Source organism: Sinocyclocheilus grahami, unplaced genomic scaffold (assembly GCF_001515645.1).
Source record: "Sinocyclocheilus grahami isolate Dianchi unplaced genomic scaffold, SAMN03320097.WGS_v1.1 scaffold657.1, whole genome shotgun sequence".
Lineage (NCBI taxonomy): Eukaryota > Metazoa > Chordata > Actinopteri > Cypriniformes > Cyprinidae > Sinocyclocheilus > Sinocyclocheilus grahami.
The window spans coordinates 313,265-381,075 of record NW_015505836.1 but is presented as its reverse complement, the minus strand read 5'-3'; the positions used below and the strand labels follow the sequence as shown (position 1 = coordinate 381,075).

Sequence of the window (67,811 nt, the reverse complement as noted above, 5' to 3'; positions counted from 1 at the left end):
TATCTATCTATCTATCTATCTATCTATCTATCTATCTATCTATCTATCTACTGACTCACCCATTGTCCATCCACTCAACCACCTACCCATCCATCCATCCATCCATCTTTTATAATCCGTTCATCCATCCGTCTATCTGATTATAAACTGGCATTCTAAACTCAAAAAAGTTGGAAAAAATGACTTGAATTGGCATTTATGATGAGAGCATAACCTTTGGTTTAGTTTAGTACTTTATGTGAGTCAGATCTGCGCAGAAGAGATAAATTAAGAGCAGAATATATTTTTATGAAATCTCTAGTGAATCTCGATTCTCAGGCACATGCTAGCTGTGTAGTGACCACAGTCTGGCCTCAGAAGAACTACAGACAGGGAGGAACTAACGTGAGCATATCAACTAAGAAACAAAAAAGGAGAATGAAATAAGAGAAGTGGGCAAATATATAATCTAATTGTGCTATTAATAATCACAAATGAGATATTTAATATTGCAGCTGTTTCTCAAAGCAAATTCATGGAGCTTTCTTGAGGAAAATTTCCTGTATTCTCGCATGTCTCGTCTAGAGTTTGAAAGTAGATCTGAACTGTCTCAAACTGTGCTCAGATTTGCCAAGATCCTGAAGTCTGCAATCAAAAGTCATAGATCTCATATGAACTCAAACATTTCTCGTCAGATTCATCCAAGAGCATATGATCTGAGCTGTTAACCACATTAATTTTATAATGCATGTTAACAATTGTCTCCTTTTGTGTCCTAAGGGCTCCTTAAGGACTTTTAAGAGAAACATCTGAGACATAATTGATTCTACCAAGAAGCCCATCAAGTGTCAAAGAGGAACGTCTGAGCCATAACATTGTTACACAGGTATATTCAGAGCTGCAGAGATCGAGACTCCATTAGACATATGGTCTTCACGTAAGTTTGACTGACTGCTCTAATTCTCCTGTTCGTGGTTCTTCTTTCATTTGTTCCTGACCCTATGACACAACACATACAAAATATTCCAATAAAATTCCAAATAAAAGTGTCCAGCATTTCAACACCTTCAGTAAATCAGCGCCTGTCCATCAAACCTGCAGACTGTCACTCACAGACTGTGCCAATGCTGACCAGCGTATTCATGTTGGGCAACCAAAAAGTAGCTCCATTCACAGCTGCGCCATATTTAAGCATGCATACCGTGCATTTTCTGCTCTAACCGCAACCTTGGCCTTCAAAAGCTCAGACACACGTTTAGCACAGGCAAGCGGATTTATCTGCTTAGATGGCATGACTAACATGGGAATTTCGACCTTTAAACACTTTGCATTCATCTGATCTCTGTTTATTTCGGTAATGCGCTGAGGATATGCTATAAAGGGGTGGACCGAATGCTTTTGATTTTACTGGATTTAATGGCTTGTCCTATAATTCGTATGTTTCTCATACGACGCCGGATGTGGTGAGTGTTTTACCAAAGCAGATCCATATGCAATGATGAAAAGGCCATAAATGTCTACATGAATGTGAATCCAGACGTTTCTAAAAGAGATGAAACAAGAATGTGATCTCATGGATGTTATGCTACAAGTTCAGGCCATTTAAAGTCAAACAAGGACAGAGGCATCATGCACTTCATATGTTTGTAGCGGGTAACAAGTGAGCCAGAATTGCCACTGGTGCTACAGAAAATATAAATATGTATAAATATATACTGTAACACTGTAGCTGTGGGCTGTAGCTACTGTTGTGCTGTAGGAAGGAATCTTTGTTTTGCTGTGGGAAACACATTAAAGGACTCACATTAATGAGTATGTTCAACAAAAGATTAAGCCAAAGCTTATGAGATGTTACAGCGTTGAATCCATTACCACAGAGCCAACGGGCAAGTGACATCCAAATGAAACAATCTGGACACAGACAACGATCGCTGCAGTGAGGAGAACAAAGGGAGGATGAGAAAAGACAGAGATAGAGGGAGGGATAAGAAACAAGAAAGAGGAAGGAAAAGATGGGAGATTTTTGTCAAGAGACAGACAAAATAAGATCCATGTTTGATTCGCTGTTTCCTTGTAGTTATTTGTGAAATTTACTAGCAATTTCTGAGTGAAAATAGTTTTTATGCCAAATTTATCTCAGTGTAGCATGCAAAATGTGTGCAAACAGATGGAAATAATGTGTGGTCGATTTCAAACTTCGAAGCAAAGGCTTTAGGATTATGACCTGGATTGACTGACTCCACGACGACTTAAATATTTACATATCAGAAAATGCTCACATTTAAATGACGAAGCATCAAATGAAAGTATGCAGCCCTTCTCCAGAGGACCCATTTACTGGAGCCATGTAATTTAAGAATGTCAGAAGTCTGAATAGAATCCGTCTGGTAAATTTGCTCTTTGGCGACAACAGGGCTGGACTGCTGTTTTGTAAAACCAAGTTTGAACCGACTAAAAGGCTACTGAAATAAAACAACCAGGCTTAATATAATGAGTTTTTATATGAGTCATATTGAGCCATCTGCAGCTGTAAACTGTATGGTTTGTTCCATATCCAGTCTTGAACAGATTCAATATGTAGTTATTTTGAGCACCAACATCTCTAATCCTATGTACAGTAGACTGACTCATTTACTACTGGCATAACATAAGGCCCACACTGCATCTAATTCAACATTGAAATAATTAAGCTGAAATAAAATAAAATATAAATATTAGATGAAAAACAGAAATGAGAAATGTAGCCTTACAAATTAGTTGAAGCACTGAAATGAATACGACTAAAACTGATTCAACAACAAATAAAATAAATAAATAAAAATGACATAAGCACATCACAAAAATACTACAAAGTAGCTACACATACAATTAACACTCTAAATATACAAATAAAAGCTAATCCAAAATAAATATTAAAATAAGAATATATAAATCATTCTAAACAACACCACAACAGGCATTCAAAATAGTAATTTATCATTTATTACCTTTTTTCTCTCTCCAAGCAACAGATAAATACAACATTTCCTTATATTAGATGTTTTGCCACTGACATATTTTGACATAATTTTCCTGCACCTACAGTTAATTAATCACATGACATTTATGTCTCAGGTGACTGGCTCAAACGTTCTATTGCTCAGATCTGATCATCCATAAGCAAAGACACCGGATTTCAAATCACATACATACTGATAACTTTACCCAGATATAATAGACATCACTGACATTACTTATTTTAGTATCACTGAGATATTAGTTTTTATTTAAATTAAATTTTTCATTTTTGTCAAAGTTTTCCAATTTTGCATTTTCATTTTATTTAGTTAAAGGCTTAGTAATTTTATTGTATGTTATTTTATTGTCATTTGTTACTGTTTTCTTTAAATCTATCTATATCAGTTTTAGTTGAGTTATTTTAGTGCATCAAGTTCAACTAAATGAAAATGAGAAATGTGGCCTAGGTAACTAGCTGAAATAAAACAAGGTTGGATTTTTTTTTAATGCTTTACTTATATACTTTACTTCAGTTAATGTTTATTTTATTTTAAGTAACGGAAATGTTTATTATGGTTTTAGCTTTATTTTAATAACCCTGCATGTTCTTTCCTTTTTTGCAGAATTTAGAGACGAGTAAATCCAAAATTATATTCAATATTCAGTATCTTCTAAATGTGACCCTGAACCACAAAACCATAAGGGTCCATTTTTTGAAATTGAGATTTATACATCATCTGAAAGCTGAATAAATAAGCTTTCCATTGATGTATGGTTTGTTAGGACAATATTTGGCATAGATACAACTATTAAAAAATCTGGAATCTGAGGGTGCCAAAAAAATCTAAATATTGAGAAAATCACCATTAAAGTTGTCCAAATGAAGTTTAGCAATGCATATTACTAATCAAAACTAACGTTTTAATATATTTACAGTAGGAAATTGACAAAATATCTTCATGGAACATGATCTTTACTTAATATCCTAATGATTTTTGGCATAAAAGAAAAATAGATATTTTTGACCCATTCAATGTTTTTTTTTTTAGCTATTGCTACAAATATACCCCAGCGACTTAAGACTGCTTTTGTGCTCCAGGGTCACAAATGTGAATTGCTTGTGTGCTTCTATCATAAATTTCTTTGATTAAAAGCATCTGCTAAATGCATAAATTTAAATGTGAACAAGTGTTTAAAACCAAACGCTTAACAGAAAAATCCACCCCAAAAATTAATATCTTGTCTTTGGTGTTTAACCCAAGAAATAAATTCACGCAGATTTACAACGACATGATGGCGGGAAATGACAGAATTTAAATTTTTGAGTGAAGCTGCCTTTTAAACATCCTCCAAAGATTCCATTACAATTACAAAAACCTCCAGTGACTAAGTCCTTCCTCGAAAGTGATGAGAACAGTCGGGGAACTAGAAACCATGGATTTGTTTACCAGTGGACTGACAAAAACCTGTGCATCGTAACTCCAAAAATTGCACTATGGACCTTAAATGATCGGAGGCCATGCAGACAATGTCAGGAACAAAACACCCGAGACGTGTGCTTACAGCAACTACACAGACATAAGCCTCCATTCCAAAGCATCTCAGAAGTCTGCATAAAAGATCAAACTAGTCTCCGCTCATCAGCGACACACGCTTACACCAAAGAGTGGAAGCAGAGTGAAAGAGTCGAGTGCTGATGCACCACATGAGAGAAGCTATGACTCACGGTGGAGGCAATGGGGACGGCGCACAGGGGCCTTGTTAGTGGTTGGAGTGACTGAGCAAGAGACAGCTTTATGTCCTTGAACATATTTTTGGGGCCCATTAGCAGAACCTCCAGCGGTCGCTCCGCCGTGTCTCTGTCTCAGTCCTTCTTATTTTGCAAAGAAATATTTGTCATACTTACCCATTTTTCCTATTACTAGATTAGATTAGACTAGCAATTCAAAGCTCAGAATTCAAAATCATAAAGGTTAAGATATTTTGAGAAAATTAATTATATGAAATGCTAATTAATGAATCAAATACATTACAATTCATTGCACATCACTAACTGATGAGAAATGAAGATACTTTCATTATCTAACCCATTTTACTTCTGTAAAATATGTGGTCATACATACTGTTGTCCGGCAAAAGTTTTGCAGGCAAAATCCATGCATTTGAATAGAAATCCAAGCGACTGGGTGATTCTTGGAATATGACTTTGTGCGAGGGGGGAAATTTTCCTGCACCGGTTTTGCAATGGTTTCAAGATAGTAATGCAGATTCGCTGTGTTGACCAATAGAAAACTGTTTGGTTTGCAAGTCATTTCTGTGTGAGCTGCACTACTGATCATATAAAATTGACATTTTGCCACTGAAAGTAAGCTAATGTGACCTCAACTTAATGCAATGGATTTCTGACTATGCCAGACAAATAAATATTCAGCGTTTATTGTTAGAGAGTGATGGAAAAATAAGAGGGCTAACTGAACATTCCTTTGTAACATGCACATGAACTGCTCACAAATAATGAGAAAAAAAAAATTATAATAATATGACACAAGCACATAGCAAAATAACTCAAACTTAAACTAAAATTAAAATGAAAACGGAAAATATAAAAGCGAATTCAATTTTATTAATAAATAGTATTTAAATCATACTAAAATAACACTGCGAGAAAAAAAGTCATTCAAAAAATAAATGCATAAAAAATTATAATTAATATTACAAATGACATGAGCATGTACAATTACTAAAACTCAAACTATAATTAAAACAGAAAAAAATTAAGCTAATGCAAAATATTAAATAAATACTATAATAGTATATAAATAATAACAACTAGGCACAGGCATTTAAAAAAAGTAATTTATCAATACTTTGCTGCACTGACCAACAGAAGCTGCTTGGTTTGAAAGTGATTTACTTTCACTTAAACGTAAAATGGACCTTTTCTCCGTACAATTACTAAAACTCAAACTATAATTAAAACAGAAAAAAATTAAGCTAATGCAAAATATTAAATAAATACTATAATAGTATATAAATAATAACAACTAGGCACAGGCATTTAAAAAAAAGTAATTTATCAATACTTTGCTGCACTGACCAACAGAAGCTGCTTGGTTTGAAAGTGATTTACTTTCACTTAAACGTAAAATGGACCTTTTCTCCTGCAGAAATGTGCTGAAATGTGACCTTACTGTAATGCAATGTATTTCCAACCAAAAGCAGACATTAAACTAAAAAAACAAATGTGCAATGTGTACTTGGCTTTTATCCGACTGGAATTGCTCGATTATCAGAAGAAATTTTGAAAATATAAGAAAAAAAAATTTCTACTGCATATAACATGCACTGTTAAATCACTCACAATAAGACCAGGAGCATGTATTAATAAAGACGGTCACTTTGACTAGCGCAATTAGTTATGACTTTATGTTTTTAACATTTTAACCAGAACATAAGCACAAACAGTAATAGTTCACTAATGTAAGCCACATTGTCTTCCAGCTGGTCTTGTAACATCAAAGAAAAACTTTAGATCTATGCATGTTTTCCAATATCCAGGTCATTCTCAGACATTTAGCAGAGCTTAATCGAACACAACTGGACCTCTATGCCCTTTAAAAAATTCAACAGCAGTGGGTTTCATATGGTTTACATGGTCATACAGGAGCATCCGTAGTAGCAAAACAAAATCCCAGCCAGCACAACAACACTAAACCTGGAACGAATTCACTCGCTGATGGAAAATCAACTCAAGAACGGCAGATTATACGAACAGATAAAATATGACTGTCACAATGGGCCCACCAACATCTCCTACTGTAGGCGTTTGGAAGAGGTGGGCACAAGAACTCTAGAGTCTGGAGCATGAAGTGAGTCATAAGAACTCCAAACCACTTCCCAAATATCATTAATCTCAGTTAGTGTCTGGATGCAAGCAGTCAAGTCAATGATTGACTCGGTCAACTCAACGTTTCTCTACTCTTCTTGTCCGAGCCAGATCATTATAAAACATGATTCACAGCAGGGTCAAGGTTTGGCTGGTTATATGTGGCCTCATTAAGCCGAAACTACATCATCTGGACACAAAAATCTTCTTTCGTCATTCCAAATTAGTCAGGCATTTTGAATGAATACATTTTACTGAAATGGAATTTTACTTTATTCTTATGGTGTAAAATCAAATACTTTCAGAGTTAAATTGAGAAAATTATGTGAATTCAGAGTTTTTGCCTCTAGTGGCAGACCACTTATCTTACATTAACAAAAAAATTTTTTTTGATTTGAGACGTATACACTGCCAGTCAGGAATATTTCTGATTTTTCAAGTATTTTTGAAAGAAGCCTGTTATGCTCACCAAGGCTGCATTTATTTGAGTAAAATACAATAAACAGTAATACTGTAACGGGCGAACGAGACGAGAGACATGCGGATCCATCTGCAAAGCTTTATTTTCAAACATGGTCAAAACAGGCTTCGGTCAGACACAAGCAAACAGATATAGACAAGGCAAGACAAAGAGTAATCCATATACAGGCGTGGGTCAAACAATGGCAAACGTAATCCAGGGGGCGAGGCAAATGGGTAATCCAAAACATGCAATAATCCAGGCAAGGGGCAAACAGAGTCCAAATGACAAAACAAGAGAATAACAAGACAGGCAGGTGATCAAGAAACAGGCAATCAGGCAACACGACGTGACTAAACTAAGACTAGAACTAGGAACAAGAACTGGAAACTATGACTGAAAACTGGCTCTGTAATGTTGCTATCACTAGAAGAGAGATACACGCAAACAATACTCGGCAGTCTGTAATGGTTTGAGTGTGGCTTATGTAGTGTGTGTGATTGGTTTCAGGTGAGCTTGTGATTAGTGCAATGAAGCATGGGAAATGTAGTCCAGGGTGACAGTTAGTGTAGTGTGAGAGTCAATGTAATCGGAAAGGGTGACCTCTGGTGGCAATCGGACGGAAGTCCATGGACAGGATTTGTGACAAATATGGTGAAATATTATTACAATTTTATTACAATAAAAACAAAGCTGAATTTTCAGCAGCCAGTACTCTTCAGCATCACATGAATGGAAAAGTCATGGAAAGTCAATTTAATGTTTCCTTGGCTGCTGAATAAAAGTGGAAAAAAAATCAAAGTACAGGTAAACCACCTCTTTAAAAATATCATTACACAAAATTCTTTCATTTTAATACAGCACAGTACTTTATCACCTATTTTTATGGATTTATTTAGAGTGTATATTTTATATGTTAAATGCTGGTAAACAATATCATGTTATATTAAAAATGTACATTATATGTAAACTGGGACACCTGTACATATCCTTTCAGCATGTAACATTATGAGATTCTGCAGGTGCTGACATCCTTGACCACTGCAGTGGAAACAGAAAATAGAAGGAAATGTCAAAGGGAACTGAGTGGACCTCAATATCAGTATTAAATTCACTGTATTTTCATAATCACTTTAGAAACGGAGGCATGAAACTTTCTTTGGGCCAACAGTGTAACATTAAACCAGCCTTCAATGGGTCTTCTGAGAACTCAAACACACAATACACTTCAGAAACCTGTAGAAAACAAAGTAAACTTGCACTAAGACACGCACTGTGGTCTCTTAGCAGTAATGGAGCTGGCTGCTGTAATGACATAGAGCTTCTGCAGGGAGGTAGTGATTGCTTAATGTGACTCTGAAACCACCATCGTGCATGTATAAACATAACAGTGCTTTTATTCTCCATGTTTGCACTGCAGATAATGTGTGACTAAATTATTCATATGTAGACAGGTGAAAAAATGATGCAAACACATAAACTGCTGTCATGGCGGACAGAGGAATGAGTTGCTGCCTTAATCTTCTTAATCTATTTGTGAAATGAAATCTCAAATCTGCAATCTTTATATTTCATTTACTGGATTTACAGTACAGCCAAAATATACTATTATTTTCATGAGCGAAAGTACAAAAAAATACAGGCCAAAATATACAAACCCTGCTGAAATTCCGCTCTGGTCCTGGCTAGTTAGCCTGTTACTAATTTAGCTGGTAGACTAGCATAATCATGCTAAAGCATGAATGCAATTTTATAATTTAGAAATACATTATTTTTTAAATTATACAAATACGGCATATACAGTTCATATATAATCTATTTTTATTCATTTGATTCTAATTTTTATTATTATTTATATAATAATAAACATTATAGTAAGTATGTGTGTATATATATATATATATATATATATACAGTATATTCTAAAGATAGATAGATAGATAGATCTATTAAACAGATACATATATAGTGTGCAAACACACACAAAATGGTTAAATGTTTTAGTCTTTTAAAAAGTCTTTGGTCACAGCTCCCATACTTGCAGTATAAAAGCACACAGATGCATTTGAGTCGCATATCAGATTGCACTGGGTGTTTTCCTCCCTGTATTTGATTGTAAGTATAAGTGACTGCTGCAAACCTGAAATCAGGAAGACTAAAGAACACAATGATCCCTCACTCTAAAGCTAGATAGATAGATAGATCTATTAAACAGATACATATATAGTGTGCAAACACACACAAAATGGTTCAATGTTTTAGTCTTTTAAAAAGTCTTTGGTCACAGCTCCCATACTTGCAGTATAAAAGCACACAGATGCATTTGAGTCGCATATCAGATTGCACTGGGTGTTTTCCTCCCTGTATTTGATTGTAAGTATAAGTGACTGCTGCAAACCTGAAATCAGGAAGACTAAAGAACACAATGATCCCTCACAACAGCTGTAAATCAAAAACCATAATCAACACTGCAGAGTGCAAATGGACAGCAGCGCTCCATCCCGCTGACCCCAGACCTGTCCCGAACAACCATAAGGAATGACTTACTCACATCAAAGACATTCCTGCTCTGCAGGACGGGACTACAGAAAAGTAGACTGGATCGTATTTGTGTGTTTGCAAAGTGGGACACAACTGCTCTGCAGACCAAAGGCGTTTACTCAAGTACAGGATGGGCAGAAGGAGCAGATTACAGATAGAAGAAGGGCTGGAGATGGAATCATTGGCTCCGGTCTAGAAAAGCCCAGGAGAAAAAGGCTTAAGCTCAGTGCAGGGGGTCAAGGTTTGGCTGGTTAGCTGCAGAAGTTAGCCTCTGCTGGTAGATGCTGTAACTACATCATTATGTGGGTAAAAAACACATTTTGGCAAAAACGATGTTTGTTCTTTGATAACCATTTCGCATTAAATAAAAAAAAACTTTTTTAATTTTCATATATATATATATATACTGTATATATTAGGGATGCACCGATACCGATACTAGTATCGGGCCCGATACTGAGCTCCTGCACTCGTACTCGTTAAAATGCCCCGATACCAAACGTCGATACCACACACAGCATGCGATAAGTGCCGTATTCAGACAAAGAAACACTGACAACAGAACAACAGACAGCAGAATGGTTATTAGAGATTAAGGATGTCTACGAAGTATGTGTATGCAATGAATATAATGTTAAAATTCAGTATTAACACCTGTACAGCTGACATGTGTGAGCTGATAAGCAAAGCAGGCAGAGTGGGTTGAGCGCGCGGCGGCGCACATGCGCAAGCTTGTCGCGTTAATATCCCTTTCTCACAGACATCACTGGAAAGTTTGTAGTTCGGTCGGATATGTCAAAAACAAGTAAGTAAAACAATGCACAAGTTACTTAATGGTAGGGAGGGAGAGAAAGAGAGAGCGTGCGCACTTCTGTTGTGTGATCTTTGATGATCACTCACTTAGCACACGCATCATTTGGATTAAAACTAAACTGTAAAAATAAGACCATTTATAGGGGCATTCACTATAAACATCATTTATTTTCAGCCTTAGGCATACACGACTTTCTGGAGAAAGTGAATCTAGCAGCTTGTCTGAAATGCGCTAGACTGTACTACTCCCTCTGATTCTGCACCAGTACAAATACGTGCACGCGTTGCACGTGTTTTGCTTGCATTAGTGTTTCTGCATTATATGAGTGGCTTTGGAATATAAATCGCAGCACGTTTCATATGAAAAAAAAACCCAGCGACTTCTATTTCTGAAAATATCACAGTTAGGAGATTTATAATGAGTGGTTCCCAGCATTATTACAGCAAAGTGCGTGATTACAGTACTAAGCCGCTGCAATGGAGCAGCTCTAATGCTATTAAATGAAAGATGATGTACCATAGAGCAAAAAAAATAAAATACAGAGACCAGATATCATTTTTAATATTTGTTTTACTCGTGGGTGCAGGACACTATAGTTCATTTATGTAAGTGAGGATAGCAAAATAAAGTAAACTGTGACAAATTATACCCAAAAATTATTCACACAGTGGATTACCGGTAAAACTGATACAAATTTGGGACCAAAAATTATTCAGACCGAGTCTGGGAAAAAAACTGAAGTTGAGGTTTGCATGAAGCTGGATGACAGCATGCCCAGGAGACTACAGGCTGTCATTAAGGCTAAGGGTTGCCCGACTAAGTATTGATAGTTGAGTAAATACTGTCATACTAACAGCTGTCTGAATTATTTTGGTTGATTGTAATCTATTACATACATTTCTATAAAAATTATCTAACATTATCAAGCTGAATTTGTTCTGACACAGTGTAACTCTGAGTTCTTGTCATATTTTATTACCATTTTCGCATTATTCAGTCTATTAATGTTAGGGATGCACTGATACCGATACTGGTATTGGTATCGGTCCCGATACTGAGCTCCTGTACTCGTACTCGTTAAAATGCCCCGATACCAACTAACAATATACATACGCTTTTGGTTTCTTTACCCAATATTTTAAAAATTTACAAATGCAATTGAATATTGGTATCGGTACTCGGGTAACAGTACAAAAATAAAATTATCGGGATCGGGCGAGTAGTGGAAAAAGTGGTATGTGTGTATCCCTAATGTATATATACATCCCTATATATATCCTGAACAGTTAAACTGCGTGCTGTTCTTCAGAAAAATCCTTCAGGTCCCACAAATTCTTTTGTGTATTTGAACCCTTTCCAACAATGACTGTATGATTTTGAGATCCATCTTTTCACACTGAGGACAACTGAGGGACTCATCCATAACTATTAGGCTACAAAAAGCTCAAATGCTCACCGATGCTCCAGAAGGAAAAACAGTGCATTAAGAGCCAGGGGTGTAAACATTTGAACAAAATGAAGAAGTGTACTACATTTTTCTCATTTTGTCTAAACCATATATATATATATATATACATATATATATATATATATATATTAGTGGTGTAAAAATTAGCGCGTTAACACAGGCGATTCATTTTTTCAGTTTAACGCGTTAAAAATATTTAACGCAATTAACGCAGGGGTGGGGCTAGAGTTGGCCACCCCACTCACAACTGCTGCTTCTGTCACTTTTTCTCTTGACAAGTTTCGTTATTTTTTTTAATCGATTGACAGCATTAATATATATCCCAGATCTTCAAATTCAAAGTTTTCATCTCCAGGCTCTCAAATGAACAGTTTACCCAAAAATGAAAATGTCGTCATCATTTACTTACTCTCACGTCATTCCAAACCAGTATGAGTTTCTTTCTTATGTTGAACAAGAAGAAGATATTTTGAAGAATGCTGCTAATCAAACAGTTGATAATCCCCATTGGCTTCCACAGTATTTCTTTCCCTATTATGGAAGTCAATGGGGACCAAAAACTGTTTGGTTCTTCAAAACTTATACAGGTCTGGATTTTTGGGTGAACTATGCCTTATGTTTTTTTCCCCCTTCTGGAGCATCAGTGAGCATTTGAATATTTTGTAATAGTTACATATGAGTCCCACTGTTGTCTTCAGTGTGAAAAGATTGATCCCAAAAACATACAGTCAAACATCTTTTATGTGAAATATCTTATTCAGGTCAGCACTAAAAAAAAAAAACACTAATAAAAAAACCCTTCCATTTTGCATGATCCCTCTTATTTTGCTAGAATAAGTAATATTTTGCAGATACTGCAAAGTATATGTAAACTTTTGTCCACAACTGTATACATACATACATACATATAGTATGGTAGTTAAGCTAATTAAATTAAATTATTTTTATTTTGACCCATGCTCTAGGCTAAACCCACAGCTGTTCTGCATGGGACTGTGCACGTGTTCAGGACAAATAACTGCTGTTGTCTCACAGCGACCCAGGTTTAAGTCTGACCTGGGTCACATCCTGATCTCTCAGCCCCACTATCCTGTCTCTACAGTCCTATAAAAATATCTACAAAATAAAAACAAATAAATAAATGCTGGGCCAGTTAACATCACTGTCAATCCATCTTTATTTTATAAAGTTTTTCAAACAAGATTGTGTCAGAGCAGAACTCCGTCCAGACAAAACCATGAAAATGTAGAAGGATGAGTCATTTGATTTACCGTCAGTCTGTCCATGCTGTAGAGTGTGTTTGTGCTTCAAACAATGATTGGTGCTCTGTTTTCATGCAGGCATGTGAGTTACTAATTTATGATTTATGAGAGGAATCTATTACAGTTTCTGGATTTGACTGTTCAGCATGGAGTCTCACCAAACCGAATTTCAGTGGAGGAAATTATTAAATCTGGATGTGACCTGCTACAACAAATATACTATTAAACAACTTATCACATCAAATACAAACTGTAACTGAAAATACAGAGCGTGAACTCAAAGGCCTTCAGATGAATTACACGCTGAATAAAATGATACGGTGCGATCTGAAAACTCGAATCCAGCCAAAGTGGATGTTGTGCATGTGTGTACACTATTGTTCAGCATGATTTGTTTTGAATTAAATGCATACTTTTATTAAATATTTTTTGGATGAATTTTAAATTAAACTGATCAAAAGTGACAGCAAAGACATTTATAATGTTACAAAAGATTTCTATTTCAAATAAATGCTGTTGTTTTGAACTAGTAAAACTGCATCACAGTTTCCACAAAAATATTAAGTACCACATTGATTTTGTTTTTAACATTGGTAATAATAATAATGTTTTTTGAGCAGAAAATCAACACATTAGAATGATTTCTGAAGGATCATGTGACACTGAAGGCTGGAGTAATGATGCTGAAAATTCAGCTTTGCATCACAGGAATAAATTACATTTAAAATATATTCCCATAGAAAAAAAGTTATTTTAAATTTTATAATAACAATTATAATATTAATGTTCTTACTGTATTTTTGCTCAAATCATTTCAGCCTTGGTGAGCATGAAAGACTTATTTCAAAAATGTTTCAAAATAAAAGACACAGAACTTTCGAAGTGTAGCATTTATTAAACATCTAACCATGTGATAGTGTCTGAAGATAGTCAATGCTTTACTCTTAAATAAAGCCAAATAAAGCCACAGAGAGACATTTTGGTGGTGCATATGGAAAATGATATTTCCATCTGTGTTTCATATATACTTGCATGCACAAGCACGCTCAAAATCCTGTCTGGCGTCACATTTTTTGTGCTTTCATGTTTCACTATATTTTATTCAGCCTGTAATTTAATTGGCCAGTCTAACAAGAAGTGTTCATGCCAGGTGTTTGCATTTGCAGTAAGTGTATTGCGTACACCCAGAATCAAATCATGCTCACCTCATTGCAAAAACCATGAATATCATGTGATATTATATTTGGAAGGATGTGTGTTTTAAGTTAGATGATGTTCAGTTTGTTGGGACACCACACTGAACAGACAAATCCAGATTCCTCTCATAAAATATGACTCACTAAGCTTGCATTCAAATATAAATTGTTATTAAACGTCTGATGTTTTTAACTACTTGTCAAAATCTACAAAAGAGTCAAGCCACTAACCTCTGTTTCTGTGATTTCCTAGTGGTCCACATCAGACAATCTGTTGATACACACAGAAGATAATCATTATATTAGTAACTAGTTACTAAAAAATACTGACAAGCATATTTAGTCTCAGTGCGTAAAGCAAAATAAAGACCTATGAGAGATGGAAAAGTGCTTCACCATCAAAACTTAATGCTTCATGATTGGTATTTTTAGAGATACATCAGATGTTTATTATGACAATCATATCATTTTGACTGGTGATTACTGTACTTCCCATGCAAATAATTAACCATTTACACAATTAACACCTCGTCACTTCAAGTTCAATGCATTACATTTAAACGTCTTGAACTTTAGACTGTAATTTAGAGTGCAATTCAACTTTTGGGTGACTTTGTGACAGGCCTATCATTTTTGTGTCAAATAAACATTATATTTACAGTAATATTCTGCTACGGGTTTGTGTGCCGCTCCACATCTCTGCATCAGAAGAATCTCCTTCTTTAAGTGTGTGTATAATTCAGCTCACATGACAGTCCATTTTCAGCATCAAGACCAAACAGTCCTCACAAAATGAGTTTTACTGTTTTATTTCCAGTTCAGCGTCGGAATATTGAGGCCATAGATATTGTTTAGCATGGCTTTTTACTCTGTGGCTGTAAGAAATATGATTTTTTTCCCCCTTCCGTTCAGCTGTTTTGGCTGAAGCGCTGCTTGCACAGGCTTTGACTTTGTGGAAAATGTGCTACAAATCACAAAAAGGGCAGAAACCTTTAATTCCAGGAGCTTCTATGTAACTATAACCAGTGTAAGGAATGGAATAATTGTGAAGCATTTTAATGAAGATGTCATTGGTCTTTATGCTTACCATTTAAGTTGTATGACAGAAAGTAATGAGCAATTAACAGCTACTAATTAATTTTCTCAAATGCTGCTCGGTTAATATATCCGGATTAATTTAAGAGAGTTTATAAACTAATTTGTGAGTGATTCAATTTGACATAAACATTCGCTGCTGTAATGGATTTGTTGGCTTATGTCATACGGACAAATCATCTCTCAGAACGCTTTATCTTTGCAATGCACAGACACATTTTCTCGTGTCACTTGACGAAGTCAAGAGTTTTTTTCCCTTTCTTTGCTTGTTACCATGGCAATAAAAACCCTCCCGTGTTGCCCCATCATTAGAAGCACCTGCTGGCACTGCCATGGCGATGAGCGCTAATGTGACCCGCACTGACGTGGACATTGACCCTGGATGTGAGGGGAGCTATGGGCGAGTGAACAGGGTTACTGGCGCATGGCTTTGTGAGGCTTACCTCTAACACAGAATGATGGAGTTCAGCGGATTACAGCCTCTAGAATACTAGCAGAGCTGATTAGCTGGCCCGTCCGTCAATAAGAAACGAAACCCCTCCCATCTTAAATGCTAATGAGACATCAGTCAGAGTAACCTAACCTAACCCAACCCAACCCAACCTAACCTAACCTAACCTAACCTAACCTAACCTAACCTAACCTGCCAACTGAGGGCTGAACGATTTGCAAAAAAAAGTAGTAATAATAAAAATTATTGGGAAAAAATATCTAGCTTTGCTGAGTTTGTTTTTAGGGCTTAACATTTTAAAACAATTTTATAAAAAAAAAATCTAAAATAAATTTTTTAAAATAAAATAGTATATACAGTACACAATTTAAAATGTTACCGTTGTAATATTTCACCATAGCATAAAAAAATGAGTATTTACATAACAACTATACAAAATTCAAATAATAATGAAACAACAGAAATTTTGTGAAACGGTACTATGTAAAAATAAAAATTATTGAAAAAAATCTCTAGCTTTGCTGTGTTTGTTTTTAGGGCTTAAAATTTTTAAACAAATACTAATTTATAACAAAAAAATAAAAAAAACTTGTTTTTATAAAATAGTATATATATATATATGGATTTATTTTATTGTATTTATTATTATTACTACATAAAAAAACATTCAACAAAATTTGAAATGTTACTGTTGTAATATTTCACCGTAAAATAAAAATAGAGTACTTACAGAACGGTACAAAATTAAAATAATAATGAAACAACCGTACTAAATTTTGTGAAACTGTACTATGTAAAAATAAAACAAAATAAAAATATAAGTATAATTATAATAACAATTTTAGTTTACAAAGCAACTAATATTTACAATACTAATATTTCTTAGAACTGTAATAAACATGAGATTGTACAATGCATTATAAGGTGAATTAATGTACAATGCATTAAAACTACTTTTATCATGCATTATACATAAAGGCTTTAAGTAAATATATCTATCTATCTATCTATCTATCTATCTATCTATCTATCTATCTATCTATCTATCTATCTATCTATCTATCTACAGTATGACTGTTTTAGACTTTATGTGCTTACAAAATATACTTTTACCAGTATGTTTTTACCACACCTTTTCTTTTTCTTTTCAACTGAGTTTGAACTTCTAAACTGGTACTAACCAAAAAACCTCAGTGGAAATCCCAGCAGGCTTTGCGGTTTGCAGGTGGAAGTATCAGTATTTCTCAATAAGCCTTTGAGTATACAGACTTTATGCCTAAAGACACTAAAGAGCAGAGGAGGATTGTGGGAGTTTCCGGGGGTCATTTGTATAGAAGTAAGAAAATGCACCATTCCAGTTTCTCTGGCCATGCTGCAAATTCTGCAAAAAGAGAAATACATCAAAATTACTTGGCAGCTAGTTTGTTTGTGTAAAACTAAGGCAGTTTTTTGAACTTCAGGCTGGTTTCAGGTTGGGTTTTTGATGGTTTGGTCACTTGTTAGCTTGCCAAACCTGCTGAACACCAATGCAGGGAGACCAACTAAGACCAGCAGACCACCTTAGGCTATTTTTAGGTGGTCTTTTCTGCCTGTGAGTGAGTGTTGCATCGCTCACTTTCAAACATCTGAACACAATCTACCATTGTTTTTGCTTTTTGTAACCATACACAGAAGAGAAACTCACCAAATTTTCCAAAAGAGACCCTCCAGCCACGACAGTCCACAAGGCTTGAGTAGCAGGAAACTTTCCCAACAAAATATTAGTCTCTGGGCGAAGGATGCTGGCAGGTCTGTTTGGCTCCAGTCTTACCCTGGAAGTCCGCTAGCCGTTGGAGTACATTATGGGAAAAAGGACACACCATCTGAGCACTGGAGAGAAACGCATCCGCTTTCTTCCAGAGCTTTTTAATGCAGAATTAATTTTACTGTTCGATCTGGCTTGACAAAACTTAGTCTGAGAGCGTCTACCACATACACAAAACATTATGTCCAGAACAGAACAGTAAATTTATTACAAGCAACCATAAACAGATTTTACAAGGTGCCTTTTACATAAAGCTCATTTCGGTTCTGTTTTTACCATGCAGGCCACCATTACATTAGGATTGGTTTTTTTTTTTCTGCGTCAAGATAAAAAAAGGTCAGCATAACTGATGCACTGCTTCCCGTATGTGTAGTATAAGATTGCACTGAACCATTTTTAATGCAGGATGCAACCTAGTAGTAAGCTTAAGAAAAGTAAAAGAAAAGTAAGCTTTTTATAATTTTTTAATTGCATCTATGGTTTTCCCACCCCCTCCTCCTCAGACTCAATTCTCACACAGGGTTGCCAGATGCAAGGAACAAGCACAACCAACAGTGTTAGGCAACGAGCCATGATTAGTTGATGTATCCGCATTTTAATATTAATCTAGCCATAGAGCTTTTTAGATGGATGCCGAGGCTTTTTAGATCAGGTAGATTCTGCAATCTCAGACCCAGTTCGTTTGCTGGCTTCCATTGCTGCAATACGCTGTGTTTTGCACCAACTGGCAACCCGGGGTGTCAAAAAAATACTATTGGGTAAACTGGCAGTGGACGGAATCACACAGACCAAGACAAAAACAGACATTCCGACACGGAACACACGATTCAAAGTAGAATAACATTGTTTTTCAGAGAAACAAGCTTGCGAACTCAGCATGTTTCCTAAATATATCTGCAAACATTTCATATTTTTATGCTTTAGTATTACATACAAAACCTTTAATTTCAGTATCAGTTGCATCATGATATTACAGCTGGTTGTTTAACATTTCTATCTAAAACAGTTGTCAAATATCAAATATTTCGCTACCGTTAAACAACTGAAGTGTCGCACTGGAATTCACAATCGGTTTCTGTGAACGGCAAAGCCCCGCCTTCTTTGATTTGATTGGCCATCGCGATCATTTTGACTTTGATGAGCGTGGTTAGTCTGGTGGTTACAGCTCTGACTGAAAAAACCCCCCCAAAACAATACGATCAAGTACATCGTAGCAAATCCTAGAGGAACAACTGACCAAGTGCATTATGTTTGCTTATTTTGACAGAAGCGGGTTCATGGAAGGATCAGAGGGCTGCAGTATGATTTATCGGTTCATACGGTGTCGGGACGGACGGATTGTGTCTGTTTGTTCCATAACAACACGAGTCCGACTCTCCCTCAGGACACATTAGACTGATTAGCCAGACATTTGATAAACTGGGCCATGATCGAAAGATAAGTCAATACACGCTGGATGGCAGTGCTTATTCCATGCTGGATCACTTTACACGAAACAAAAAGGTCAGCACGCCTCCTCTAGATTATGCAGCCTCGCCTGTCGACACGGCAATGACCTTTACAGCCAGGTCTTATTTTCATGAATACAATCATTTGTTTCTGAGAATGAGTTACGAAGATGAGGGCGAAGTTGGGCCCTTGTTGTTGGGCTCATGTTGTTGAAGAACAACATATTCAGAACAAAATAAAATCACAGAGAGAAAGAGATGCTTAAACTCAATTAGAAGGATTATGTTCAAATGAATTAAATTAATTGTTACTTTCTTAGTGTATTAGATTGTTTTATATTGCATTATCTTTTTTGTTTGCTAATACTACTTGTTTACTGCATTTGTAGCCTATTATTTATTTATTTTTTAAATTTAAGTTATTCTCATTTTAATTTACTCCATTTGCACATTGTTATTTAATTTGATGTTATTGAATTTTTTTTAAATTTATTTCACTTCTTCTGTTCCATTCCTTATTTTCAAATTTATTTTTTATTCATTTTTGAATTTTTACTGCATTTGGACTTTTAAACATATTTATGATACTTTTAATGATTACTTTTTTAGTGCATTAGCTTATTTTATTTTGTATATTTTTTATTAGATATTACTTGTTCACTGCATTTGTACTTAACATAACTTGTTACATTTCTCTTGCTGAATTTTTTTATATGATAATGATGTATATGTAATGCATTTGGACTTTTGCTTATTTTAATATACTTATGATTGCTTGTAATGATTACTTTCTTAGTGTATTAGGTTATTTTATTTTGCATTATTTAGATTGTTTGCAAATATTACTGGGTTATTGCATTTGTACTGTACTGTTATTTCACTTTGTTTTCAAATTCTACACTTGTTATTTCACTTTATTTGACCTTTTCTGTTTATTTCTGTTTCATTCTTTTTCAATATATTTACATTTTAATGTAACTGTACTTGCTTGCTGCATTTGGACTGCTGCTTTTTTTAACAATTTATTTTCATTTTATTTTGCTCCATTTCTCATTGCACACAGCTAAGCTGTAAACACTCTTTGGCAACACAAATGCAATTTTTTCTCATGCAAATAAAGCAACTGCAATAGAAACTGAGTTTAGGGATAGATAGAAAGAAAAAGGAGATAAAAGAAAACAAGAGAAACACAGACTGGATAAATAGAGTGTCTCTCGTTCACATGTTCCAGCCTGTGTCTGAGGGTGTGTCCTTTTCTGAGTTCATTTAAGGACTCGAGTGGTTTTGCTGCATATGTGTGACACCGGTTGCACCCTTCTTCTGACCCATGTTCAGCACATTTGCAATCTTACACACACTAATGTGCTTTTACAACCAATAAAAACCTGGAAAAAAGAGCTCTCGTTCCAGCTGAAATAACAATGAGCTGTAAGCCACAATGTCTTTGTCCAATCAGAACACTGCTCTGGACATAAACACACATGCATGCATTCACACTAACATTCACTTGCAAACTTTTGATCTAGGTACATTGGTTAAAAATACACAATGCACAGTAGAAACTATCATATTGGGCAAGTACCGTTTTTATCAAAGCTTCGTTCAAGCTAAATGTCTCTCTTTCTCTCTCATAGACACTCACAGTCTCACACTTACCCAGGTAAAACAAAGCATGAGATAACCAGTGATACATGCTGTCACATGTGAGCGCTTTATAACAGTGTGAGAATGAGAACCATTCACATCTTGACTGAGTTAAACTTCACATGCACACATGGCTTCGTCACTTTTGTAGGCACATCACACAGTCAATCCAAACCTCACTGCACAGTTTTAGTCACACACACACTCACACACTCACCTGGGACATTGTTATGTAGTACATTTCATGTATCCATCATATATATACTGTATATTTAATAAAATAAAAAATAGGTCACCCAGAAATGAATATTTGCTGAAAAATATACTCGCCCTTAGGTCATCCAAGATGTAGATGAGTTTGTTTCTTCATGGGAATAGATTTGGAGAAATTAAGCATTACATCACCTGCTCACCAGTGCATGCTCTGTAGTGAATGGGTGCCGTCAGAATGAGAGTCCAAACAGCTGATAAAAACATCACAATATTACACAAGTAATACACATGACTCCAGTCCATCAATTAATGTCTTGTGAATTGAAAAGTTGTGTGTTTTTAAAATAAGAGATTAATCCATTAAAACGTTTTTAAGTTCATATCCATAATTTATAACTTTGCTTTCTCCAGTGAAAAAGTCATCTCTTCTAGCTCAGGAGAGACATATGCACAGGTCAAGTACCGTTAACAAACAAAAATATTTTAAAAAATATATCGGTGGATTTTGATGTGAGAGGACAAAAAAGGATGGACTTTTTACTGGAGGAAGGGTTACTATGCATTATTTAGGCTATTATGATTATCTTGCCAATGTGTTAAAAAATCAAGGCCTAAATAATAGGTTAAAAGTCTGAACTTAACTAGATAAAATACCTGAAAGTCTGATACATCCTTGTCAATGTCATTTTAGTATTATTTAAATATTACAGAATTTATTAATATTTTGAATTGGTTTTTTTATATTTTTTATTTTAATTTATGTATTTGTAATTTTGTTATGTGCTTTTATTTTTATTTGTTTTTTTATATTTTTTATTTAGCTTTAAATTAGTTTTTATTTCAGTTTCATTCATTTTAGTATTTTAAATGTAAATTTAGTTTGTTGCCAAGGAAACATTTACATTTTTTAAGTTGATTAAATTTCTATTAAAATCAATTTACTACAAAATCAGTATTAGTTACAATGATTCCTCCTTTTTTTTTTTTAAATACATCCTTAAAGTACAACACAACCAAGTTAAAGTGTGTGTGTGCATACATAAACTTGGTTGTTTTGTAATTTAAAGGTGACATATCATGAAAATCTGACTTTTTCAGGTTTTAAGTGTGATAATCAGGTCCCCGGTGCATCTACCAACCAATGAAACGTGAAAAAGATTAACCCAGTAACTTTGTTCTGGTAAGCCTTTTTCTTGTCTAATTTCGCTCCCTTGGTGACATTGCAAAGGGATCTCATTATAATATTACCACCCCTTAATCTGTAAATTTCAGATTTCAGCAGCAGCTCATTTGCATTTAAAGAGACAGGCCCAAAAAATAGTGTGTTTCTGCTTCCACTCAGAATAGGCATTTTCAAAATTATATAAGACATGATCTGTGGAGTATTTTGAGCTGAAACTTCAGTTCTGGGGACACCAGAGACTTATATTACATATTGTAAAAAGGGGCATAATATGTCTCCTTTAAGGAAGTATTTTTACATGTATACACATGTTTTGGGTTGACTTGAAACGGAGCCAGTCTACTGCGCTACATCACCAGACTGTTCTCTCTCACAATGAAACTCTCATTATCGCTCACTCTGTGTTCTGTGTTCCTTTTCCTCCCTTGTGCCATCCAGGGGTTCTTTCCATTTCCAATATGTCAGTCGTGACCTTGAGCGTTTGATTCTGGAGCAGGATACATACAGAACAGCTTCTATTTAATGGAGTGCACATACTAAACAAATCAACATTGCTTTCAGGAGACTCATCACCTCTGCTCTGTATAATCAAAACAGCCCTTCTCTCTTTTTCATCTCACTTTAAAACACCAGACACATATTAGACTCCCAAGAGCTGAAATGTGAGAATCCTTTGGTTTGTTTGGATGATCTCAGTTAAGCTTTATAAAATGGAGAGGGAAAAGCCCTTAGCGACACAAAATGAAATCAGTTTGTGAATGAGAACCAGACAACAGACAAACGGACCTCAACTCACATTCAGGAAAGACTCCATACCCGCATTATTATCTGGACATGTGTGTGTCTGGATGAAGCTACAAAATATGAACTTTTCGCATGCAATAGTCACTTCAAAATAACTTGCAGGTGTGTGTTTTTGTATGCATGTGTATCCAGGAGATACTAAGGAAATAATGAATAATGAATATCTGAACATTATTTTTTGGAGTAATGGCAGCTAAAAAATTCAGCTTTGCAATCACAGGAATCAATTACATTTTAAAATTGATTCCTGATTTTTGCTAAAAAAAATATTTACATCATGTCATTTGCAACATGCTGTTTGTTTCTTTCCACTGCTGTGCATAAACACACATGCAGTCGTTATTCATTAATTTATGACTGCATGTAATGCATTTCTATCCCAGTGTTAGTGAGCAATAGTTGCAGATGACTCGGAAAGCACAGATGTTGAATTTATGTCCTAGAAATCTCAACACAGACATAAAGTGAGAAACAGCTTCACTGACTTAACTGAATGAATCTGAGAGAGAAAGAAAGAAAGAAAGAAAGAAAGAAAGAAAGAAATAGAGGATGTTTTATAAATGTTTTTGAAAGAAGTCATTTATGCTAACCAAGGTTGCATTTATTTGATCAAAAATACAGTAAAAACAGCAATATTGTGAAATATTATTACAACTTCAAATAACTTTTTTCTAGTTAAATATATTTTAAAATGATCACCAGCTGGAGTGCCCATGAGCTCCTCCAGAGGGCACTCCACCTCAAACTTTTGTCACTCCCTCAAAACTACATTGCCCATAATCCTTTGCCTGGACTCTTGATCATTGATTGCATTTACCTGTGTCTTGTTACCTCATCAGTCTCACCCTATTTAAAGCCTGGTTTTTCTCTGATTCATCACTTATGCCGAGTTCACACTGCATGATTTTCAAACTCGTCAGATCGCCATTGTTTTCACACTGCATGACTATCTGGGGTAGCATTCAGTTGCTGCTGTGTTCATATTGCACGATGGATCGGCGACAGGGGGTTTCACATTGCACGACTTCACAATAGGAAGAATCGCCGACAGCTCTGTCTGGTCACAACAAAACACACGCGAGAGGTGATGAGTAACGTGAGAACCCACGTGTGTCAGACTGGAGTTCTCGAGCGAGACTGGAATTATTACAAAAAAAATAATAAAAAAAATAAATATATAGCCTGCAAATTGTCTGTGAACTGATTTCCAGCTACAAGGAGAAAAAGAAAAATAGATTATGCAGGAGGGAGATGCAGGGAACAGGGATTGGGTGTTCTGCAAAGTGAGTTGGAGGTAAATCATTTTGCGGTAACTGTTATGCTGATATTGTGGCTGGTCAAGCAAATGTTTGTGCTTGTTTCTGTATGATATAATTGTTCATATATCAATTAAAATACTGATATTCTGGTCTATAACTCCTCCCCGAACTCCCCTCTGCCCTGTATCTTGGTTTCTCATTGGCTGTAGGTCATCGCCGATGTAGTTTTCAGTCAGAAATCATTGCACACAGCGTGATTGTGAATCGCCGACAGCTCCAGATATTTAGCATGCTATTATTTTGCGGGCGTCGGCGATTCCCTCCGATCGCGTCTTCGATAATTCACACTGTGATTTTGCAAAACCTGTCGGCAAGTGAAAAATCGGGCTAAAATCGTACAGTGTGAACTCTGCATTATGCCGAGTTCACACTGCACGATTTTCAAAGACGTCGCATCACTGTTGGTTTCACACTGAACGACTATCTGGGCTAGCATTCAGTTGCTGCTGTGTTCACACTGAACGACTATCTGGGCTAGCATTCAGTTGCTGCTGTGTTCACACTGAACGACTATCTGGGCTAGCATTCAGTTCCTGCTGTGTTCACACTGCACGATGGAACGACGACAGGAGGTTACACACTGCATGACTTTACAATAGGAAGAATCTCCGACAGCTCTGTCTAGTGCAGGGTTGCCAGGTTTTCGCTACAAAACCCGCCCAATTACTACTCAAAATATAATATAACAAAATACAATTTTTTTTTGGCGGGGTTCTCGTGGTACAATTCACATTCCAGGGCCTAAATATCACGTTATTGGGGTTGCTTCAACCTGCTGACATAAAAAACAACCAGCGGCAATCGCGGATTATGTCAACACTGGTCCTCAAACTACGTTTCATATAACTCCTCCCCGAACTTCCCGCTGCCCTGTATCTTGGTCTCTCATTGGCTGTAGGTCATCGCCGATGTGTTTTTCAGTCAGAACTCATTTCACACAGCGTGATTGTGAATCGCCGACAGCTCCAGATATTTAGCATACCAAATATTTCACGGGCGTCATGTCGGCGATTCCCTCAGAATTCTTTGATAAACTCACACTGCGTGATTGTCACTCGCATGAACGAGCACCGATTTGCTTCCGATTTCAGGCATTTGTCGGCGAGTGAAAAATCGGGCTAAAATCGTGCAGTGTGAACTCGGCATTAGTCTTGTTAATGTCACACTGTTTTTCTTGGCTCTCAAATTCTGGTTCCTTTGTCGTGGTTGTTTTGCCCTGTTTGTATTTAGTTTGGACTGACGCCCCTGTGCATGACCTTATGCTTGTTTATGGACTATGGATTTTGGATTATCCTTCAATAAAGAGCTGCAATTGGATCCTCGGCCTTCGTGTCTCTGAGCAGACCGTGACAAATGCATTGCTGAATTTTCAGCATCATTACCCGAGTCTTCAGTGTAACATGATCCTTCAGAAATCATCATAGGCTGATTTGCTACTTAAGAAACATTTCTTTCTTTTATCAAGGCTGAAAACTGTTTAATATTGCTTATTATTTTTGTGGAAACTGAAACATTTATTTTCAGAATTCTTTGATGAACAAAGTCGGTAACATCATAAATGTGGTGTTTTTTGCTTATCTGCTTCTCCCATTTGCTCTTTTACATTGAGTGTCACTAGAGCAGGGGTAGGCAAGTTCGGTCCTAGAGAGCCGCAGTCCTGCAGAGTTCAGCTCCAACCCTAATCAAACACACCTGAACAAGCTAATCAATCTCTTCAGGATTACTAAGGCTATAGACGGGTGAGGTTTTTATTTATTTATTTATTTTTCTTTTTTTCTTTTCCCCTTTCCAGGGTTGGAGCTGAACTCCGCAGGACTGCGGCTCTCTAGGACTGAACTTGCCTACCCCTGCACTAGACTAATACAATCAGATACAATTTCTTAAATATTTATTACAATATATACTGATAAATTTAACGTTCACTTCAATGGTATGAGATGACTGAATGCTTTTAGCTTATTTGAGCTTTCACCAACTGAACTGCAGAGGTCAAGCTATTAAAACATAGTGAAGTAAGCTACAAACTCGATCATAATGCACAATGATTCCTATGTATTCTGATTTATTTCACTAGTTAACAGTAAACCTGTTACCTCACCTGAGTATGTTTGTCTGCGGTTATGTCCTAACCAATGTCTAAATCAAACATACACCCTAACTTTACTGTCACATTTAATCAATTGAATGCATCCTTGCAGAATAAAAGTATTAATTTCTTTCAAAAAGACCCCAAACGTCTGACCAATATTGTAATTAAAATGTACAAAAATATAAAAGCGAGGAAGCAAGAACTGTACTGTGGAAAAATGAAAGACAAACGTACTGTGCATGAAATACTGCAAACTTGTGTAGTGTTTTGTACAGTACAGTGTTGTGTTGCACTGCTGTTGTTCAGCTGTCAGTGTGACACACAGGTGAGATGATGTGTGAGGTGAGCCTGAACTCCTTCATCACTTCCTGCTTCTCTCAAGCACTGCACATCTGCTCCTGCAGCGCCGCGGCCCGCTGAGAATGATCACAGACCAACCACTGCTAACCGAACACCTGTGAGCCTCTAAAAACACTCAATAACAGAGCTGAGCCGTCATGCAATTAGCCCTCAACCTGCTGGCTCCTCACCTCAACATCTGCACACACAGATTTTCATTGCACACCTCGCTCAGAAGACTAGGTCATAACTTCGCCTTTAAAGGGATTCATGAATTGAGAAATCAAAATTATCTTGATTGAGTTTGATAAGAGGTCTTTGTGCTATAAGACATTCTGTAAGTTTCAGAACTCAAAACTTTCTTGTTAGTCTAAAAACAGCTTATACTGAAGCCAATCCGCCAAAATGACAGCTTGTGGAATGTGCCACTTTATGCCGTAATAGTGTGGCTAAACACAGCTTCTGCAGAAGATCAATGCCTGCTTCTATATGGCTGTCTGTTTAACCCCGCCCACCAATTCACACAAACATAAAGAGAAATGACGAGAGGCAAACGCAGGTCTACGCAGAAATCAAACGATTAATTTTATTTGATTAACCTTATTTTTAACGAAGTTCCAGACTGCATCAGTAAGAACTTGGTTCATTGTTCACTTCATTTTACCACGGATTCTTTTCGATGCACAATTTTCAGAAAGATTGAAACTGAAGGACGATGCTGTGCCGACTATATTGGATTTGACAGTAATGTCGCACCACACAAGTGTGAGTAACTATTTTTATTATCAATGGAATCAATGGGAATCAATGGAAGTGACATGTGGCCAAGTATGGTGACCCATACTACGAATTAGTGCTCTGCATTTATCCCATCCAAAGTGCACACACACACCGTGAACACACACACACCGTGAACACACACCCGGAGCAGTGGGCAGCCATTTTTTGCTGTGGCGCCCGGGGAGCCCGAGGGGGTTCGGTGCCTTGCTCAAGGGCACCTCAGTCGTGGTATTGAAGGTGGAAGAGAGCGCTGTACATTCACTCCCCCCACCTACAATCCCTGCCTTTGGGTTACGAGTCCGATTCTCTAACCATTAGGCCAGGACGTCCCGATTATGTTATCTCTATTGCTTTGTCTGTTATACAGATCGTTAAATATATACTGAGTATTAATGTGTTTTTAACTTAAATTACAGCAGTCCTTATCATTAGCCAGTCATAGCAGTGGGAGTTTACTTCCGAGTCTACAATCCGTCACGCCTATACAAACGGAGCGTTCTGATGAGGGGGGTCAAAACAGGACAGAAAATTGCCTATTTCTAAATCATTTTTTGATGTAAAAATCTTGATAACATTATAAGTGGACCTTAGAGAACAGTACCAAATAATAATAAAAAAGTTAGTTCGTGGCCGCTTTAAATTAAGATTAACTCTAATACAGAGATTTTTGCATCAAGTGTGCGTGGTGGGAGCGCTAGTGAGATCTAAAAGGACAAATGGGACAACAGTAGCTCATGAGCAATATCTTGAGCCATTATTTAATCGGACAGTAAAAATAGGTTCATAAATAAAAAATAACCTTTTAATTTCCGAGATAATTGGACTCCACTAGTTGAAATAAACATGCAACATGATTAAAAAAAGAACATAGCCTATATGAAACATATATTGTTTCATAATGCACAGTATTTAACAATTCATAATTTTTTATGTTTTCATACAATAATGATTCACGTGTCTGCATAAAAACATTTATTTTGATGTTTTTGATTGATGTTTAGATTACCATGTAGTTACACTGTAAAATAAGGTAAATAAAACAAAGACTATTGGAGTACGTTTTACAAGAAAATATGATTTCAGTCTACTGTCCCCCCCCCATATGTGAAATTGTTTTCTAGGGTGTGTTGCCACCTTGTGTCTGCATTGTGTTCTCGCAGTGGGATAAAATATTCTCAGCAACAGGTTATCCCTCAGTATGTATCGATTTGGAGATTTAATTGAGACTGAGAGAGGGCCTATCAGTGGAAGAAATTACCATTACGTAACATTATATTATACAATATAACATATTAATGAAAATCATTGTATGCCAATGTGTGATGTATACAATGTGATGTAGAGCATAATATATTACTATAATGTAAATAAAAAAATATATTAATTGTATATGAAGTATTAAATATGAAAACAATTACATTTATAAAAATTGAATACAGAATAATATTCCTGCCAGAGAAAAAAAAATCACTGCATTAAATTATTTAATATAACCATAAAATGACTACATGCCTGTATAAAATAAGATGCAGAACTAAATAATATAATAATATTATATTTTATCATATTATAATTATTAGATATGAAAATATTAAATATAAAAATTGGTTATACAAATTAAGTACAGATTAATATAATGTAATGATTAAACCTGCATAAATCGTGTATTTTCTAAAACAATGATGTTGAAAAATATGTATTCAAAATAATAATTAGATAATAATACATTATAGCCTAATATAATAATTAGATAATAAATTATTAAATATGAAAGCAGTTATATTTATACAAATAAAGTAAAGAATAATATATCAAACCTGGATGAAACATGTATTTTATTTAAAAAAAATTACAGAACGGTACAATTATGTTTAAAATATGTATAAAATAATACCGGAATAATATAATAATATCATAATTATTATATATAAATTATTAAATATGAAAACAATTATGTTTATACAAATTGAGTACAAATAATATAACAATGATGTGAATAAACTATGTAATTTATTAAAATATTGCATTAAACGTTACACTATAATCATGTTGAAAAATATGTAGGCTATCTATGTATAATAATAATAATAATAAATGAAATGATATTTATACAAATTTATATTTATACAAATGGAATAGGCTACAAAATAATATAATGATCAAACAAAAAAATATGTATTCAATTAAACCTTGTGTGTGTGTGTGTGTGTGTATTCGAAATATTTTTGGTGCGTCCCAAACAGATAAACGTTATGTTAAGATAAGTGCTGCTCATGCGTCTGTTGACACCCGCCGGATAAGATTTGCGCTTTAACGCCTAAACAAAGGAGTTATCCGAGCGCACGGGCACAAGCCCCACATGGCGCAACTGCGCATGCTCAGTGCCGGACAGACCGGTGTCCAGTCAGTGTCAGACACTCTGATCAGATGCGTTTGCCTCATATGCTCCAGTCCCGTTAGTTACATTCAGTTTGCCTTCGCGTAATTATTGCCAAACCTGCGGAGTTGATGTGTTTAAACGCACACTGTAGATTTAAATCCAGACATTTATTCACTCGCATATTTGACCTGGGCTGCACCGCACCTGATGTCGGCATAGGCACGCGCTCGCAAGGTAAGACTGTGTGTGTCAAGAGTGTATTTTTCTGCATCGGTAGCAGACTTCAATCTATTTGACTTGGAAATGTGCATGCATTTCAATGCAAATGACAGTTTACTGCAAAATGTCAGATCCAGTTAAATCGCTTTAATGGAGATTAGTCATGTTCCCCAACGGAACCATTCAGTAGCAACTTGTTGAAAGCGTTTAAGTTTGTCTGCAGGTTTAAAATAAAGGTTTTAGTGTTTGATATAACAGGCGAATATTTGAGAGATGCACAAATAGCTTTATATTAGTTCTTCAGTAAACCATCTTGTACTAATGCTTTTAAAGAACCCAGAACCCAATGTACTGATCTGAGGAAGCTGTAAAGGAACATTAATCTCAAAAGTGATATATAGTAAACATGGAAACTCATTGTTGGCAGAAATGGTTGGTTTAACCTAATAAACAATATATTATTTATTAAACATATATTAATCAACAGTAGAGCATTATCTAAGATTTTCAAATAGTTGTATCTCAGCCAAATATTGTCCTAACAAACCATACATCAATGGAAAGCTTATTTATTCAGCTTTCAGATGATGTAGAAATCTCAATTTTGTGGTCCAGGGTCACATATGCTCAGTTTGTTTGCTCTTAACAATTGACTGTTTGGTACAGATGGACAGTTGCAACTTATGATTTTTTTCTTATGAGTTTCTGGGAAAGTTTTAGACCTCAGTAGCTTGTAGTTGGAGCATCTGGTGGTGATAACCTTCATGGCGATCATCCCTCTGAGTGCTGCGGCCTCAGATGTGGGTTGATGGGCATTTGTACTTACACTTTAAGCTCGTAGATCAAAAGGAATTAAAGCCTGACTGACAAATGCTGGTGAAACCTGCTGACACACGCGCACGGAGGCTTTTGTCTTCAGCGGGGACGCATAGGAACTTTGCACTGTGTGTCGACATGCTTATTTTAACAGCCACATCTCTTCCGTTTTATAGTGCAGAATCATTTATGCACGTTAAGTGGCCTCAAAACATAGTTGCAGACTTGATCTAAATGGTCTGATTGTCATTGCATTAGCTACAAAATATCAAACTAAGAAGTATTAAGCATGTACTACTAGTAACAAAGTAGTTTGTTAGGGTTTAAATTCTAAAACAACATACAATCTTAGAAAAAAGGGACAAGAGCTGTCACCGGGACAGTATCTTTTTGAAAGGAACTAATATGGACTTTCTAAGTAGATATATGCACCCTTTAGGAGCAAAAAAGTTGCAAATGTGTATCTTTTGAAAGGGTACTCAGTGACAGCTTTTGTACTTTTTTTTTTTCTGAAAGTGTATTGAGTAAGCCAGGGCTAATGATGTTATTCTATGTGGGGTTTATTTGTGTCAAATTCTATATGCACAAACCTTAGTCTTAGGATAAGAAAGAAATCTGTTGAACATGTCCAATGTTACTGTCCAGAAAAACACACACAATACACAATAGTGGGGCACGTTGTCACACTACACTCTTAAAAATAAAGGTGCTTCAAAAGGTTCTTCAAGCGATGCCATAGAAGAACCATTGTTGGTTCCACAAAGAACCATTCAGTCAAAGGTTCTTTAAAGAACCATCTCTTTCTTGCGTTTTTGTAATCTGAAGAACCTTATTTCGCCACAAAGACCCTTTTGTGAAACAGAAAGGTTCTTCAGATGTTAAAGGTTCTTTATGGAACCATTTAGACAAAAAGGTTCTTCTATTGCATCGTGAAGCACCTTTATTTTTAAGAGTGCATATGGGGTACAAACTGCCATTAAACAGCCAATTATTGACTTTTTAGCTGTGAAACAAGTAGGAAATGCAAAATCGTGAAAATACCAAACCAACGTTTTGGTCAACAGAAAGTGCAATTAATAAATTGTGTAAAGAAAACAACAACAACAACAACAACATTAAACACGTGACAACTTGCCTCAATATAAATGTGATGACCTGAACCAACCTAAAAAAACCCTCTCGTCCTGAGAACACAGTTCAAGCTTCAGTTCAAATATGCCTTCATTATATAGTTAACTCTTATCTGAATGCATTTTAGTGCATTTTTATTATGTACACTTGTTAGATTTAACAAAAGTATAATGTTGGAATCTTAGTTTGGAAGACAGACTCATTAAAAAAAATCACAATTTAAGACTTTAAGAGATTATTACATTGTGACAACTAGCCCCGGTCACCCCTATACTGAAAATGAAGACGTAAGTATTGTGTGACTGTGTTTGTTTGTGGTTTGTGCCTCGTATATTTCATTTGTGTTGAATACATTACATCTGTTGTTACTCTGCTGGGATAAAGTGTCAATTTGAGGAAAACTGACCTTAAAGATCCACTTAAAAATCACCAAAACCTGCTTATTCAAAGATATTGAGCAAAAATGATGAAAAAGACACTTAATTTGATATATTCGATCTAATGCAATGATATTGAGACATTTGCATAAGCATACTTTGCATCATTTGTTTGACTATTTTCTTCCACAAAGCTCTTAAAAATTTCAATCAAGTTTAACCTGATGTTACCCCAAGTATTTTTAGCAAAGATTACACTTTTGCTTGTGTGCTAAATTTGGGACCGTATACAGCTATCCTGTTTTCCTTCCGTTTGTCTCAGTGCAAAACGATAGGGCTGCTAAATAATGCACGGGCGTCAGCAGGGCCGTGGAAGACGGGCTGATTATGTTATGACACTGGTGGACTGTGACTTATATTAATTCTGCTTACCTTGCGCTCAGGTTTGGAATGTGGTTTAGTTGCTGATTTAAAATAGTGACTCTCAGTAATACACGTACACATCTGTCACTATATTCTTGGGTTCGCCTTTCGGCGCAATAAATCTGGAAAAAACACACACAAAAGGATACATATTTAGCATGCTGTTACCTACATTTTAGCTCAGTTATTGTGTAACAGTGTCTTATTACAGCACAGTTATGTGGCACAGTGTGATGAGTAATCAAAATCTAATATTTACAGTCTTGTGAAATGATGTTTGTATTGTCAGACCGACTGTCCTAAAGGAATAGTTTTCATATTGTGCAAGGAGAAGACTAAGGCGAGCACTTTAAAAATGCTTCTATTCTGTTTGTTCCTTCACAGGATAATCATCTTAGAACTAGAGCCATGGAGACAGTCATTCACTTTATGAATGACTCTGTAGAGTTTTATAAATGGAGCCTTACCATAGCAGGTATGTGTATTTTTATATTTTGAAGAAAATAAAAATAGCTAAATATTCCGAATCGAATTGGGTTTCGTGTGTTTAAATCTCAGATAAGCGCGTGGAGGAATGGCCGATGATGTCATCTCCGCTCCCCACCCTGGGGATCAGCGTTCTCTACTTGCTCTTCCTCTGGGTCGGACCCCTTTACATGCAGAACCGGGAGCCTTTTCAGCTCAGAAAAACCCTCATTGTGTACAACTTCAGCATGGTGCTGCTTAACTTCTACATCTGCAAAGAGGTCTGCTGATCTCCTTGTCAATCCATTTGAATCTAGTAGGGCCAATCATGTTTATAGAGGCCGCAACAAGCATAGTTGCTTGGAAGTATCATGGTACCAGAAAATAGTATTGGTATGACAGGATTCTTCCTAAATACAGTTGCACTACAATATGTATGGTAAAAAATGTAATTAAGTCCGCATTACGCATTACAAGTTTTTCAAACTTCACACTATGAAGACTGAAATCACAGCGTTCTTATGTGTTTGTGTTCCTTGCGTAAATATATACTGCAAAAACTAATTTCCTTCAGTATTTTTCCTCTTGTTCTCCTGTATACAGATATTTAAACAGCCTTAAAACAAGATAAATATACTCACAAAAGCAAAAGTACCATATCTTCAGTTTTTTTTTTATTCAGTTATTTTTCTTTTGCTATTGGCAAATTGTTGTTTGCATATATTTATGTGCAAAATCAATTTTATTGGCATTTTTGAGCAGAAATCTTAACTAAATGTAGTGTGGTTTAATTTTAAAACAAGACATATTTGTAAATTATATATGTACACAGTATCTATATACATAAGTGTACATATAATTTGCAAATATTTAAAAACAAAAATATTTATTTGTTAAAAAAGAATGATAAAATACTGTTCAAAATATAATAATATTAAATAACAAATATAAAAATATAACTACAAGATTTTGCATGGTACATATATATATATATATGTATATATATATATGTAAAATATTTGTAAATTATATATATATTTATATATTACTATATATACATATATAGGATTATATATATATATAATTTACGAATGTTTAAAATACAAATATTTCTTTGATAAAAAAAATGTATTATAAAATACTGTTCAAAATCTAACATAATATAAAATAATAATAATGAACTGCAGGACTTGTCAACTTCCCACATATGCAACAATCCTGCCTGATATTCATATTATGCAATATCATTTTAGCATTATCAGGTTTTTAAAGTGCTCACTGTGTAAAAAAAAATAGCAATAGTAAAATAGCAGTGATTTCAGCTCAACATGTGCAATACTGTACCACAGACAGACCGCAGACAGGTCACAGACGTTTGGCACAAGATCACTGGTTAAATAAAAAAGTGACACATTTTACTTCTTACACAGACAGTCTGTTGCTTGTTTCGCAAGTCGAACTTTTACATGCACAAACAAAAATACATGCTATGAAGGGAAACAGAACTGTGCAGATTATGTTTTCCCAAAGCATAAGGAATAAACTGGCAAATTAACCTTTTGTGGCCATTAACCTTTCCATGAGCACAAAATAATAATAATGAATAATGTGTCTTTGCCTCTAGCTGCTTCTGGGCTCCAGATCGGCAGGATACAGCTACCTCTGCCAGCCCGTGAACTACTCCAATGACGTCAATGAAGTCAGGGTAAGAAATACACTGTCTTCCCTTAAACACGTTTACTTAATTGAAGACACACCATGCTAATGTTTTTATATAAAGCGAATTATACACAGACTAACCCTATCAAAAACTCCAGATTGAAGCCATGATCTTGTAGACCATTAGCACCTCAGAGGGTACAGTTGTGGGGAACAGGGAGAAAGTTGAGTAGTGCTCTGTGAGAGCGAGGCTTAACTGTAATCAGGAGGCCGGAACGCAGAATCCCTGGATTCGCTTTCACTGACGTCGGTTAGAGTTCCCTCATGCTGTTGTCTTGGCATGCATTGGCACCCTCATTGACAAGCTTGGTTTCCCTGGTGACACGAGGACAGAGATGAGGTCAGGAGTCTCCCCACCTGTAGGCCACGCCTCCATTCATATGGCTCTTGCAACCAGTATACCTAAATGGCAAATTAAATGCAATGAATAATTTTATACCTATATCCAAAGTGACTTCAGCAAAGCTTAGGTTGTATGTCTTGATCAAGGCTTCAATGGTTATGGGGGTTCACAGATCACACATAGCTGTTTTTATACTTGACAATGACAGAGAGACAGACAGAACATAAAATGACAGAACAAATGATAGATCAAATGACAGACAGTTGGATGGATGGAAAGAAAGAAAAAAAAACAGAGACAAAACGAAAGAAACAATAGATAAAATGACAGAATGGATGGATGGATGGATGGATGGATGAAAGGAAAACAAGAAAGAAAGAAAACAAAATAAACAGACAAAACGACAGAAACAATAGATAAAACGACAGAACAAACAATAGATTGAACGACAGACAGTTGCATGGATGGATGCAAAGAAAGAAAGAAAAAAAGAAAGAAAGACAAAACAAACAGACAAAATGACAAAGAAAGAAAGAAAAACAAAGCAAACAGACCAAAAGACAGAACAAACAATAGATGGAATTACAGAGTTGGATGAATGGATGAATGCAAAGAAAGAAAAAAAGAAAGAAAGACAAAACAAATAGATAAAATGACAGAAACAATAGATAAAACGACAGAACAAACAATAGATCAAATGACAGTTGAATGGATGGATGCAAAGAAAGAAAGAAAAAAAGAAAGAAAGACAAAACAAATAGATAAAATGACAGAAACAATAGATAAAACGACAGAACAAACAATAGATCAAATGACAGTTGAATGGATGGATGCAAAGAAAGAAAGAAAAAAAGAAGAACAAAATGACAGAACAAACGATAGATCTAATGACAGAGATAGATAGATAGATAGATAGATAGATAGATAGATAGATAGATAGATAGATAGATAGATAGATAGATAGATAGATAGATAGATAGATTGTTGGACCAACATATTTTTGATGTTATATCCAACTAAATCTCCTTCCCTCTTCACAGCTTTCTTTGGCGCTATGATTAATTCAGGCATTCATGTGCTGATGTATGGCTACTATGGCTTGGCAGCGTTTGGACCAAAGATCCAGAAGTACCTGTGGTGGAAGAAATACCTCACTATTATTCAGATGGTACAAAAACACTCCTCATCCCTCTTAAAATGGTGTATGGAAAATTATTATCTACCAAACTTACATGGATTGCTTATTAGTTCACTTAGCTCAAGGTACACAATTCTATGGAAGCCCGTTTCTGTCATAGAATAAAACAATTTAAATAGCTTAATTGCACCTTTTTCTCTCACAATAATGACATTGTGCCCCTTGCAATTCTGAGTTGATACCTCACAATTTGGACTTTATTTCTTGCAATTCTGCTTTTTTTGTAAAAAAAAATAAATACACTCTGACTTTGAAATTTCCATGTAATGAATGAAGAATGTAATAATCAGTTATAATTACTACATTATAAATAACAAACATTATTGATCATTCATTCTCTCTAAAATACATTTCTTGAGTCTATAAATGTACAATCTGGTGTATTTTTCTCAAATGTCTACTACGATATGCATAGTACATCCAGTTACAGTTGCATCGGTTGAATACAGTAAATCATTGTGTTTAAATTATTGAGGTAAAACAGCATCAACCAAACAGAACATTTCTTGGTGAGCAAAATTGTAATTTTGTGGATACCGGCGGTGTTTCTGCAGATAGCGTCAGCGCTATGGTGGTACTACATCTCTAAGGGGGTGGAGTTTCTGGACACAGTGTTCTTCATCATGAGGAAGAAGTTTAACCAGGTCAGCTTCCTGCACGTCTATCACCACTGCACAATGTTCATCCTGTGGTGGATCGGCATCAAGTGGGTTCCTGGTGGACAGTGTGAGTATACCCACACACATATCCATTGATTTAGCAGACCTAAATATATCTAAATAACTAAATTACTTCTATTGTTGTCAAATTAAGCCACTTGAGATTATTATAGACTAAGCCAAAGCCTGAAGTCCTAATGCTAACCTAAGGCTAAGCCTATATTAAGCCTAAACCTAAAATGAGGCCAAAATATATTGTAGAATTGAACAAGAAATTGAACAATTTATCAATAGGACATCATGTTTTTGTGTTTTTCATGCTTTTATCCAAAGCTACTTAATGGGTAGTTCACCCAAAAATGAAAATTTTGTCATCATTTGAAGGTGGGTTTCTGGTCCCTTGACTTCCATAGTATTTCTTTCCATACTATGGAAGTCAGTGTGGACCAACAATGGTTTGGTTACCAAAATTTTTCAAAATATCTTCTTTTGTGTTTAACAGAAGAAAGAAACTCATACAGGTTTGGAACAATTTAAAGGTGATGACATGATGACAGTTTTCACGTTTGAAGTGAAGTGAATTATCCCTTTAATTTGCAAAGTATACATTTTATGAGTTCATGTATTTCTCGTTTTGCTCATATGTTGCATTAACACCAGTGTGAGGAAATTAAGGTGGATCATCTGAAATGATAAAGGTTGAGAACCATTGTCAAGAACTTCTCCACTTTATAATTGTTGTGCATTTTGAGGCTTGAACAAGAAAAAACCCAAAAACAGAAGAAGGATGAGGGGATTTGAGGAAAGGGGAGGAAAGGTTAGGAGAGCTTAGGGGGATGTGGAAGGGGTCAAAGGGTTTGGAAGGGTATACCCTTTGGGGATCAGATGGTCACAAATGTTGGTGATACAGTACATCCAGAACATTTCATATTCAGTGATTGATCTTTAATAGCGTTCACTTAAGCAAAAAAGCGTGAACTGAATGGCATCTTGAAGCAATTTGCTTCATTCATGAAACTCGAGCGGAAAGGATTTTTGTGTCTTTTGAAAAATTTCCACATGAATGTGACTGTTTATGTACGAAAATTAATTTCCATGAAACAGTGTCATTCGTGAACGGCATCTCCAATGGCACCAGCAAGACATCGGAGGTCACGGAAAACGGAATGAAACAGAAGAAAGGAAAAGGAAAGCATGATTAAAAAGAAACAAGACAGGAAGTGAAACACTGGGTCTCGTGGGCTTCAAAAATACCCATGTCTCAACTGCTACAGACTGTTTGGTAATTTGTGAATGGAATGTTTGTGAAAACAAAATTTGTCTTTTTTGTTAACTTTTGCTGATTGTATTTCAAACTAGGGACATTTCTAACACAACCAATCCTGTGTTACATCACTTCCTCAATCATCTCCTTTGAGTTGCTTAGGCTACTTGTGACAGTTTTATAATACAAAATGTCCTATCTGGTTTATCGAATCAAAATAGCAAACTACTTTGAGAAGTTTAGTTATCATTTGGGGGGAATTGTCAGTTTTGAACGATTTTTCTTCTTCACAAAATCACATGCTTTTTCACATAAACAGAAAGCTAATTCTCTTGAATGTTTTTATTTAGTATAAGCAGCAGATGAAAGATTCTTACATAAATGGTTCAGCTGGACGCTTCACATGTCCTTCCTCTGGTCTCGATGACAGCCTGCTTTCTTGACTGTTGAATCCTGAAAGACTGAGCCCTTAAACAACAAATGATAATGAGAAAGAGTCAATCACGATGCGAGTCTGAATCACTTCCAGAAAACATGAGGATAATCCCAATTTCTATTTTATTATTGTCTGTTTGAATCTTTATTTGTAGTGAAACAGTGGTGTTTAAGGGCTCAGGGGAATGTTATTACAAAAGAAAATCACTACATTTGGTGGGTTTATACTCTTGCATTAGATAATGTCATTATTTTCATTTAATTCCCTGTACAAAACAAGTTCCTGAGATTTGCGTGCCGTAATGACGGTGTCATGACTATATACTCAGGTAGTTTCACATGTTTTTGTTCCACGTGTAAAATGAGACACATATACTGCAAACAAACACACACACACTTGTGTCCTTAATGTCTGTTCAGGTATGTGTTCTCTCTATTGCTTTGCGCACGTAGCTTTTTATTAAGTTTTTGCAAGTTATATTACATTACAGTTATACTAATTTTGCTTTTTGTTCCCTTTTATGAAAAAAAAGTTCCCTGTGCTAATAGAATCCCACGATTGGAAAAAAAAGAAGGTAGGCAAAAGATGTTTGAAAACAGCTATATACAGTGGGTACGGAAAGTATTCAGACCCCCTTAAATTTTTCACTCTTTGTTATATTGCAGCCATTTGCTAAAATCATTTAAGTTAATTTTTTTTCCTCATTAATGTACACACAGCACACCATATTGACAGAAAAACACAGAATTGTTGACATTTTTGCAGATTTATTAAAAAAGAAAAACTGAAATATCACATGGTCCTAAGTATTCAGACCCTTTGCTGTGACGCTCATATATTTAACTCAGGTGCTGTCCATTTCTTCTGATCATCCTTGAGATGGTTCTACACCTTCATTTGAGTCCAGCTGTGTTTGATTATACTGATTGGACTTGATTAGGAAAGCCACACACCTGTCTATATAAGACCTTACAGCTCACAGTGCATGTCAGAGCAAATGAGAATCATGAGGTCAAAGGAACTGCCTGAAGAGCTCAGAAACAGAATTGTGGCAAGGCACAGATCTGGCCAAGGTTACAAAAAAAATTCTGCTGCACTTAAGGGGGTAATAATGGGCTAATTATCATTTTTGGGCGAACTATCCCTTTAAGCAATCAAAGAGGTTGTAGATTTCTGTTACAAACCGGTTTGCTTGTGTTTAGATCCAGTTCCACGTCACCATTGGCCACGCCGCTCATTCTCTCTACACGGGCTGCCCATTCCCGGCCTGGATGCAGTGGGCTCTGATTGGCTACGCCGTCACATTCATCATCCTGTTTGCCAATTTCTACTACCAGACATACCGCCGCCAGCCACGCCTCAAGTCGGCCAAACCTGCCGTGAACGGCATCTCCAATGGCACCAGCAAGACATCGGAGGTCACGGAAAACGGAACGAAACAGAAGAAAGGAAAAGGAAAGCATGATTAAAAAGAAACAAGACAGGAAGTGAAACACTGGGTCTCGTGGGCTTCAAAAATACCCATGTCTCAACTGCTACAGACTGTTTGGTAATTTGTGAATGGAATGTTTGTGAAAACAAAATTTTTTCAAGTCTTTTTTGTTAACTTTTGCTGATTGTATTTCAAACTAGGGACATTTCTAACACAACCAATCCTGTGTTACATCACTTCCTCAATCATCTCCTTTGAGTTGCTTAGGCTACTTGTGACAGTTTTATAATACAAAATGTCCTATCTGGTTTATCGAATCAAAATAGCAAACTACTTTGAGAAGTTTAGTTATCATTTGGGGGGAATAGTCAGTTTTGAACGATTTTTCTTCTTCACAAAATCACATGCTTTTTCACATAAAACAGAAAGCTAATTCTCTTGAATGTTTTTATTTAGTATAAGCAGCAGATGAAAGATTCTTACATAAATGGTTCAGCTGGACGCTTCACATGTCCTTCCTCTGGTCTCGATGACAGCCAGCTTTCTTGACTGTTGAATCCTGAAAGACTGAGCCCTTAAACAACAAATGATAATGAGAAAGAGTCAATCACGATGCGAGTCTGAATCACTTCCAGAAAACATGAGGATAATCCCAATTTCTATTTTATTATTGTCTGTTTGAATCTTTATTTGTAGTGAAACAGTGGTGTTTAAGGGCTCAGGGGAATGCTATTACAAAAGAAAATCACTACATTTGGTGGGTTTATACTCTTGCATTAGATAATGTCATTATTTTCATTTAATTTCCTGTACAAAACAAGTTCCTGAGATTTGCGTGCAGTAATGACGGTGTCATGACTATATACTCAGGTAGTTTCACATGTTTTTGTTCCACGTGTAAAATGAGACACATATACTGCAAACAAACACACACACACTTGTGTCCTTAATGTCTGTTCAGGTATGTGTTCTCTCTATTGCTTTGCGCACGTAGCTTTTTATTAAGTTTTTGCAAGTTATATTACATTACAGTTATACTAATTTTGCTTTTTGTTCCCTTTTATGAAAAAAAAGTTCCCTGTGCTAATAGAATCCCACGATTGGAAAAAAAAGGTAGGCAAAAGATGTTTGAAAACAGCTATATATTTTCTGTATGACAATCTGAAATTCACACTGGAAGCGGTGTTTGTGATCTGTACATTGTGTACAACAGATTCTTACAAATGTCAATGTTCCTCTTATTGTAAACAAATATATCAGTTTATACAGAACTGAATGAAATAAACAGGATGTCAACCTCATTTAATGTCTTCCCTCACTCTTTCATGTGTGAATTTGCTAATTAGTTATAAAATGTCTCTCTCTCTTTCTCTCTGTTTTGTTTTGCTTTGCTAATTCAAGCATTACTGTGGAAGCCTGTTTCTGCCATGGAATAAAACAATTAAAAAAAAAAACATTCTGAGGAAAAATGTCAGAATTGCGAGACAACTCAGAATTCAGACTTTTTTTTCACAATCCATAAAGCCTCATTATACTTTTTTTTTTTTTTTGCAATTTCAAGTTTATATCGCACAATTCTAACTTTTTCCCTGAATTCTAAGTTTACATCTCACAATTCTGTTTTTTTTTTTATGTGTTTCTGCCATGACTTTTTAATTCAGTGTTTTTGTTTGTTTTGCATTTTTTGCAATTGCGAGTTTGAACAATTTTGATTTCCTGAATCTGAATCTGAATTGTGGGACATACTGTAAACTCAGAATTGTAAAAAATAAAATAAAAATAAAAATCAGGATTGCAAGATAAAGTTGCAATTACATTTTTTTAATTTAATTTGTTTTATTCCATGGAGGAAATGGGCTTTCATACTGTAACTGTAGTTCATACTTAAATGAAGTATTATGGGTGATTGACACCGAGGATTATAACTATAACTGTAACTGTAATGTTTTAATAATCCCTCTAATTCTATAATGATAATGACACAGAGGAGCAATATCATTTGATTTCAGCTAATGAAAAATAAAAACATTGACAGCCAATCAGAATCATTCCAATATTAATAAGCTAGAGTATTTTGAAGCAACAGGTGACAAAACTGCATTGCATGCTCATGATCAACAGATGTTATTGTGAGTTGGTGTGGATGCTAATATAGTTATTGTTCTTTGGTCTTTAGACTTACAAATCTTGCTACAGTCCTTAGCTCTTCTCTTGCAACCATCCATGACATAGTTCATAATGGACTTTAATATGAGAAGGGGATGACAGTCCTATGTCTGACCGCCTATTTTAGCAGTTCACAGACCCTCAGCCTCCATCTCTCTCCTTCCTGGACCTTTAATTAAGTGTCCTCCATCCGCAATGGAGCTCCCAGACCAGAGCTTTGAGGGGTTGGGCAGACAGATCTGGACTAATCAGGCTGTAAATTGGCTTTCGCTGTAAAAGAGCTTATATCCACGTCAGAGTATGTAGCGTTATTCAGGTCACAGTGGGGGAAACTTACACTGGTATCAAACTAAAACTATTAAATAGACCAGATGGATACAATAAATATGACTTTACACATGACAATAGCAATATCCACAATAAGCGAGAAATGTTCTATATGTGACCCTGGACCACAAAACCAGTCATAAGGGTAAATTTTTCGAAACTGAGATGTATATATCATCTGCAAGCTGAATAAATGAGCTTTCCATTGATGTATGGTTTGCTAGGATAGGACAAGATTTGGTCGAGATACAGCTATTCGACAATCTGGAATCTGAGGGTGCAAAAAAAATATTGAGGAAATTGCCTTTAAAGTGGTCCAAATTAAGTTCTTAGCAATGCATATTACTAATCAAAAATTAAGTTTGAATACATTTACAGTAGGAAATTTACAAAATATCTTCATAGAACATTCATTTTTCTTAATATCTTAATGATTTTTGGCATAAAAGAAAAATCAATCATTTTGACCCATACAATGTATTTTTGGCTATTGCTACAAATATACCCCAGAGACTTAAGACTTGTTTTGTGGTCCAGGGTCACATATAGTATGCCGAATAAGAAAATAAATGTCCATTATGCAGGAAAAAATAAGTAAATGCTGCTCTAAATAGAGAAAATGTACTTCATGTTTTTGGGAATTTTATATTTGACTACTAGTAAAATCAAAAACTAGCTCTCTTAATTACATTTCCAAGGACAAACCATCATATCTTTTACTCTTTAAAATGTCTAATTTGTATAAAGTGCTACGGTCTTTGTGGCCTATATCCTTAAAATGTCCAGCTACAAACAAACCAATCAAATTATTTTACACATTTAACATTTAAATGAAAAATGTAAATGGCCACAGCTGTGGTCATAAAGATTTTTCATATGTTAGCACAATCTTTGATCTAAAGTGGTTTTTTAAATAATGCATTATTGCTTTATTATTTTAACTGTTAACTTTAATAGGACAGTCTAAACTGTCTGACAATTGATTATTATTTTGACATGGTATAGCCAAACTGAAACTACGTTACTGAGACTAAACTGTGCTCTAGTACCTTAAAGAAAATGAATTTGTTTACTCCTACTAGCTACCATCTTCAAATTCTTGCTCTCCAAAGCCATTGTACAATTCCTCTCTCTCCCTGTGTCTGATCAAGGATGTCCGTCAGTAAGAGGATTGCAAACAGGCCAGAGATTTCCACTGGCCCTATTAACAGAAAGTGGTTTCACCTTTCTCTCAACCTGTTCCTCTGATAATACACTTTATAAACACTCCCTGAGATAATTAGCTCTTCTCTGTATCCATACAAAAAGCCACCTATCATGGGCTGTGTATATACACAATAATGCAAATTCAATACTAATGCACTTCTAAATGGTGCACTAAATCTGAATCTTTTGAGTAGAAATAGCATGCAGTGTGCAGACGGATGGATAGATATTGGACTAATTTACATCTAAATCTATAACTCAGCTGAGACCCCCATATCTTATTTTGATATAATACACTCTAAAAAAATGCTGGGTTAAATACAACCCAGTGCTGGGTAAAATAGGGACAAACCCAGCAATTGGGTTGTTTTGACCCAGCGGTGGGGTTAAATGTTTAACCCAACCTTCTGGGTAGTAACCCAACCGCTGGGTCAAAACAACCCAATTGCTGGGTTTGTCCCCATTTTACCCAGCACTGGGTTGTATTTAACCCAGCATTTTTTAGAGTGTAGGATATGCAATTTCTTTTATTTATCAGATTATTTCCAGTTGAAGTACACATACAGACAGCGCTCTCTAGTGTTCACAGGCAGTATTACAGACTGATTTCAGTGCCAATGATCTGAGATAGATAGACTTTGTGATCCATTATAACATCTACAGTTACAATTCCGTATAATTTAGAGCATTTTATCAAAGTGATAGTTTTTAATATCTGAAAGACTGATTTAAATACAGACCAAGATTGTTATTTTAGTTTCATTGAAATATTATTAGAGTTTTTAAGATCTTTATTTTTTCCAGTTTTATTTTAAATTTTTATGAGTTTTAAATATTTTATAAAAAAACATCTCTTTTTTATTTTTGAACATGAACATTATATATTTTTAAATGTTTAAATGCGCTTTTTATTCATTTTTAGTTATTTTAATACATCATGTTAAACTAAATGAAAATGTTGCCTAGCTGAAATATAGTAAGTTTTATTAAAATTGTATTTTATGTCACTCAAATGTCATTTCAAGTAACAAAATTTGTTTTATGGTTTTAGTTCTAGTCAGAGCCGTTAAGAATCTGGTTCTAGTTAACTAAACTAGGCCCTGAGAAATTAAGAAAGCAAAAAACTACCTTAAAAAAACAAAACAAACAGTACATCTAAATAGATTTGTAGTGTCCTAAAATGATAGTGTAATTACATTTGCAGTAAAAAAAAAAAAAGTTCACAAGATTCACTGCAGAGGTACACTGCCTGTTGGGAGCACAAACTGCAGACTGACCTTTCGAATCTATTCATGCACAAAAGTGTGGGGGAATGATGCTGCATTTCCACCAGTTTATCTGTGAAGCAGCAAACTTCAGCAGCATTCAGACTTCCTCTTTCTCAGGTTTTAAAGGGAACTAGACTGTATACACCGAGCTCTAAAAAATAAATACAACTAACAATTAACAATTTAATAATGATGATGATGATGATAATAATGATAATAATAACAATAACATTGTAAATGTTAAATTTTAATATTTTTAACATTTAAATAAAATGTTTATATATAGCACTTTAAGATCATCCTAAATATGGTACGTCAAGTATTTCAACAACGTGGTCCTCACACGTCCTTATATCCGTTGTTACGTCACCTCATGAATATTAAACGCCCGTGTCTCGCGTCACGTGCCTAAGCAGTGCCTGGTACCCTTCAGCTGAAGTGAACTGTCTCCTCACACAGGAAATAAATGAGCACAGTTCATAAACAGGTAAGAAAATATCGCGATATTTAATGTTCTTGAAGAATAACTCAAATTAGGACTGCACCAAGAGGCATTCATTATAATATAGGCCTATGTTTATAACCTTGCAAAAACAGGAACATTCTCAAAACATTTTAGTACTGTGAAGGAAGCCTACTGTAGTCAATAAACTTGAGCCTACTGACAAATACATGTAGCTACTTATAAATCTAAAATTAATGTTCCATAGGCCTACTCATCATCATTCTTTAAACGATACGAATTCATATTTCTCTCAGAAAATTGCTGTTCTATAATTCGTTTGTATATTGAGTTTGTTTTAATAAATGCATAAATTATATATGAAGACGGCCACTAAGTGCCGTTTGAAATTTTCTTCTAAAATGAGTATTTTTATCAGGCCCCTAAGTGTAGGTTCAGTCATTTCACTTTAATGGCAATGAATAGGCTAGGTTCTTTTCATTGCCATTTAAGTGAAATAACTGAACACATTTCAAACGGCACTAAGAGGCTTTTCCATCTGAACCCTTCAATTGTATTTAATTGGCTGTACTTGTACTCTGCACAATAGCAATAGAGTTTAATCTAATATTTCCTTTTGCCTCTCTTATAAACTGCATAAAATTCGTTGAAGTGTTGTTGGAGGACATGACATGATGAGTTCTGCCGCAAGTGGCGCTGCGGATTTTCCACCATCAGCGGACATTACCGAAGAGAGGAGGCGACCATCTCCCGGACAAACCCCCGCCAAACCGGCCATAAAACCCAGCGGCAGCCGCTCCTCATCATCCGCCGCGTCGAAGCTCGGAGGAAAAGGCACTAAAGGACGCGAGGGAGAGCAGGCGGCTCAAGGAGCGCGTGTCGTGAGGGTGAGAGGTGCGGCACCTGTTCATGGTGCTGAAGCTGAGGCGGTTTGGGAAACCGAGGAGCGGATTGATCGCACTCCATCACCAGACACGAGCCGCGCGCTGCGTTTACCGTGCGTCCACAGAGACTCGTGCTCGGAGCAGGCCGGCGGCTCCTCCGGTGGAGGTGTGAGGGGGAGAGAGAGGCAGAGTGAGGCCGCCGCGGGAGGAGAGTACGTGGGCTGCGGGCCGGCCTTCTGGGGCGGGGGCTGTCTGCATTCAGAGCTCATCCAGTATCACATCAACAAGCGCTTGAAGAAAAGCGGCAGGATGCAGCGCACAGCATCAGGCGAGGCGCAACCGGGACCGGTACCGGACGCACAGGCCGCGAGCGGCGCCGACGAGCCCGTGACACAGCAGAATGAAGCCCTGCAGGACGAGATCCAGAGACTGGAGGATGAAAACGAAGACCTTAGGGTGTGTTTGCTAAGCTTGAGAAATTATGACGATGAAATGTATCATGTTAAAAAAGAAGATGGATGAATGAAATTGCTGGGAGGGTGGATGGATGGAAAAGATAGATAGATAGATAGATAGATAGATAGATAGATAGATAGATAGATAAATGGCTAAGGATGAATAGAGAGAGAAAGACGTCTCTTTAAGAGCTGAGAAAGACAGACAGACAGACAGACAGATAGACAGATAGATAGATAGATAGATAGACAGACAGACAGACAGATAGACAGATAGATAGATATATGTTTTTCAGTTTAACAGATGAGAAGGATGTATGATATTGTACAGATAGACTTTGTCTCTAAGAACTATTCAAAACCATTAAAATGGAACAAAGTGCTGTCCATAAATAATAAATAATACATGCAAACATAAAATAACAAGACATAACATCAAGAAAAACATGCAGCCAAACCCTCCGACCTAATCAAATGCTGAAAGCTTGATAAAATAAAGATAGATAGATAGATAGATAGATAGATAGATAGATAGATAGATAGATAGATAGATAGATATGGTATGGCAATGCTGTTTTCCAAAAAATCTTGGTTCCCACTGAACCTGATAAATTAAAATACTGGTGATTAACAAAAAGAAAAGCCATAGTAAGCCTGCAGAGATGTTGTTCATCCATTTCGAAATAACACTGATCATGAACCTAGAACATAAACATTATGACCAATGAGGGGTCTATTTGCTGAAGTGACTTGTATTAACAAATTCTGAATGATTTTAAAAATGTTGCCTTCTGAAAGTGAACAGAACCTTGAGAGAACTACAACACTGTAACAATTTAGCCCCAGTTTCAGAACAAAGCAAACTAGTTATGAAAACGGCCTTGGTATATGCTGTCCTGTCACTAATTAGCATGTTCAAGCAACAGTTTGCCAAGGACTCATTAAGCATGTCATTTGTGCAGTTTATTCAAATAATGTAAATGCAGAGATCTAATTTGCATATTTCTGCAATATAATTGCAGAGTAGAAAGCTTGAAAATAAGGGTTTCTCTTAATTTCTTTATTAATGTGCAAACTCTGGTTTTCATAGAATGAGATTGAGGAGATGCGAACAGAGATGGAGGAGATGCGTGACACCTTTTATGAGGAGGACACCTGTCAGTTACAAGATATGCGGCGCGAACTCGAGCGCGCAAATAAGAACTGTCGCATCCTTCAATATAGACTCCGCAAGGCTGAACGCAAACGACTTCGCTATGCACAAACTGGAGAAATTGACGAGGACCTCCTGAGGAGCTTAGAGCAAGATTTGAAGGCAAGTACCAATGTTTTTTTTATCTTTAAAGGAAACCAGAGAAGGTCTATGATTAATTACCCATCCCCAAGTACTTACTTGCACCATTTTTATCTAATTACTAAAAACATGTCATTTAGCTGATGCTTCTATCCAAAGCAACATTGCACTTATTACCAAGACATTGTCCCTGGAGCAACCTAAGGTTAAGTGTTTTTCTCAAGAGCACAATGATACTTTATGAATCAGATCTATAACCACTAAGCCACACCACCGCATTCTGACAGGTTGCCAAGGATGTGTCTGTAAGACTCCACCATGAGCTGGAGAATGTGGAGGAGAAACGAACAAAGACAGAAGAAGAAAACGAGCGATTAAGACAGAAACTTATTGAGGTGGAAGTCACAAAACAGGCTCTGCAAAATGAGCTGGACAAAGCCAAAGAGGTATAAATGCAAACACAAATCACTACAGAATCTAAATAGTTCTAAATACTATACATATTCATGGCATAGCCTTCATATAAATTTGTTATGTCCAGTCTCAGAAACGAAGAGGAAGCAAAGATGCACAAAAACCTGAGCGGAAGACTCAGACTCCTACAGAGGTAAGCATAAAACATTGACAGCAACTGGTATGCGGTCAAATGAAGGCTGTTAGGGTACGTGATAAGTTTAAGTTACAACCAGTAATGTAATTTTTTTTGGCAAAAATATGAAGTGCACTACATTGCAAACTATACAAAGAATGAAAGTTGGCATGCAAACAAAACAAAACAAAAAAGTATTACACCATAAAATGTAAATCTGTTGTCACATTTACTGTTGATCTGCAAAATTTCACAGGCAAAATCTTGTCATTTCAAAAGAAATCCATACAGTTGCCTTGTCTACCAACAGAAAGGTGTTTGGTTTTAATGTGACTTATATTTGAGCTGTCCTTCATACTTTGCAAAACCATTTAGGATGGGTCTATTTCTCCACAAAAACCTGCCAAAATTCCTGCTAATGTGCCAGAACCTTAATGCAACACTTTTGTCCACAGGAGGACAATGAGGACCTGAAATGCCAGCTGGCCTTTATTAAAGAGGAGGCTACCTTAATGAGAAAGAAAATGGCCAAGATTGACAAGGAAAAGGACCGTTTGGATCAAGAGCTACAGAAGTATCGTTCCTTCTATGGGGATCTGGACAGCCCTCATCCAAAGGGTGAAGCTGGTGGCCCTCCCACTACAAGGGAATCCGAGCTCAAACTTCGCTTGCGATTGGTAGAGGAAGAGGCCAACATCCTGGGACGTAAAATAGTCGAATTGGAGGTGGAGAACCGTGGCTTGAGGGCGGAGTTGGATGATCTTCGAGGGGAAGAGTCATCTAATGGGGGCTTGTCCGGAGCGGAAGGAGGAATGGGGCGGGAGCAGGGGTTGGAGCTGTCAGAGCTTAGGCAACAACTCCAGTTGGTGGAGGATGAGGCAGAACTTCTAAGGAGGAACCTGGCTGATGTAGAGGAACAGAATAAGAAAGTGACATGTGAGCTGAACAAACTGCGCTTTAAAGAGGGTACAAGGCACACCTCAGGTGGTAATGCAATGGCTGCTGCCAATGGAGCGGGAGACAGCTCCAAAGCCGAGGCTTTGCAGGAGGAGCTGAAGGCAGCGAGGAAACAGATCAATGAACTGAGTGGGAAAGTGATGCAGCTGCAGTATGAGAACCGTGTGCTGCTTTCCAACATGCAACGGTATGATCTAGCATCTCACCTAGCCATCACGCCACGGGACAGTGATGCAGAGAGCGACAGCGGTCCTGGAATCGGAGGGCGTAGAGGTAGTGATGATGACTCAACTTCCTCTCGCCTCCCTCCCCATCGCAAACGTGAAGGTCCTGTCGGAGGTGAAAGCGACTCAGAGGAAGTTCGCAATGCTCGGTGCCTCACGCCAACTCGTTCTCTTTATTCTCCTGAATCCGCCCGGCTCCTCTCACGCTCTATACGGGACAGGCAACAGATGATTGACATCCGTGCTGAAGCGGAGCGATTGGGGCGAACCATTGATCGGCTCATAGCCGACACCAGTACCATCATTGCAGAGGCGCGGGTGTTTGTAGCTAATGGGGATCTTTTCGGCCGTATGGAAGATGATGACGATGGTGGGAGGATCAGGGAGCATGAGCTACTCTACCGCATTAACGCTCAAATGAAAGCCTTCAGGAAGGAGCTGCAGGGGTTTATAGACCGACTTGAAGTCCCAAAACCTGACGAAAGAGATTCAGAAGAGCCATTATCTGTGAGTCTGGCAAGAGTCTGTGTGTCTATGTGAAGCACAACAAGAATGTTTGACACACCGTAAAGGAATAGTTGACCCAAAAATCTAATTTCTGTTATTTACTCACCCTTGATTCTCTTTCTTCCGTGGGACAGTGACCAGTGGCTTTAAAGTACCCAAAAGGGCAAGAAAGCACCATATAATTAGTATGTACAATGGACTCTTATTTTAAGTCTTCTAAAGCCATACTTTTGAGTGAGAAACAGATAAAAAAAATTAGGGTCTTAATTAACTGAAAGTATAATTTGCATCAAAGTGCATCATGTCGAGTTTGACATCAATGACAACTGGTCAGAAGTTACTGATGTAAAACCTTACATGAATGAATGCAAACACAAATGAGATGTGAAGTACAGCAGAGCAGTGTTGACATTAACAAAAACAAAAACTATTACAAATTGTTTGCGTTAATTGAAATAAAATGAAAATGAGAAAGGTTGCTCATTTTAACTTGGTTGCAAATTTTTTTAATAAAATGAAATAGCACAAAATGAAAATGAAAACTAAAAACATAAAAATAAAAGCTAATTAAATTTTAATAAACACTATAATAGTGTAGAAATAATCATATAATAGTGCAGCAGAATGGGTACATTTCATTGAATATATTTTGGTCTGTTTATCAAGCAAAGGTATTTTGCGGTTACAGAAACCGAATAGTGCAAAGTCATACTTTCATTTAATTTCCACGTAAAGAAAGAGAATCACAGGGAAATACAACAATTTTCATTTTGAGGTGAACTATTCCTTTAAAGGGAGTGAGTTTAATAGTGAAGAACAAGAAAGCACTACATAATTCAGAGAGTTCATCTCCTGACTGCTTTTAACATTTAACAAGATACAGCATATTTTTTATTTGCCAAGATTTTTAAACTATGCAAACAGAAAATGCTAATGGCTATAATATCTTAACCTTTCTCTCTTTCTCTCTGATCCTGTCTTCCCATGCACCCCTGTCTTTTAATGCATGTTCGTTAATCCTGTCGGTTATTCACCCAGATGTTTCAGCCCATCATTTTATTTATCCTCATTCTAGTGTTGTTCTCCTCGCTTTCTTATGCCACCATTTTTAAACTTGTATTTCTTTTTACCCTCTTTTTTGTCCTGTGATCACCATTCGCCCATTCATTAGCATAGTCACGCCCTTTGTTTTGTTTGTTTGTCAATGTTGTGTATGTTCACCATGGTTGAAGAATCACAGGACGGTCACTTTCCAAGCACAGACAGCACGCTTAAGCACAGAAGTCTGCAAAACCTTAATTTCCAAAACGCTGGAGAATGTTTTATCCAAATCGTACATATATGGCTGCCATTGGAAGGTACACCATCAAGACAAGAGGTTTTTTTGCAACTAAAGACTATCATACATCATAGGAAAACACTGAGCCACTGGAAACTACATTATCCAGAAGACATTTCTTTCATTGAGGACTATGGTTATCAGGCACACTGAAGCTTGCTTTGCCACCAAAGGCTTGCAATGAAATATGGAACTGCAGTTTACTACTAAGGGGCATGTTACCACATTACACATAATGCCTGCCCCTGCACTCTAAGATACTGTACTTCAGCTGGAATGATTTCCTATCAGAAGCATGCAATGGTGAGTAAGAATATGGTATATAACTGTATACTCAGAGAGGTCAGAAAAAATATGCATACATGTGTATGGATGGTGAATAACTAACAGGCTTTATATATTTGACTGGAGATGTCAGGAATCATCCATAATTGTTTTGCATTGATTGATTGATTGCACAATCATCTGAAGAAATTGCACAAAAGATTAATGTGATATGCTAAAGAACAGCTGTGGCTTCGATGGGGTGGGTGAATGGGGGTCCAAGTTCACATAAAGTGCCTGTGTACATGATGACAGCATGCACAAATTACCTTCTGCTGCACATTTTGTTGCACCAGAGCAGGATCTGTCTACTGCTGAACGTGCTTCTCATTCCTGCAAGCATGTCATGGATCAGCAATTTGGAAATCAGAGCTTGCTTTCTTTAAGAGTTTATTTAGCTTGTTGGCATCTCCAGTTTAGTCTCAGTTGAAGCACCTGAGTCTTCAAGTTGTCGGCAGTAATTCCTGAGTAAAATAATTAAAGCTGTAAATAGATTAAAATAATTACAAAAACAAGATCTGTGGAAGTGTTGGGTTCACAATTTATTTGGAGCACAAATACATTTGTTTTGGTTTAGATGAGTCTAGGTGATTGACAAGAAAATTACACTTGGAAAACAACACCACATCTGTTTTTCTAGAGTGAGTCTCTTTTTGGGAATTGAAAGTCATTTCTTCTCAATTTCCTGCCAGCTGAAAGTAAACTCATTAGCGAAAACCATCAAAGATACAACTCTGTATTCAAATTTGCCAGTTTTACTGTGTCTCCATTCTCAGAGGCTTTTGCTTTGATGTTTTCCTTGTTCTCATTATTGTGCCTGGAAACTATTTGAGTCAGAGGCCAATATTTGGGCTGAACTGTCGGTCGGCTGTTTATTGTGCAACAGCCACGTGTCAAATAAATACAAGCGTGAGGCGCCCATTAAGAACCGTGGACAGCACACTTAGTATCCGCTAATTCTGTCCAATGGTATCTAAAAAATAAAATGGACAGAGTGTTTTGAGAGTCCCAAATAGCCCAGTTGCCTGTGGGCATTAGTAGAAGTCGAAACAACTGGAATAGGAGTCACAAGATCACAATCTGCCAAGTCCTAAAAGCAGACTAGCAACAAGACAGTTTCACAGAGGTGGGGTAGAACTGGGCATTTTAAAATAGCCATGTAAACACTCTCCCTCTGCCTTTGTAATTTTAACCTAGAATGTCGGTGACGACAGTCTCTTGCATGGAGACCACAAATGTCGGAATAAATCTGACATTATGATACCAGACACCTGGCAGGTCTGACGTCACAGGGGTAAATACTTAGAGTCACTATAAAGCCCCGGGGCCCCTCAGGACTACAGTTATTTACCCCTGAGCTTCAGACAGGACCGTAGTACCGGACAGAAGAAACATTTAAGATCCAATACACAGGATTTTTATTTCACGCCGTTGGAAGCGAGCCTTCATGGTCTTTGCACAGTTACGTCCCGTTTGAGTACAGGAGCTGTCAAAGGGGAGGCGGTACTGAAACAAGCGTGATCTTGATTTAAGCAACAAACCTGTACTTGAACAGGTTACTCAAACACTACTCATATTCTGGAGCGTCTGTTTCAACTCATCAAAAACACATGAGAGGGAGTTACTGGAGGAGCCAATAATAAGATTTAACCGGTAAGGATTAAGAAAGCTTGTAGACAAGTACAGAACATAAACCTCCATTTTTAAACCTTTTTAAAGTATTAAATTGTTACTAACAACTCTTTTCTGCGATCTTTCACTTGGGCTGAAAATGTTGGATATATAATTTTAAGAACCTTTTTAGCCTCACTGGTCACATTATACACTGAAAGTAAAGTAATATAAAAGTAAATTACTGTATCTACATATATAAGGACATATACTTGCTTAAGGAATACTAACAAACAATATGTACTTAATATGTAAATAATTTACGGAACTGTTGGTAAATTCACTTGAATTTACTACTATTGTGATCGTCTACTTTTACCTATAGAGAGTAAGTGTGTATCAATCATTAAAAGGTGCTCTTACTATATCTTTTTAGTTTTATAACACATAATTACAGAGGGTATAAATATCCTTCCATTCTAACGTCATACGGTGGTACATTCTGGAAATTTCGTGAGTTAAACTGGGTGTCATGTTCCTTGACGGAAGAAAATTCCATCCTTAATACCCACCGTAAATCAAAGCTTCATTACAGAAAAACGTAGTGACGTTACCACGGAAAGGATGCAACTATTCTGAGCTCATCCAAGCAAGTAAAAGGTTCTACACTTGCTTGGAACTTTGACCTCATCCTTAACCTGAAAGAAGCAGTGTAACCTTGTAGTCAAAGATCTAGACTGATTGTAGGTGTAGGTTATGCAAGGGGCGACCAGTTACTTTTTACTATTGTGCCTTTGATCAAGAGAGATCAGTTTACTCCAGGGAGACTGTCCATGTTATAAAACTGACTTCAGAATCCCTGAAGTCCCTTTAGGTAACTTGAGCATGTCTAATGAAGTTGGTGTCTAAAGAACATGCTGACAATTTTGACAGTTAAGTGCTGGTTTGAAGGACAGGGAATGCATATAGAAAGGATTCAAAGCCTTAAAGCAGGTGTCCAGAGCAAATAGCTGGGATTTTGTTACCTTCTTTGCGTCTCCTTGAATGGAGTACAATCAAGAAGACTTCACTTATGTTCACATTTGTAACACCCTCAAACTTTAAAGCAAGCCATTGTAGACAGTAGAATTTTTTACAGTGACTTAATTTACTTGAGATACCAACTACTACCAGATACTCTGATTACTTAAGAGTACCGTAAAGAATGAATAGGCTATTTCTCAATGATGAATATCTCTTTTGTCTTCATAGAGGTATTGGTGGACTTGCCAATGTGGTCACTCCAGTGACCTTTCAGAAATTGCAGCATAGGTTTCTGAGCACAGACACACATACACAGAAGAATGGCTGCATTGGAATTGCACTGTGGGCCGGAGCCTGGGAGTTGTGTGTGGGGTGGAGACAGAGCTGACCTGCTTGACAGTTTTGACTCCGAGATGCAGGAATGGGAAGATCAGCTACAAGACATGCAGAGGAAGATTGAAGAGGTGAGACAAATTTTCAACTGAAATGACGCCAGTCAGTATGACCGAATCCATATCCATCCAACAATCTCCATATCTAGAGAGAGAGAGATTCTTATTCAAAAATGTAAATGAACTTCAAAAATATAGTGCTCTGGTTTGACTATAAACCATTCCAAAAGATCCACTGGCACTGTTATCCTGCCTGTACTAGAGCCACGGAGTTGTTGATGTTGTGATAGTGGGCACTAACAAGAATTGTGATTGGCTGAAAGGATCTTGACCCCCTGTTGGCTCCATCTCTTGGATATAATAATAGGTGCTTCGCCCCACAACACCATGACTGTGACAGATGTTAACAAGCTTATTAAATCCAAAGGGATAGGGGTTACAGGCTACTTATGAACATTCACAGTCTCTCTCATATCAAAACACAGGAAGTTAATGCATTCATGCTGAAACAGGCCAACCAAACATGTTGTTATTGATAGATTAATTAACCTTTGAGCATGCAAGCCCTCCCTCTCATTCTAAAGAAGAAACCCCATGCTGTTTACTTCTGCACAGGTTGCATAACTAGTCTATGCAGTACATCATGCAGTGGCGGCTCGTCGGGGGAGGCAGAGCTTCCCCATAATTTTGAGGTGAAAATAGGAGGACGACGATTTAATGTTAATAAAATTCACAATTCATTTCAGTTCATGTCTCAGAATGTGTATTTTATGTTTGTAATTTCACAGTTGTAATACCATAACGTGAAAGTGCCATTCTATCGAGAATGTAATTATAACCGCTAATGATAGAGAAGGGGAGGGGGAGGCCGGGGGAGAGATGAGCTCTCGTGCCTCCGTTGGTAAAAAAAATTAGCCAATCACCATTGAGTGTTCACTTTCAGCGCTGAGGAGTGTTGAGAAAAGAACCCTCGCAAGGGAGGCTAGCCTCCCTTCTGATATCAGCCAATCATCAAAGAGACGTAAATTACGTGATACTAGTTTGAACGTCCGCCGCTGCGCTGATAATGTACCAAGTACTTATGATGAGTAGCGATATTGAATATTTGATTGCCAACATATTTACCAAGCTGTCATTCAAACAGTATATATACAAATTTAGGGAAAACGGCCTAAGCTGGATATACGCTACAGCAGTCGGCTTAATTAAATGGCACAACAGGTAGCTCTCTTTTAACACAGACTTTTAAAGGGGTCATATGATGCTTTTTTAAAGATCATTATTTTGTGTATTTGGTGTAACAGAATATGTTGACATGCTTTAATGTTCAAAAAACTCATTATTTTTCAAATACTGTACATTATGGTAGGTCCTCTATGCCCCGCCTCTCTCAAACGCTTCGTTTTCTACAAAGTCCCTCCTTCCGACAAGCGCAGTCTGCTCTGATTGGCCAGCTGACCCAGTGCATTGTGATTGACCGAACACCGCAAGCACTCGTCGGAAATGTAACGCCCCTTACCATAATCACAAGCTTCTTCTTTCAAAATAAATGTAAAGACAGAGCCCGAAAGGGGAACAGAGTCTCGTGACAGACACAGTGATGAAGCTGGTATGTGTTTGCAGTACACAAGCCACGGTTAAGACAGCTGACTCCACTGTGATATGACCCTGTCTCTCTCTCGCTCACACGTGTGCACGCACATGCACACACACACACACATGATGCGCAAAACTCCACATTTGAACAGTCAATAGCAAATACTTAAACTAATAACAAAACAGTAGCTGATTCAAAAGCGCCAGATTGTCATAGCAAAGTCAGAATTACCTCCTCTCCTAGGTTCATGAAACGGTCGTCCATAAAATGCATTGCTATTCTGTTGTAAGTAATCTTAAAGATTCCTAAATGCATCTACTTTCGGAAGGCCAAATAAAGTGCTTTTGCTTTAACCTAGAAACACACAGCGTCTCCCTGACATGGCTGCTTCAACACTAACTGCGGTTACTGAAACCACGCCTTCTTTCTTTGCGTGCACATTTGGGCGGCATTATGCAAATATTTCCACATAGTGAGGTAGATATGTGGGGGCGTGTTAGAACGAGCCGTTTTAGGGGGGCGTGGCAGAGTCTTAACTTTGATAAAGAATATCTCTTTGGTTTTGAAACTTTAGTCTTTGCAACTTCAGGGATCTTATCTATGCACAATCAGCTTGTAACACTTGCAGGAAAACTTGAAATTGCATCATATGACCCCTTTAAGAAGGGATGGATGTTTGCTTCAAGTGATAGGTCAGGTAAGTGAAATTATATTATCTTGATGTATGTATGTATGTCATTTTCTTTACGTTTTCTGACTAAAAGCAACCAAAAAGCCATTTTAAAGTGGTTAAGCAAATAATAATAATAATAATAATAATAATCGGCAGGGATCCCAGACCAATACAGTTAGTGTGCCTCCTCTATTTTAAAACCCACGAGCCGCCACTGACATCATGCCAGTTGTTTTCGCTGACTTGTGGATTTAAAACATTTGCTTTCATGTAGGTGGGCAAAAATATATATATTTTTTTTTTATGAATGCTGAGTTTGTTTCTAACATTGTGATTGTGTTTCAGCTGTATAATGAGGTCAAAGCAAGAAGAGAAGCCAGCGAGAGCAGCTCAAACAACAACACAAACAATAACAATTTGGACATTACTTTGCTTCCTGTCAACTCTCAGTATAGCCACCAGGCCAATGGTTATCATGAATCCCGTGGTCACCCCAACAACAGCCTCCCAATTCGTCAATGCAGTGAAATAAGAGCAGATCCTTCAGTTATGCAAAGCTTTGGCTTTCACCACCCCAGTGAATACAGTAATGACTCAAACAATTGCATGCTTAATACCCTGAGCAATGGCAGCCATTACCCTGCCAGTTGTCACGATCTTGAAAGGCAAGATGCCACCCTAGACATACTCAATGGATACCTTCAACAGGGCCCACATTTTAGAAGGAACGCAGGGAATTTCGGAGGTCCAAACACAGTGAGTGCCTCTTTCACTACTGATAAATCTCTCCTTAAACTGGACTCTTACACCTCAAGAATTTCTTTACACTTTATCCCTTCATTGCCCCTCTTTTTTTTTGATCCAGAACTCCAAGGTATATCCAGTTACGCACAGCTATCAAGACAGCACGAAGACCAGCCCGGTAACAAACAGGTAAAACATTTTCAATCTCAACCTATCAGACTCATTCCTATTGTTGTCCAATTATCATGCATGTTTCTTGTTGGTTATATAGACCAACGCTTAGTGTTTGCCCAATTTCCTCTTGTGACTACTTGGTTGATTTGTTTTTTTCACATTAGGACTGCCTTGTGTGTGGTTCTGGAGGAGATTGAGGCTGAGAACAAAAAGAACAAGAAATCAAATTGGGATGACTCCCAAGACCGCCACGTTAGCTGGAAAGACCCGGTTTCATCAAACGACCTTCCCCCTAAAAATTCAGCTTCCAAACTGGCAATCAGACAGAGAGATGCTTCTCCTGTAACCCCTCGCTCCATCTACCATGAGTCATCACAACAACCTGACAGGAAATGCCTCTTGCTCGACAGGAAATCTGGCAGCCCATCAGTATTGCGTAAGTTTGGTGCCATGTTGCAGGAGAACGAGGGGAAAACCCTGATAGAGGATGGTCTTGTGACCACCGTTGTCTCCACTGAACCTCAGAGGCACACCAGCACTCCCATTTGCCAGAGCAAGTTTGATGCCAGACGGGCATCCTCACGTGTGCCCTTCCAGAAATGCCTTGCAGACTGTGACGCACTGGTAGCAGATCTGGAGCCCAGCCAGGAGTCTTGGGCAGCTGGTCCTTCTAGACACCTCCTCAATGGAGACAAAGACAGTGGGAAGGGTGGTTGTGTTCTTGAACAGCATGGCTTGGCCTATAACTTAAGCCCGACACAGTCTCACCTTAACTCAGGGGATCACAAGGTGGCTTCACTGTCTAAATCCCACAAAGCAGGCTTCCAGAGTGAGGACCTATTTTCTGACTACCAGATGGTGGAAAGGATTCTGGGAGCAGGATCTCAAAACTTCAGTAAGGTACACAGAGGACTTGGTGTCGACATGATGAGACTGGGAAATGACAACTTGGAGCAACTTCTAGAAATGATGGAAATGGAGAACAACAGAAGCCAGAGGGCCACATTCACCCAGCAACTGGACAACAAGCAGGTGAAGAGGGTACAAATTTGATTAGCACACACACTAAATTTCAGTGCAGTATTTATTTTTGTCTGAATCATTGTGCCCATGCTCTTGGCAAGTGTTCCTCATTCCTGATTCTGGAAAGCCACTTTCATGAAGAGTTTATTTCCAAGTGTGCTCTAACACATCTGGTTTTTAGGTAAACCCAAAGGCCTTGATTAGTTAATTCAAGCACATTTGATTAAAATTTGATCTAAATTTTGCAGGAAAGTTCTCCAGGACCAAGAATTAGGAACCTTGCTTTTGATGTGATGCTCTCGACCTCATTCTTCCATCTCTCCCTTATGCTACTTTGCTTTCTGTTTCTGCTAACCTGTCAAATAAAGACATAATATGTTGGTACATAAAATGCAAGTAGATTAATCCAAGCATTGATCATTTATCCAGAAAGATACTTACATTAAAACTTCTTCCTCTGTAGGTCAACCGTGAGTCATCTCCTGCACCCAGCAGTAGCCATTTTTCTCGTCCTGCTCGACCAGCCAATCAACGTCGTCCATCCAGATGGGCTAAGCATATTCACCCAAGCAAAATCACCCACTCATCCTGCCCACCAAGCCCTGGCATGAAAGCCAAACAATTCTTGAATTCATATTCCCGGCACACAGAAACTGTCATCATGTGACCAGGATACAAGAACCTTCAAAGGACATTTTCACCCAAGGGCAAAGACGAAACTTTGACCTTTTGTAGAACACAATCTACTTTTTTGTATATATAACCACCACCACTATATCAAAGTACCTTATTGCTGCCCACAAGGATGGCCTATGGTGTTTTCCTTAAATAACTTCAAAAGGATACCGCTTTCATTTAACTTTGAAGTGCTTTGGAAAGAAACTTCAGTGGACATTTTTTGACCTGGTGAACTTCTGTGCCTATATGAACCCTTCATTGCCTTTTCTCTTTATTTCTTTTTGTCATTCTCATTAAATTTTGTATTCTTTTATTATGTTTTCTATTTTCCCCGAGTGCTTTGTGTACAGTGCAGTTCTTGTGGTGCCATGTAGGGCATTTTTGTAACCATATAAGCATGTATGCAACAGGCATAACATGTATTTAAACATACATGGCAACGAGTTATTGAGCCTTATCTATTATGCATAATCTGTAAAGGTGTGTGCAAACATTTTGATGTTCTGTCATAAAGTCCATTTCAGTACTGCATTAGTGCTTCATAATATTGACATGATGAGGTCATAACAGGCTCATAATATTTTTTATAAGCCTTATTTGACTGCGCCTGATGTGGGCTGTAACTACTCGGTGCATGGCACCTTTTTGTGGGAACATGTCTGCATTCGCCACCCTTGTAAAAAAAAAAAGCCAATTATTCTTAAGTTCAACATCTGTGAAAGTAAAGTATATCTTTTGACCATATTATAGTGAAGAAATTCTTTTGGAATGTTTATTAATTTTTGTGACATTACCCTGACATGACAAAAACGTGATGCTTTTTGTTTTTTTCCTCTGGATAATAAACGCAAGTGCTTTGACAAATTAGTTTATTGTTTTAAGTGGTGAATGCTAATGTTAGCACTAATATTTCTGCTCACTGTTACTTTTCTTTGCAATCTGACAAGCTAATTTTCACCTGGTGGACAACAAAACAGACAACAAACATAGACTTATGGAGCAACCGGAGTCATTAAGGGCCAAGACAGTCATAAACAACGCCCCTTTAACCGTTAGTTTGCTATGAGTAAAAGATGAGATGAGGAGCACGAAAATAAAACACCGCCCTCTATTCAATATTCCGTTTCAGTTGGAAATAAGTCACCATATTAAAAGTCGGCAGCATCTTCTGGTTCATGCAGATTTTAAGGGTGGGTTCTTTTGATTTTGGCCAGTAAGCAACCAAATATCAATGTGTTGATAACTTTATTAACCACATAGCAACAACCTATAATATCCTATCAGCAACTTCTCCAAGGTCATGCACCACTCAAATGTTCTTCAGAAATATAAAAAGTATAGTTTAGTATAGTAGTTTCCTGAAAATGTGACAACAGTGGGGTAAAACATTTTACAATCTCTTACATCTTTTTTCACTAAAAAACAAAACAAAAGCAAAAGTATAAGATGCTTCATGCCAACATAGTAAAAAGGCCTCTCTTTAATTAGCTCCTCGTTAAGCAGTATTAACATTGCTCTTGCCCTACGTTACTAAAAGCTATCAAGAAGCATCCTATTCCTCATTCAGAGTCCTAATGTAACCGGCTCTTACCATGCCTTACTATCTCTCTCTGTCCTGCTCTCAGTTACTCGACCCGCTGCTGAAATGTTGCACCTGTGTCTGAAATAGGAAGCGTGACGTTGTTTTGGTGCCAGAAATCTTAGACGTGTTAGTGGAGGGCTGAGGGGGGAGGCGTGTGATGTTCAGGGGACATCTCTCTCTGTCTCACTCTGAATCTGTAAATGAGTAATAAAGTCTTTCCTGCACTATAACACCACGCTGGAAGCACGGAACAGCATCTTAATGAGGTCTTTAGATATAGATAGATGTTCACAACTTTCATGTGAGGTCTTCATAGCACGCCACATGGATTTATTATTATTGGAGTAACCTGGGGTTAAATGCCTATAGTGAGTGCTCATTGATCACTTGTGGGATTCGAACCAGCATCCTTCTGGTTACCAGCCCTGAGCCTTAACCCCTTAACCACCACTCTTGGGTCCTTGAAAACATGAGGTTTGTATGAGTGGTGCTTACCCAAACAAAACCCCTGGCTATGATGATACGGTGTTTGCAAGGTGGATGGAAAGTTATTACTTCATTTGCTAAGGCTAGTTACGTGCAGAACAAAGAGCCAAGGCCTTACGATATTCCAGGGCAAGCTGTGTACTGAAGTAATAGCAATAGCGATGCTTTAGCATTGATGACTTGAATGATAAATGCCTAAAGGGTTAAATGGACAGCTAGGCATTCTCCATGACGTCATAAAGACATCTCTCTGGAATTGCTGAATTACTGAAGTCTAATCCTGGACAGCAAAACACCAACAACTTGGCGATATAAAGCTCTCTAAGTGAACACTGATCTCAGATCATCTCAGCCAGTGTCACCTGCTGTTGTAGAAGTGTATGGGGAACCGCTTGAACGTGTAAGAGTTGCCAAGTAACACACCTGTGATGTCAGAGAGGAAAGACAACCAGTAAGGAGCCCTTCAGATGTCTTGCCATGTGTCTCCTGCTGCAGCATATTACATAAGAGAAAGAGAGGTATTATACTGTCATAAGTTACTAATGATTAGATACAAGAGAGGCCCAAAACATAATCTGCCCAAGTTAGCAAACTCAAATGCTTCTAGCTATGCAAGTTTGATTTCACGTTGTTGCATCCTGAAACACAATTTATAGTACATACTGCCTTCTCACTGTTGTCATAAGGGGCATAAGCATCAATTCCCCAAACAGCTTGATCTTCCATCATGATGGAGCAAGCATGTTAAGAGAATTTTATGAAAATGTACAACTCCTCACCACTAGATTTGAAACAATCAGTGACTGATATTTTAAGGTGGCTCTATTGCCCCATAAAATTGCCCCCCATTGAATGCATTTAAGTTTGTATAATGGGAACATGCACATGACGTGCAGTATACATACTTGCATGGAGGTATATCTGTGGTCTTAAAGTAATTCAAACAAGTCAAATCAACCTAAATGCTGTTTTAAGAGTCCAAAACTGTACATGCTACAAAGTCATCCTGGTAAGCAAAACGATTCACCCACATGTTATAGAGCTCCAATATATCTGTATATTTACTGCATTTTGAAAAAAAGCAACGTGAACCTCTTGGGATCTGTGTTTGAATAATAACTGAGTTGGTAAATATCACCCATATACTTACAGTAGTCATTCAGTCCATGTATAATGATCTATGTAAGTCTGCGAACATTAAGACAGTAATGCACTCTACATAAATATGCAGATAAATGCAGAAGTGAATGGAAAGATGTTTCCAGGCTATGCTATGAATATGCTGAGCTTACTCGGCAAACTGTTCAACATGAAAAAAATTTAACTGAAAAGGAAAACTGATAATAGAAGGTGGGTTATGCTACTACATGTTACAGCACTCCTAGGGAAAGTGAAGTGACGTGTGGCCAAGTATGGTGTCCCATACTCGGAATTTGTGCTCTGCATTTAACCCATCCAAGTGCACACACACACACACCATGAACACACACCCAGAGCAGTGGGCAGCCAACGCTGTGGCACCCGGGGAGCAGTTGGGGGTTCGGTGCCTTGCTCAAGGGTCTCATCTCAGTAGTGGTATTGAAGGTGGAGAGAGCACTGGTTATTCACTCCCCCACCTACAACTCCTGAGACTAGAACCTGCAACTTTCAGGTTACAAGTCCGACTCGCTATCCATTAGGCCACGACTATCACCCCCCCCCCCCCCCCACGAATGCAACAGTGTTATTTGCATTTTTTTTTTTGTAAGTGTAGACTGTATTTTATTATCTAATTTTTGTTCATGAATAAACACCCTTTAAAGTCATTAGCATTAGAATCAAGACTGTTCATACTCTTAAACAGCATTTATAAAACTTAAAAGCAAGCTACATATTACAGATTATCCAGGAATTAAAGGCACTTTGCTTTGCCCACAAAATCAATAATTTGGTCCAGGGTTAAATATTATACGCTTCCATGAAAAAGCTCTGTTATGTAACAAAACCCCAAGACGGAATGCCAAGAGCACACAGTAGAGCACCAAAAACACCCCGAGTCAATAATTTCCACATCCATGCCTCAGATTACTGACCTGACACGTTTACTGCAGTGACGTCATTAGTAAAATCTGATTAGTCCAGCGTAGAGGGAAAACTCTTAAGATCACTCAGGGGGAAAAAAATACCTGGGAGAAGTCAGTCATGTGTATGACTACAATTAGTTAAACAACTATATTTCAAATACTTGGTTTAACTGTTATGCATTGCAGTGACATTCATGCATTGTAAAGTATGGCTTTAGTGTCAAAATATTTGTTGAAGCCACTGTAGACAAACACCTATACAGGGGAAAAAAAATAAACTGCAATAAACCCAGTGAAATTTAGTATGCATGAATTCTGTAGGCATTGAACATGCAGTATATATAAGAATAGAAATAATGCTCTGAGATCATAACATTTTCCTTTAACTGATCTGAGATCTGCTGGTTGTAATTCCCAATCCCAAAACACATGATAGTAACAGTTGCTGCGGGCAAATGCCAATTAGAGCCACAAGGCTCCAGAGGGTCATTAATTGCTATAATGGTTGATAATAACATGTCGAGGGCTTTATGTGTGTGGGCTAAACGATAGAATGAAGTGAATGGCTAGTGCAGGCTGGGCATAGCATGACTGTGGCTTGGGCACATGTGCACCTCACATTGATGCCCTGCCCCCCTCTGACCTGCGGTTTAAGGTCACACACATACTGTATGCTCACACTCACACACACACAGCAGGCATACATCCCTCCTCAGTACTGAAATAGACATCTAATAAAATCAAGAGACACAACGGAGAGTGAAACAGAAGGTGTGTCTGTGTGAAAGAGAGAGATAATGTTAATGTTAAGAATAATGGAAGATCATTTTTACTTAATGGGAACATTTAATAAGTCAGTAATTCATTATTTATTTTCAGTGTGATCATCAAAACCTCATTTGTATTCCTGCAGTCAAATTTTACCTTTGAGATGGCAAAAAAAAAAAGATAATAAAAAAGGTAATTCTCACTTACAGTATAAAAAATATTATTATTACTACTACTACTACTACTACTACTACTACTATAAAAAAAGTCAAATTAAAGCAAATTAAAATATGAAAATAATAAAAAATATTAGAAAAAAAAATACAGGTTTTGGCAAATTGGTGGCTAATTTGTATTTAAAAAATCAACATAAAATTTAATTTGATGTCTGAATTCACTTTCTTGGTCTTATTGTGAAAGATCATGGAATTAAATATTTTTATTATTAAATAAGTAAAATTAAAGGAAATTTAAAAAAATAAATGAAATGTATTCAAAATTATTAATGCATTTAAAAAGGGGTCATGAACTGAGAAACCAAAATACTTCCAAGTTTACAATCCGCCATGCCTATTCAAACACAGCGTTCTGATGAGGGAGGTTAAAAACAGGACAGAAAATAGCCTATTACTTCTAAATGATGTTTTTTAAGTTAAAATCTTGATAACATTAGGGACCTCAGAGAACAGTACAAAAGAACAACAACAAATGCAATCTCATGGCAATTCCTAACTTTTATGTTTTTAGCAAATTGCTGGCCAATTTAATTTGTTTTCATATGACCTGTTTACACCGCAGTGACAGTTATGTTTAGGGTTGAACATTCATGCTTATATTCTTCTAAAAATTTGACATTTTATATGATTCATAGGATTGATTTTAAAGTACTTTTACTCGTTTATAAATCACTCAATGGCCTAGGACCTAAATACATTGCAGATACGTTCACTGAATATAAACCTAACAGACCACTCAGATCATTAGGATGGAGTCAGTTAGAAATACCAAGGGTTCACACAAAACAAGGGGAGTCTGCTTTTAGTTATTATGCCGCCCGCAGTTGGAACCAGCTTCCAGAAGAGATCAGATGTGCTAAAACATTAGTCACATTTAAATGCAGACTCAAAACTCATCTGTTTAGCTGTGCATTTACTGAATGAGCACTGTGCGATGTCCGAACTGATTGCACTATATTGTATGTATAATCGTTTTCTATTCTTAACTGTTTTAAATTTATTTTAAACCTCTTAAATCAATTTTTTTTATCATTTTCAAAGTTTTTAAATTCCTTGTTTTATTGTTGTGATTATTTTTTTCTTTTCTTTTATGTAAAGCACTTTGAATTACCATTGTGTATGAAATGTGCTATATAAATAAACTTGCCTTGCCTTGATTCCTATCATACAAATTCATACAAAATCGGCACGTTGTAAAATAGTTACATGTTGTGTGATTGGGTTGTAATTAACAGCAACGTATTAAAAATATTAAAACATAAGCATTAGCATAATAGTTCAAATTAACCTAGATTTATAAATGTTGTCATATATGTTCACTGTTTATTTATGACACCTAAAGCAGGGCTGTACAGTGGACATATATGTCGCACGTGCTACGAAAAAACTGGTCTGTGCGATGAATAAATGTACCACTGTAGCACGCGTGCGATACAGTTGTGCATGTTCATAACACAGCCGCTTAATAGTGTGAAGTGATTTCGTTGTGCTTCTTTGTGTGTGTGAGGCTGATTATACTTGGTAGTTAGGGGTGTGCGATTTGACGATTTTTGAATGTCTCCACGATCTGCTTTTGAAGAAATATGGTTGTATCGTGCTACAGCGTGCATTCTATCAGCTGCAGTTCTGGCACCTCCCTCCGTCTCAATATAATGTAGGGGAGAGCGGGGTAAGTTGTCACACTTTTCACACTGTCTAACATTTACTGAGCACCATACATCACAATGGTATAAATGCCATACCAAATGAAAGAAGGAAGTCTTGGGCACATATGTTGTATTCATTACATTTTCATATCTACGGAGTTGTAGACTGTTGAATAGAGAATGTGCACTTGTGACAATTTGCCCCAACGGCGGGTAAGTTGTCACACTAGATTATCTAAAAATAAGAACACAACTACTTAACTGTGATTATTGATTTTAATTTTTAAATTCAAACCAGAACTGGAAATATAAACAATCATGCCAAGAGAATTTGTAAAAACAATTATTTCAATCCAAACAATACACATTTCAGTCAAAACACATTAAGTGGCAAGACCACTTTACTTTGAACTTTAAACTCAAACATTCTCTGGCTTGCACATAGATCCATGATAACTGAATGGATAAATTGACACAC

General features: G+C 36.9%; 3 protein-coding genes across 4 annotated transcripts; all 3 read left to right on the top strand.

Annotated features, from left to right (window-relative positions):
* Positions 1-30,137: 30,137 nt before the first annotated feature.
* LOC107558740 (elongation of very long chain fatty acids protein 4-like) lies at positions 30,138-40,780 on the top strand. The gene is made up of 6 exons (XM_016242408.1): positions 30,138-30,386; positions 33,503-33,593; positions 33,677-33,864; positions 35,208-35,288; positions 37,398-37,569; positions 40,405-40,780. Exons 2-6 carry the CDS (start codon positions 33,527-33,529, stop codon positions 40,665-40,667), a joined length of 771 nt encoding a protein of 256 aa, XP_016097894.1. The 5' UTR covers positions 30,138-30,386; positions 33,503-33,526; the 3' UTR covers positions 40,668-40,780.
* Positions 40,781-45,952: 5,172 nt separating this feature from the next.
* Positions 45,953-52,224, top strand: LOC107558738 (protein SOGA3-like). The gene is made up of 7 exons (XM_016242405.1): positions 45,953-46,088; positions 46,717-47,404; positions 48,494-48,718; positions 48,985-49,143; positions 49,239-49,304; positions 49,742-50,974; positions 52,013-52,224. The coding sequence occupies exons 2-7, from the start codon at positions 46,736-46,738 to the stop codon at positions 52,121-52,123; spliced, it is 2,463 nt and encodes an 820-aa protein (XP_016097891.1). The 5' UTR covers positions 45,953-46,088; positions 46,717-46,735; the 3' UTR covers positions 52,124-52,224.
* Positions 52,225-53,971: 1,747 nt separating this feature from the next.
* On the top strand, positions 53,972-60,647 carry LOC107558739 (uncharacterized). 2 transcript variants are annotated; one of them, XM_016242407.1, is made up of 6 exons: positions 53,972-54,290; positions 55,500-55,735; positions 58,279-58,689; positions 58,799-58,866; positions 59,016-59,883; positions 60,338-60,647. In XM_016242407.1, the coding sequence occupies exons 2-6, from the start codon at positions 55,592-55,594 to the stop codon at positions 60,539-60,541; spliced, it is 1,695 nt and encodes a 564-aa protein (XP_016097893.1). In that variant the 5' UTR covers positions 53,972-54,290; positions 55,500-55,591; the 3' UTR covers positions 60,542-60,647. The 2 variants fall into 2 exon arrangements, with proteins under 2 accessions (XP_016097893.1, XP_016097892.1); XM_016242406.1 differs by having other exon boundaries at positions 58,793-58,866.
* Positions 60,648-67,811: the final 7,164 nt, after the last annotated feature.

What these genes read in the sequence shown, in the direction of transcription:
- LOC107558740 (XM_016242408.1), top strand. Translation starts at nt 33,527, where the DNA reads ATGGAGACAGTCATTCACTTTATGAATGACTCTGTAGAGTTTTATAAA. An exon ending in ATGACGTCAATGAAGTCAGG is followed by an intron (nt 35,289 to 37,397) that starts GTAAGAAATACA and finishes GTGTTTCTGCAG; the next exon opens with ATAGCGTCAGCGCTATGGTG. An exon ending in GTGGGTTCCTGGTGGACAGT is followed by an intron (nt 37,570 to 40,404) that starts GTGAGTATACCC and finishes GCTTGTGTTTAG; the next exon opens with ATCCAGTTCCACGTCACCAT.
- LOC107558738 (XM_016242405.1), top strand. Translation starts at nt 46,736, where the DNA reads ATGATGAGTTCTGCCGCAAGTGGCGCTGCGGATTTTCCACCATCAGCG. An exon ending in GCTTAGAGCAAGATTTGAAG is followed by an intron (nt 48,719 to 48,984) that starts GCAAGTACCAAT and finishes GCATTCTGACAG; the next exon opens with GTTGCCAAGGATGTGTCTGT. An exon ending in ATTCAGAAGAGCCATTATCT is followed by an intron (nt 50,975 to 52,012) that starts GTGAGTCTGGCA and finishes TTATTCACCCAG; the next exon opens with ATGTTTCAGCCCATCATTTT.
- LOC107558739 (XM_016242406.1), top strand. Translation starts at nt 55,592, where the DNA reads ATGGCTGCATTGGAATTGCACTGTGGGCCGGAGCCTGGGAGTTGTGTG. An exon ending in ATTTCGGAGGTCCAAACACA is followed by an intron (nt 58,690 to 58,792) that starts GTGAGTGCCTCT and finishes TCTTTTTTTTTG; the next exon opens with ATCCAGAACTCCAAGGTATA. An exon ending in AGCAACTGGACAACAAGCAG is followed by an intron (nt 59,884 to 60,337) that starts GTGAAGAGGGTA and finishes CTTCCTCTGTAG; the next exon opens with GTCAACCGTGAGTCATCTCC.